Below are 72,089 nucleotides of genomic sequence, written 5' to 3'. Positions count from 1 at the left end.
TTGCTGCAGGGATTTTCACCCCAGGTCGAATGTATATTGACGTTGTCGGTCTTGTTGCAGGAGCAAACAACTAGGCTCGTATCTGCGTGTGACATTTTCCTACGATCTTCATTCCTACCGCGGTCTTCAACAGCGTTTGAGACGTGCTTGACACCAACCGAAATACAATGTACTGTTTGCCAGTTCCGTGGGAGCGGTTCTGTGCAATAGTTTCCATGCGTTCTTCTTTTTTGACACTACCTTTGGTATTCTAGATTTTTGGAACATAATCATGTGCTCAGATATTGACGAACGGTGCTTTGTTAATTGTGCTCTTGTCGGCATCTTCACTTTCACCGGAATACATGTCGATAATTGACATTTAAACTAGCTTGACCTGCGTGTCACTATCCTCTTCATGCAACTAACGTTTGGTATGAGTACAATGGGTCGAGAGGGGAGGGGGAAGGGGGGGGGGGCGGCAGACTCAGAATGGCGACGATTTGTCGCGAACAGGCGAATACCGACTCAGAGTGAAAAACAATATGTATCTTGCCCTTCGTTTGTATCTACCCCTGCAGAATCTTGCGTTTTCCAACTGAACAGGATACATCTACCTAGACTGAGCCCCTAATTATTCACTTCACAAATAGTTGGCGCTAAGTCATGGCCCTAGAGACAACTAAGTAGACTGTATGTTTTATTTACGTCGCTCATTACACGGGTTCACTAATACTTTTCTAGTATATTGTAAATGACTTTTTAATTTGCTGTTATGTAAAATGTACATTCATCTTGTTGTGCATTAACGATGGCAGTTTCAGATCCGCTTGAAAATGGCCTGATATGAAGGCTGAAACCAATCGTGAAATTAATGAAGCTCTTATCAGCAACTGTAGTGGTTTTCATTAATTGACTGTACAGTTGCGGAATGAGCACTCTCCAAACATGGCAAAATGAGCGAGATGGTGCAGTGGTTAGCACAATGGACGGCGGTTTAATCCACTCCGGCCAGCCAGAGTTAGGTTTCCGTGATTTCCCTAAATCGCTTAAGACAAATGTTGTGGCCCGCATCTCGTGGTCGTGCGGTAGCGTTCTCACTTCCCACGCCCGGGTTCGATTCCCGGCGGGGTCAGGGATTTTCACTGCCTCGTGATGGCTGGGTGTTGTATGCTGTCCTTAGGTTAGTTAGGTTTAAGTAGTTCTAAGTTCTAGGGGACTGATGACCATAGATGTTAAGTCCCGTAGTGCTCAGAGCCAGCCACAAATGTTGTGATGTTTCCTTCGAAAGGCCACAGCCGATTTCCTTCACAATCCTTTAATAATCAGAGCTTGTGCTCCATCCCTTACTTCACTGTCAACAGAACGTTAAGCTAAACTTCCTTCTTCGAACATGGAGAAACTACTCCATTGAATTTCGGGTGCGCAGCCGTATAAATTCGACTTATTCTCCACATACTTCGGGCTTGTACTGTTTGGCCATCTTCAGACTGAGCCGAAAGGAAGTCTTCTGTCTCACTTTGAAAATGGCAGAACGGTACACGACCCATATATTAGAAGAAGATGAAGTGGTATTTATGTTCCTGTATGTTCGAAATTTAATGTAGCAGTCATTATGCTGCGAAAACATAAAGGTGTACACGGAGAAACCAATTTTGTATTTTTGTCTGGGAAGTAAACGTACCGTCTAAAAGTGAATTACAAAATAGCCGAGATTTCCAGGTTCCGATCAAAGTATTCTGGAGGTTTCCCTTGACCTTAAGACAAATACGGAACTGGAAAATCCCTCTCAAAAACCAGTTCCAGCTCGCTAGGATTTGGTTAAAAAGAACAGTGTGCAGTATCTCAAACAACTTTCCCTACCAAAATAAATCTTTCACTCTGCAGCAGCGTGCGGTCTGGAAGGTACAAACTATGTGCCGGACCAGGACCCGAACGCGAAACAGAGGCAATGTTTCATGTTCGAGTCCGGATCTGGCATGCAGTTTTAATTCACCAGGAAATTCCAGCCCACTCATCTTTTAAAGCTACAGAGAAATAACAATAAACTATCCACTGATCGGCTCACTGTATCATCCTTTAAGTGTATGTGATGCACTGAATTTACTCTTGCTTTATATCTCTTTCATTGTATGACTTTGAAACTGTAATCGCATCTGGAGCGCAGGTCTAACAAAATTTTATAACTTCAAGAATATCTTATAAGTTGGAACATCCGTGCTCTCGTGACAGTTTTTGAGTTAGTGCTCTACATAGTCTCAAGAACAGCCCTAAAATCCTGTTTAATAACGTAAATGAATATGATCATTACTGTTAGCGAAATTCCTGGTTCGGTACAGGGGCACATTTTCTACATACATGTGATTCAGAAAATTTTTGGGCATGGATATGTGTGTTGTCCTTCGAGTAAGTTAGTTTAGGTTAGATTAAGTAGTGTGCAAGCCTAGCGACCGATGACCTCAGCAATTTGGTCCCATAGTCCTTACCACAAATTTCCAAATTTCCAGAAATGTTGAGAATATTGTTATGTGGCCATCATTTTCCCCTATTAGTTTCTACAGTGCACTTTTAGGTCCTAGTTAATGTTATATACATAATCGAGCTAAGAGTATAATTATAGCATAACCTGTTTTTACTTTCCCAGATTTTACATTTCCCCACAGTGTCCGCTAATTTCTGTTGGTCCCTTTGTAATCCCTACTCTCGCAATTGTTTTCAGCTCTTAAAAATTTCATTTGTACAACATTTCCCACATTTTGTGTTGTTGCGCGGCCACCACGGGCTTAAACATCAGTTTACCGAGGGAGGTGGCGCAGTGGTTACCATATTGGAGGTTCTTTCGGGAGGAAGGTGGTTCAAACCCGCGTCCGGCCATCCAGATTTAAGTTTTCCATGATTTCCCTAAATCGCTTCAGGCAAACGCCGGGATGGTTCCTCTGACAGGGCACGGCCGACTTCCTTCCCCATCCTTCCCTAACTAGATGTGACCGATGACCTCGCTGTTTGGTGGCTGGCTCCGAGCACTATGGGACTTAACTTCTGAGGTCATCAGTCCCCTAGAACTTAGAACTACTTAAACCTAACTAACCTAAGGACATCATACACATCCATGCCCGAGGCAGGATTCGAACCTGCGACCGTAGCGGTCGCGCGGTTCCAGACTGTAGCGCCTAGAACCGATCGGCCACACCGGCCGGCTCGCTGTTTGGTCCCTTCCCCCAAATCAACAACCAACCAACTTAAAAATCAGTTTCCCTTGAAACAGTCACTCGCAGTTTCTATGAAATGTAACTGTAGAACACTATGGTTGGATGTTGTCAACGAAGCTTAGACTTCAACGAAAGTAAATTTTACCAACTTCACGGAGCTGAATGCATTGGTCTATTTTCGAGTTGTTAATTCGAACCCACTTGCGTTATATCGTCCTATTTTGTATTAGGGTAAATGCACCAAAGAGTGCGCAGTCCCAAAGTGAGGGCAGCTTGTGTTCTTTACAGTTGACTAAACTGATCAGTTCGCGACTGACGTATTTGTGTCCAGAGTGGTATCAGAAACACATCCTTGAAGTTGTGTGAAGAAATTCTGTGCTTCCGAATTGAAACAGGTAAGAATCCATTTTCAGCTTTATTAATGTAGTTATGATACTCTGTTTCATAAGTTATACACAGAATACATGAGGGATAATCTTTAATTCCTGAGTGCATTTTGAAAGGCTGGCTTGCAATCTGCCATGCTGCATCCACATGTTTTGCAAATGTGAGGTATTCTGGCATCTGCTGACTTCGCTTGGAATCATTGTTTTTGTACGAAAGAGCACTCATATAACGTCCCAAAAGAGTGCGTGCGTTCTACTTAGGGTTGGTTGGTTGGTTGATTTGGGGGAGGGGACCAAATAGTGAGGCCATTGTTTCCATTGGATTAGGGAAGGAAGTCGGCTGTGCCCTTTCAAAGTAGCCATCCCGGAATTTGTCGGAAGTGATTTAGGGAAATCACGGAAAACCTAAATCAAGATGGCTGTATGCGGGTTGGAACCGTCGTCCACACGAGTGTGGGTCCAATGTGCTAACCACTGCGCCACCTCACTATCTTTCTGTTTAGGGCACAGCTGCAAATTTGTACCTCTTGAGTGTGTTTTGAAGTTCGAAGGATAGGTTTTGTTTCTGAATGAGTTCAAATTAAGTACGAATATCGGGCAGGAAATTCATATAAACTGAAGAGCTGCTCAATGAGGCCATTGAAAATGGAGAAAGCAAACTAAGGGTGCTGCTGCTCTTGGTACGTAGCAGCTTCCTTTAAGGAAAATACTGAAAGCTGTGAGTGCAGAACACAGATTTTGGCGTTTTCAGAGCACTGGATCCAGAGCATTAAATGTGGGAGATGGTGGCATGAACAGTGCTCTTCATCTGAGGGTGATATTGCGTTAATTTGTGACTTTTGCTAAATGCGTACTATTTGGGTATGGTTTGCGTACTGTTAAGCGCAGGTGTACGAAAGGGTGTGCATTTCCCGTTTGTTGTTTTTTTGAAAAGAGCTGCTGCTGTGGTTTCCTGAACATTCAGATTTTGTGTTAATAAACATAAACCTATTCCTATTGATAATAACCCAGATATTTACGGTTATTCCTTAACTGTGCGCTCTTAGATATGGTTCTCCTATACATAAATCGAGAGGGCCTACACTGCTTCTTTCCTTACGGCTGCTTCAGATAAGGCACAGAAGCTGAAAATGCTGCACCACACAGCCTTGCAGCGAGAGTTACACGCCCCGTTCTTCATTAGGGTTTCTGAGTTGCACCTCCTACACATGTAGTACTTACGTCACCCAGTCGCTCTGAAGCTTGATTTCATTTTGTTATAGGCTGTTAGTAGCACCCGGAGTTTGTCGACATGTAAGATGTCTTTACATATGAGCTAAGCATTGATAATTTTTTTCTCAGAAATGGCAATTAAATAATAATTCAAATGAAAACGCACATTTTAATAGAAACAATGGCTAAAACGTGGCAGCACTGTAGTCTTCATTATCTTCTACACGTAGACTGAACGCATCCTCTTCGTCCTTTTCAAAGATCTTGCCCCTTGGACATTTTTGGGCTTGTACCTCAGCCATGTCGATTCACGCCTTGTCCATTTCCTCCAGTATGGCTTACGTATTTCAGTCTCCGGTCCCAGCTCCTCCAAGTCTTTCATTGTATCACTATTGGCACCATTACAAATACATTTTTAGGTATATTTTGTGTTTTCCCTATCAGCCATTTCTTCAATAGGTCTGGATTTACCAAATCACTATGAACTGGCTATATAGCCAATATAAGAGCGCCAGGGAAAGAGTTCTTTGGGTAAACTTGTCTAATGCTCCGGATGATTCTTTTTTATATATTTACATTCGTCGCCTGAATGAATGTTGGGGATCGGCTTATCATCTTTTGATATTACATGGAAAAACGCGCCCACACATTCTTTTTCATACCGTTTATACTATTTTCGTACTTCTTATGGCTTGGCCAACGTATTCGGATAGTTGATTGATGGTATTGTCCAGCAGACGACTCCTAATACTCTTGCCATCAGTGAGTGACGTCTTCAAAAGCTCCTGCTTCCTCCGTCATAACACGAATACCGAACGCACAACGTAAATAAGAAACACAACTATTATGCCAGTCCTAGCAACGTATGGAGCAAGGTCTCCGCTAGAATTTATATCATACCACAGACTTCTAGACGTTATGATTTATGAGATGTTAAGTTTTGACAGACCAATGGTTTATGAAATCCTAAAAATATCCTATGCAACTAATTAAATTAAATGTACTTCCAGTGAACCAAATTTAGTAAATCGTTCACTAAATTAATCAGAAAATTCCAAATAATGTTTCTCCACAAATAGAAAAAAATAAATTATTTCAACAAAATGGCTGTTTATCCTCCTCTTAAAAGAATGAGACTTCTTAGAGAAAAACATAGTGATTTAAATTAATCATCTGTCCTTTTCGCAATTTAAATTTCAATCTCCTACGAAGTTTTTCGTTACTACAGTTTATGTTGTAACTCATTTTACACAAGTTTTTATAATTTTACGTCATTTTATCGATATCTTCAAGGCTATTTGAGAATTAAATTTCGAGGTATTCATAGGTCACAAAAATTCGGGCCCCGCGTTTGCAGGTCCTTTGTAATATTCGTAGACTAAAATAATTCTCACTAGGACAGTTGTCCCCACTGGCAACCCTTGCACGCTCGCCTGGTCGGGTAGCAAATGAAATACGGGACACAAACGTGTTGAATTATCGTCACCGACGCAACGACGCGAGGAAACAGGAAGCTGACATACAAGACATTCGGAAAGCCTGATAAGCTACGTAGACGAGGGCGAGCGGGGCATTGTGTCTGTCGTCTGGGAAGGCGGCCGCGACCCTATTCGGCGGAGCAGAGCGGCTTGCATTGGCCGATAGCCGGTACGGTGCGCCGCATTATCGACCAGCTAACGAGCTGCCGGCACACTTGCATAAGCTTCAGCAGACGCCGTGACGTGGGCCGGGGTGGGCAGGGGGACGTCGCTTCTGTTTTGACCAACATACTTGTGTCCGTCGTCTCACCCACATAACGGAGCACCGAATTCGGAGCGTCGTCGAAGGAGATTTCTCTGCGAGCAGACTCTGACCTATTTGAACCGCTCATGAACATCGTACACAGACTCATTCTGTGACATGGAAACAAGCGCGCAAAGCATTTCCGCCTACAAGCGTGGCTTCTCTAGGCTCGTACCTGCATTATTACTCGTAAGAACTACATAAGAGATTGTCAAATGTGGTGAACTTAAAAATCGTCGAAGATGTATTGGATATTAGATAACTGACAATGTCGGGAACGACAGATCGCTACTTACCACAAAGAAGACAAGTTAAGTTACAGATAGGCACAATTAAGAAACAGTTACAGAAAGCTTTCGTCTGATGTAATTATAAATCTACAGTTTTCGAATTTTTCCTTTTGTTGTACACTGTGAGACCTGTCTTCTTGCCGAATTTCAGGCCCCTGGTCAACGGGAGTACCCTACTGGTTTTGATGAGTGATTTTGCGGGTATCTGTTGACTGCATTGGCTTAGAATCTTCAATTTTTATACGTCTAAGGGGCCGTAAGTGTTAGGATGTGACATAAATTCCTGAGAAAAAGGAGTTTTAACAGTAGGACAGAGTGAGCCTAAAAAAGGATTCCATTTTTGCCGATTGAGGCGCGGAACACTACAAATATTTTCCTCTTGTACAGCCATCATACATCGATAGTACTGTCGCGACTTTCCGCAACAGTACTAACATATAAAAGTAGTGTTTTCTCCGCATCCCTCTCAATAATTTTTCTATTAATTTTTAAAATAGTAGTCGGACTTGTTGAGTGCATTTTTATGTCCCACATATTCTGATTTCTCAAGCAATAATTTAAATTTTGACGTGTACCGGTTTGCAAACTACAAACATACGGAGTGCACGAGAACGTATCGTAAGTCTAATTTCTTCTGACTGATCGAGAACTGCAGCAAGCTACACCTGCCTCACATCGCCTAGGGCCATCGGTAGCACGCAGAAGTGCAACACGACATGGCATGGACTCGACTAATGTCTGAAGTAGTGCTGGAGGGAACTGTCACCATGAATCCTGCAGGGCTGTCCATAAATCCTTAAGAGTACGAGAGCATGGAGATCTCTTCTAAACAGCACGTTCCAACGCATGCCAAATATGCTAAGTAATGTTCATGTCTGGGGTGTTTGGTGGCCAGCGGAAGTGTTTAAACTCAGAAGAGTGTTCCTGCAGCCATTCTGTAGCAATTCTGGAAGAGTCCTGCTGGAATTGCCCAAGTACGTCGGAATGCACAGTGGACATGAAGGGATGCAGCTCATCAGACAGGGTGCTTACGTACGTGTCACGTGCCACAGTCGCATCTAGACGTGACAGTGGTCCCATATCACTCCAACTGCACACGGCCCACACTATTAGAGAGCCTCCACCTGCTTGAATAGTCCCCTGGTGACATGCAGGATCTATGGAATCATGAGGCTCTCTCCATACCCATACACGTCCACTAGCTCGATACAATTTGAAACGAGACTCGTTCTACCAGTCAACATGTTTTCAGTCATCAACAGTCCGATGTCAGTATTAACGGGCCCAGGCGAGGCGTAAAGCTTTGTGACGTGCAGTCATCGAGGGTACACGAGTAGGCCTTCGGCTACGAAAGCCATATCGATGATATTTCGTTGAATCATTTGCACGATGACACTTGTTGATGGCCCAGCATTGAAACCTGCAGCAACATGTGGAGGGGTTGCACTTCTGTCACGTCGAACGATTCTCTTCAATCGTCGTTGGTCCCGTTCTTGCAGGATATTTCTCCGGCCGTAACAAGATCTGATGTCTTACCGGATTCATGATATTCACTGTACACTCGTGAAATGGTCGTACAGGAAAACCCCCTTCATCGCTTCCTCGGTGATGCTGTGTCCTATCGCTCTTGCGGCGACTATAACACCATGTCCAAACTCACTTAAATCTTGATAACCTGCCATTTTAGCAGCAGAAACCGATTTAAAAACTGCACCAAGCACTTGTTGTCTTATATAGCCATTGCCAACCAAACCGCCGTATTCTGCCTCTTTACGTATCTCTGTATTTGAATACGCATGCCTAGATCAGTTTCTTTGGGGATTCAGTGTATGACGACCTGTCTACTCGTGTTTTGGGCTGGTTTGCCTTCAATATTACCCGAGTTGCATGGGCTCAACCTGTCTGTCCATTTTAGATGACTGAATACATTTCTGGTCTCATCCATACCTATTATTCAACAACGTTGGTATTATGTACTCTTGGGGACAATATTTAAGTAAAACTACAGTGCGAGAATATGAGGGTATTTGTCTTTTCTACTCACAATACCACAATTGGAATTAATCACTCTTGTGTAAACCCACTTAAATTTCTTCGAACATAACGAGATTAGGTTTTCACTTGATTACACGATCATTTACACTATTTAAATTTAGGTCGATCATTCCTTGTTTTATAAATCCACCATTAACTTTCAATAGAATATTTTCTCCTTGGAACATGACCATATTGCACCTTGCAACAGTTTTTTCACATTTGGAAAAACCTTAATTTTCAGGAGTAATTTTTATAATATCAGAAAAAGACTGCAGCGCACATAAAGTTAATTCTATCATTCACAAATGGAATAAGAATGCATATTAAACCTATATTACTGAAGCAGCTAGAGGGAAAGTCTGAAACGTTATCTACGATAACTCTACCCTATAACCGAGAGAAGGTGCGAAGTAGTTAAGACACAAGGCCTTGCATCCGAGAGAAGCAGCGTTTAAACTTCCGTCGGATTATTAGAAGTTTTCTGTGCTTTCCATGTATCTCCTACGCTGAGTCACGGGTTGACTCCATTGTAAAGGACGCGGCAGATTTCCGTCCCGAGCCTTTTCGTGTGTACAGCCGATGGCGAAAGGTACTTCGCACTGAGTGAAATGAGTGCCATTTGCCTCTACACGCTCCATAATCTCTCTTAATGTTTTGATCTCTAGTTATAGATATGGCGATGAATGTATTACGGTCCCAATATTCCACCAAATACAGGTCTTTACCCATCAGGATCCTCAAGAACACGTCACTTTTCTTTTTCTGTAGATTCCCGTTTACGTTACCCGAATATCTGTGTTATAGTTTCTAATGCCCGTACCGACCTGTTACGAGCCTAGCAGAACATTTCTGATTTCGTTAAATGTTTGCATCGGTTTTAAATATTTAAAAGATGCTCGCCACTAATCTTCGGCATTACTGTTTTTTTTCTCATTGTTATAGGCATTTATTTACATTTAAAGAGAGTCTCCGTTCATTACAGCACCTGAAAAGTTACTGTAAATACTGTTGCATTTCCTTATGACTATCCAACAACGATACTTCATTAAACAAGGAATCTGATGATGCATCGGACCATATCTGAATAATATAATTTTTTAAATTTCTTTATTCACAAAACCTTTATAATTATACATTTTTAACCCACTTCCTTATGTGATTAGTGGGTCTTAAAACTTTAAACAAATCACTGATTCCAGCTAATTACAATCTTATTAAGTGATCTACAGCCAGAACTAATTAACAACGGGCAACTTATTTATTATTAATATTCTCTTTAGAAAGCCTAGCTATAACTAATCTCTACTGCCTGCAGCGTCACAGGTGTATCAGTAATATACAAACCCACTCTGGCGCCTTGCTCATCGAGCTAACCCCAATGATCGTGCCCCTGACAATGGGCAGGCCAAGGATGTTAATAGCTGCAGGTTCCTAACCAAATTTCCTAATTCTAAGTCCTACTAACTAATTCTTTTTATGTCATATCCGGTGCTTCTTCTATATCGGTGGTGCTGTACCCCACTCCCCCCAGTCCTGTACGTGGCGGATTCCAGACTGTAAAGAAAGTCGGCCTGTCCACGCACAGGTGGTATGGGGATAGGGCACTCGACTCAGTTGGTATTAGATATGTCTCAGATTGTTAATTTATTAATGTCCCTCAGGTATTCTATCAACTCTTTTCGTGATACCTCGTTAGCCAATTTATCCAGAGTTTGAAAAGTGTCTTATCGTCTAAGTAACTGGTAAGTGTCATCGTCGGGTAGTTGGCCTCGTAATGTAGATGCTACATCATTGAAAAAGGGGCACTCGTAAACCATATGGTCGGGAGTACCCTCTGATGTGCCACATTCACACGCGTGCTTAGCCCTCTTCCCAAACGTCGGGTAGGGCCCATGACCAGTGAGAAAGTGGAATAATCCCCGGGCTGGCTCAAAATACTTCATACCCAGTCGTTCCCTGACATTCGGTAGAAATTCGAATGTTCTACGACCTTTTTCTTCGGCTTCCCACGATTCCTGGCACAACTGCTCACCTCATCACCTTATCTCGCCCTTATCCTCAACCCTAATGACTAATATGTCCTCTGTCTTGGCAGTATTCCCTTTTTTGGCCCAGTACCAAGCAGCCTGTTCTCTGATTTTGATGTCCAGGGGGCAGAGCCCCATTATGACTAGTAAGGCTCCCCCTGGAGATGTCCTGTAGGCCCACAGATCTCAATATCATATTTCTCTGAACTCTTCTCACTGTCATGGCGGGCACTACCCTCGTGAGCCTGTGCGCCCAGACTCCCAAGCCATAACATACTATTGATGTCAGGATACTATTGTTATATAATTTTATGAGATGAGGCGGAAGATGAAATCTTTTATGTGCTATAGAGATGAGATTGTTTTGTGCTTGATGGGCTCTCTGGGTTACAGTGTCAATGTGTTTCCTGTAGTTCCACCTTTCGTCAATGACGATTCCCAGGTACCGTGTCTCACGTCGCCAAAGGTGAGCCCTCAATTCTCACAGATGGATTTCTGGTCATCTGTCCTTTTAGCAGAAGATATGTGGATTTTCTTGGTGAAATTTTCATCTTTGTGTTTTAGCCCTTTCTATTTCGGGCTCTATGACCTCTCAGCTACAGCTGCCAACCAACAGGAGGAGGTCATCCGCGTAGGCTATCACCTCTAGCACTTCTTCATTTTGTTGTAAGTTATCCAGTAACCGCTCCATGTCGATGTCCCAGAACAGGGGACCTAAATCGGAACCCTGGGGACATCCCTTTGTTATTGGTTTTCCCAATCTTCCGCTAGGGAATGATAACCAGACCTCCCGATCCTCTCAATAGCTCCTCAGACAACCATATAGGGGCCCTGGACACTCTTTCTCCCGCAAGCAGGAGAAGAGCGAAGGACACCACAGGTTGTCGAAGGCGCCACTGATATCCACCATGATGACAATTAGGTACCTTTACGGGGTAGAGCCACAGACTTCAGCCGCCAGGGCGGTTGCATCAGATGCCGATCGCCCAGGCCTATAGCCGAACTGCCTGCTCTTCATCCCGCACAGTACCCAGTGTGCAGCCAGTCTGTCAGCCAGCAGTTTCTTTAATATCTTCCCAAGCAGGTCGAACAAACATATAGGTCTGTATGATTTCGCTTCTGCCGGTTCATTGTCAGGTCCTTTATTGATGATCACAACATCTGCAGTTTTCCAGATCTTCAGAAACTCCCTCTGCCTGAGGCACTCATTAAATAGATGAGTGAGTGGTGCAGTTAGGTGGGGGGCTAAGAATTGCACCACCTCTGCTACAATGCCGTCCGACCTGGGAGCTTTACTTCTCTTCAGCGATCTTATGTGGGCAGCCACCTCCTCTTCAAAAAAGGGTTAGACTGCCGTATGATTGTTATATTCGCCAAGGTCATCATATCGTGGCTGCCGTTGTCCTTCAGTTTCCCCATCCGCACTATCGTCAGGCAACATGGACTGGAGGAGGACCTCAGCAGTCTCCTGCCAAGATTCCGCCATCCCGACCCCATGCCTGAATGTTGACGACTCCATAGGAGAGCGAATTTTCTCCCTAACTAACATTATAGGGTTTACCACATGGGTCTAAAGCCAATTGATTCAAGACTTAGCTCTCGCAGCTTCTTGTCCTTACGGCTCGTAGTTCGTTTTGGAACCTCTGCTTGGCCTCCCGATACTGCAGCAACCATCTTTGCCTTTCCAACCAGACGACACTGCGCTGGTAGTGCCTCCTCAGTCTTCTGACAGACCGGTGCATATCCTCCAGTTCCGCTGACCATGGTGACGGAGAGGCCGCCGTGGCCTTCCTCCTAGTTGGTACAACTGCTTTCACCGCTCTAGTTATCACACTCACCAGTTCCTCAGCTCTCTCGTCCACGTCTATATCCTGGTGTGTTTCACCCTCTGGCAAAGCAGGAATGTCGCACTCCCCCGCTAGGCGTTCTCAATCAGCTTTTTTATAATTCATTTGTACCTGCCACTCCATGGCCCAGCGACACTCTCTATCACCTAGGGTGAAAGTTATGAGATTATGGTCGCTAGTGGTGGCATTTTCTTCAACCTTCCAATGTTGGATGATGTTGACTGCGTTTGGTGTGACTAAGGTCACATCAGTGTTTGTCTCGCTGCGTAGGGTTTGCCATGCTTGTTGGCCAACACTAGTTGCAAGGCCATGATGAACTCTTCTACCTTTTCTCCGTTAGTGTCCCTTGTGCCGCTGTACCATATGGGGGATTTTGCACTGATGTCAGCAGTTACTATCATTTTTCGCCCCTGCAACGCCGTGATTACTGTAGTCAGGTGGTCAAGATGTCTCTCGATGTTATAACCGTATTGGAAGTACGTGTTTCAAGTGTAATTATTCCCACGGGAGATTGCAACTCCACGACGTTCAGTGACTAATTGCCAACTGTAAGAGTATCGCAATCCTCAGAACTTTGGTTGTTATTACTATCGCCTCTCTCGGGTCTTCCCCTCTGCTGCCAACTTGCCATGTCACGGCTGCAAATGCTATTTTCCCAGCTTGACAGTACGGCTCCTGCAGGCAGAGCGCATCCAGTATCTTCTCCTCCATCTCCTTACGCAGTTCCTGCATCACTAGTCTGCTTTTGTGAGCATTAAGTTGGCCAACGGTAATTTTGGTCATTATGTAAAGTACGTATGGTCGTGATCATTTGCCCAAGTCTTACTCAGTCTAAAGTAATTCGACCATTTGCCAAAGTGATTGTTCGTAAATGTCATCGAGGTCGAATTTATCGCCTCGTCTTTCAAAGACTTTCTTTAGTAAGTCCCACAGGGCTCCGAAGTCGGTGGGGAGATTCACTGCCTTTAGCTCTATTCTGTCTACAGCCTCCATTACCGAGAAGTTGACCTTTCTGCCATTCTCATGTCCCACACGAACCACAAGTCGTAAGGCAGTGGAAAGGGTAGTCGGCTACTCCAGCCTCGCCAATTTCATGGTGTACTCAATGTCAGGGTACACCCTAATCTGGTCAACATGTGGTAATCTGACTACAGGGGTGTCTTGTTTGGTTAAATGTGAACTTCTCGGATTGGTTGCTGCTCTGGTTTGCTCATTTCGTCTTTTGGGATTGCCACAGGCGGAGCCACTACCACAGGGTGCCCTTGCCGCTGTTGGTCTTTGATCGGCCTCATTCCCCGGCTATGGGAGGAGGGAGCTGTGACCATCAGGGCGAACTCAGTTTGAATACCTTTATCCATCGGGGGGAAGTATGAATACCTTTGACAACTATTTCAATTTTCGTGGGGCCCGAAAGCGACTTCAGAAATTCTTTAAATTTATTTGCCCTCATGGCATCCCTCCTCTTTTTGCTCGAGGATTTTCGCTTTGGCACGATGTTCTCTTCAACATACTCAGCCATAATCAATCCTTGAAATCAGTCTTTGCTCGAGCATTCGATAGGTAGGACAATTCCGTCCAGTGGCTCCACAAGATCTCTTTCCACGTCTTTTGCATGGGATAGAAACTCCCGCTACCCTGCAATCTTGCCGGGTGTGACCATCTTCACCACACTTGGAGCACGCCGACCCCCCGGTGCAGTGCCTCAGAATGTGATCCAAGTCACCACAGTTGTGGCAGCGAGGTACCACGAGATAATCCCTTGTGTTGACCGCATGAAAACCTACGTACAGTCTGCCAATTGTCATAACTTTTCTCCACATTGGCGAGGTAACCTTGGCAACATGATGAACAAAATAACGGTCCCAAGGCCCCGTTTTGAATCTCAACTTGAAACAACTTTTAAACTCCTCATCATTCATGTCTTCAAAGTTCTGTCCCCTTATCGTTTCAAATAGTTACTCATTTGTCATTACCGTGGGAACATCATATAGAATGATTACAGGGTTTCTTTTTATAGGTGGTTCACACTTGACCACTGAATTCAACTTTTGATTGGTAGCAATTTTTCCTTGTCTTCCTTGGTGGCAGCTTCTGCAGCCACCGAGTTTCTACTTGATTTAACCCTGTTGATTTTAATTTTATCTTTTGCAGGATCAATAGTGGTTGTCAGAAGTTCTTGAATTTTTTTATACTCGTGTCTTGGTCAGGCAGGGTCCTAAGGAAGACCACCGTGTCTGGCCGCTTGGTAACTTTTGCAATTGTATCTTTCGTGGGCTGTGGCTTGATTGGCGATTGTGCAGCCACTCCCGCCCAGGTCTTAGTTGATTGCCTCCTCAATCTATCATTCTCTTTTTCCATTTCCTCGACGCGGCCTTGAAGTTTAGCATTGCCAATAGCCCATTCAGCCAACTCATTTTTAATGATAGACAAAGCCTCTTGACGTATCTTACCGTTTTTGATATTTCGCTCCAAGAGCATCGTAATTCTTGCATGCCTCAGAGTAACAGTATCGTCATCTGCCTGTCCCAGCTCGTCCTCTGGTGAGGGATTAGGCATCATAGATGCCCGCTTAGGCGCACTCGTATCACTCGTTTCAGTTCCAGCCATCTTGATTACGAGTGATTAAAAGGTCTTGGGGGGGGGGGGGGGGGGGGATTACTGCAGCTCGCCCACCGGTCTCGCCCCAAGGCCAAGGGCACTCCTGAGCTGCCGGATTCAGCACGCCGTCGCCAACGCACTGGTCCCTCTCGGTGGGCCCCTCATCGACGATTTACTCGACGCTCCTCGGCAAGTGCACCCCGCACTCCAGAGAGGCTGATGCATCCCTCGTCCTTCGCCGCCTACTTGCCTGAGCTTCCACCTCTCTGCCGAGGACCCACTCCTACTCAGGTGGTAGGCCGGTCACCAGTCGTTCAGCGGTCTGGACCCATCTAACGTGGCCCAGACAATGTCAGCACCTCCTGGGTTAGGTAGAACACGCCCCGGTTACCCACGGGCGCGGCGAAGCATCCTCGGCGACTCTCAAACGAGGTCGCCGGAATGCAAAGCACCTGATGGTCTGTGCTTTGTGCAAAGAGAGGGAGAGGAGCAACAGCTGCCCAGCGCAAAGGGGTTGCACACAAGGTGAGAAACACCCCTCCCCCCTCCCGCAGCCTAGCAGCCCCGCTGAACCCTCCGCCCTCCCCCCCCCCCCCCCCCCCAAGGGACAGATCTTCGGTCACTGGACACAGCTCCCCCTGTGCCACGCACCCTTCGCTTTCGCATCGGGTTGGGTCGCAGTTCTCCCTTTCGACGCAAGGCAACATCCGGGCGGGCCCGAGAAATGCCGAGCTTGACGTCTGGCACTTCACCGTTTGCTCTGTTCACCCGCTTCCATGGCGGACATGGCAGTCTAGTTGATACGCTGGCGCCGCCGCTTCCATAATCAGTAAGGAAAGAAAGAACATGGGAAGTAAATTATCCATTGGTTATAGGTGGAGACTTGAATCTGGCATCCACTGACTGGGAAAAATACACGTTTATCACATGGGGCAGAAGCAAAGATTCACGTGAAGTTATTCAAGGAACGCTCTCAACATACAACCTTGAGCAATTGGTTAGAAAACCAACTCGAGATGGGAACATATTAGATATCCTGGCGACAAAAAGACCTGATCTTGTTGAGGAAGTTAATCTAGAAGAAGGTATTAGCGACCATAATGTCGTTGTGGATTCTACGTCAATGGAAGATGCAAGAAAACCAAAGAAGCAGCGTAGAGTTTTCTTGTTTGGGAAAGCAAATAAAAGTGACATTAAGGAATATGTTCATAGTCAGCTCCAAGCATTCACCGCGGGACACAAAGATATTGAGCATCTTTGGTCGGAATTTAAAAGTATTGTCCACCACGTGCTAGAGAGATATGTGCGTAGCAAAAATACAGATGAGGGAAAGGAAACACCTTGGTTCAACAAACATATTAGGAAGTTGCTGAGAAAGCAGAGAATTTTGCAGTCGTTTCAAACGCAGTCCCTGCCCCGCTGACAAACAGAAATCATGCTAAATGAAACCAGCTGTCAAAAGGTCTATGAGAGATTCTTTTATCGAATTTTAAAGCAATATTTACATGTTCCATGGTAGATGCCTTTCTTTCGTTTCGATGTACAACATGGGACACAACAGACGAAACACGGCTTAATCGTCCGCAATTTATGTAACCCGTTTTAAAAATATACAAAATTTTACTCACCGTAGAACTTTGCAACCGAAGAAGTAACAAGATCCTAAATTAGCTGTAATGTATTATACAGCAATTAAATAAGTGAAGCTTGTAATATATACAAACGCTGCACGAAATGCAACGTTATGTCTCTCAAATACAGTAGAAAATGACGGAAACTGATTCTGAAATTTCTGGAGCAAATTCCTTCCTTTGTTTCTAAAATTTGTCATTAGATAGAAACACCAACTAGGAAACATCATATGTACCTAGGCGCACTATCCTCCAGGCACAACACTCTCACCTACTCTCTATATTTCGTAATTCACATAATAGGAGATTGCTGCATCCGAGACTAGAAGGGCATTTTTGCGTAATTGATACAGTCGCGGAACTAAAACTCTGTCCGAACAGGCCTCGGAAGGCTATATGTGATATGTACCCATACAGATGGCGGAAGTTGTATGGCATTGTTAACTGGGAGACAGTGAGCGGTTGTTTCAACCGTGTAACTGGAAATGTTTTCTTTCTTTGAATTTTGGCATCTTTTTTTCGCAATATGCGGATGCTACGTCCTGATTGTGCATGTTGACGGTAGGTGACTATAATGAGTACGTATGGAAATTCGGTGTCATGTTTGTGTTGTTGGTTGTGATGAGTAACCAGAAGAAGGTGAAACTCGGTACTGGGACATGGCCTCTCCTCTCGAGTGACACGTAGGGGATCTCTGGACGCCCCACCCGAAGGAGAGCACCATCAACGGCGTCACATGCCATTTTCCAATGAGACGTTCTGCAAGGGTTTGGAATTTAACCAGAACAATGGCGCAAACTCTGGTGTTCACGAACATCATGCCATCACCTCTTTGTCGATTCTACATCTACATCTACATCCATACTCCACAAGCCCCCTGACGGTGTGCGGCGGAGGGTACCTTCAGTACCTCTACCGGTTCTTCCTTCTATTCCAATCTCGTATTGTTCGTGGAAAGAAAGATTGTCGGTATGCCTCTGTGTGGGCTCTAATCTCTCTGATTTTATCCTCATGGTCTCTTCGCAAGATATATGCAGGAGGGAGCAATATACTGTTTGACTCCTCGGTGAAGGTAAGTTCTCGGAACTTCAACAAAAGCCCGTACGGAGCAACTGAGCGTCTCTCCTGCAGAGTCTTCCACTGGAGTTTATCTATCGTCTCCGTAACGCTTTCGCGATTACTACATGATCCAGTAATGAAGCACGCTGGTCTCCGTTGGATCTTCTCTATCTCTTCTATCAGCCTTATCTGGCACGTATCCCACACCATTGAGCAGTATTCAAGCAGTGGGCGAACAAGTGTATTGTAACCTACTTCCTTTGTTTTCGGACTGCATTTCCTTAGGATTCTTCCAATGAATCTCAGTCTGGCATCTGCTTTACCGACGATTAATTTTATATGGCCATTCCATTTTAAATCACTCCTAATGACTACTCCCCGATAATATATGGAATTAACTGCTTCCAGTTGCTGACCTGCTGTATTGTAGCTAAATGATGAAGGATCTTTCATTCTATGTCCTCGCAACACATTACACTTGTCTATATTGAGATTCAACTGCCATTCCCTGCACTATGCGTCAATTCGTTGCAGATCCTCCTGCATTTCAGTACAATTTTTCATTGTTACAACCTCTAGATGTAATGCAGCATCATCCGTAAAAAGCCTCAGTGAACTTCCGATGTTATCCAGATGGTCATTCATATATATTGTGAATACCAACGGTCCTACGACACTCCCCTGCGGCACACCTGAAATCACTCCTGCTTCGGAAGACTTCTCTCCATTGAGAATGACATGCTGCGTTCTGTTATTCAGGAACTCCTCGATGCAATCACGCAATTGGTCTGATAGTCCATATGCTGTTACATTTTTCATTAAACGACTATGGGGAACTGTATCAAACGCCTTGCGGAAGTCAAGAAACACGGCATTACCTGGGAACCCGTGTCTATGGCCCTCTGAGTCTCGTGGACGAATAGCGCCAGCTGGGTTTCACACGACCGTCTTTTTCGAAACCCATGCTGATTCCTACAGAGTAGATTTCTAGTCTCCAGAAAAGTCATTATATTCGAACATAATAAGTCTTCCAAAATTCTACAAGTGATCGACGTCAGAGATATAGGTCTATAGTTCTCCACATCTGTTCTACGTTCCTTCTTGAAAACGGGGATGACTTGTACCCTTTTCCAATCTTTTGGAACGCTACGCTTTTCTAGAGACCTACGGTACACCTCTGCAAGAAGGGGGCAAGTTGCTTCGCGTACTCTCTGTGAAATCGAACTGGTATCCCATCTGGTCCAGAGGCCTTTCCTCTTTTGAGCGATTTTAATTGTTTTTCTGTCCCTCTGTGATCTATTTCGATATCTACCATTTTGTCATACCGGCCAAATGCTGGTGACGCAAATTTCTTCCGCTATCAGGATGTGAACCTGCTTTTCCCCAGTCGAGTGCCACTGTACGAGTTATATTAACGACCATGGCTGCGGTACCAGGTAACTACACACGTGTTGGAAAACATGCGGTTCTGGGGGTTTGTTTTAGCGCACGTTCCACTGTAGGAACAAACTTCCATTAGAGAGTTTTACGAGAAATTATTCAGTGTGCTCATCATCAAAACTTCTCACATGGGCGTAATATAGGATTAATTAAACGCATATGAAAGTATGTACAATAAAGGGACATTTCTTGATGCACTTCATGTGTGAATGAACTGAGAGGAGCGTTCCATTCTGAAAGCTAACGGCCTTGCCGCAGTGGTAACGCCGGTTCCCGTCAGATCACCGAAGTTAAGCACTGTTGGGCTCGGCTAGCACCTGGATCGGTACACCGCCCGGATCTGCCAAGCGCTGGTGGCAAGCGGGATGCAATGTCAGCAGTTTTGAGACCAGGTGAGGAGCTTCTTGACTAAGAAGTGGCGGCTCCGGTCACGGAAACTGACAACGGTTGGGAGAGCGGTGTTCTGACCAGATAGCCCTTCCACGTCCGCATCCAGTGAAGCCTATCGGTGAGGATGACACGGCGGTCGGTCTGTACCGTTGGGCCTTCCGAGGCCTGTTCGGACAGAGTTTTAGTTCTATTCTGCACAAGAATACTTTGGCTCCGCTTTATTACTTGATGGAAATAGTAACTTCGAAAAATTAATCTAAAAAACACCTGCTCATGTAAAGAGGGTTACCTTATCAAGCAACTCTAATTTCTTTCTCATGGTTTCCTCAAGCCATTTAAGTTGAAAAATTAGGGAGGGCTCTTCTTGTTAGACCATGGTCATCTCATCTCCTTGTTATTTATTAAGCTTTGTAAAGTGAAGAAAATCCTTTACTGATTGGCTTAAATGGCTCTGAGCACTATGGGACTTAACCTCTGAGGTCATCAGTCCCCTAGAACTTAGAACTACTCAAATCTAACTAACCTAAGGACATCACACGCATCCATACCCGAGACAGGATTTGAACCTGCGACCGTAGCGGTCGCGCGGTTCCAGATTGCAGCGCATAGAACTGCTCGGCCACTTCGGCCGGCCTTTATTGATTGTTTATTATCATGTTAACCATATTTGTTTGTCATTCGGCAGACCAGCGCTTTGGCATAATTGTTTCTCTTTGTGTTCTTTCCTCTAAATTTTAGTTTGCTTTAAAATGTGCTGGATATGTAATGAAACGTGCCTTAATCATGAAAATGAGGCAGAGGGCTTGTGAAATAAAAGTAAGTAAAAAAAAAAAAAAAAAAAAAGCTTGACGCCGAGAGCTTGTGATACAAGGCAGGTATTGAGATTCTTGACAACTCCTAACACATTTTTAAAGCAAATATGGACATAAATTTGATAAACACCATAAGTGGAAGAATTTAAGGTGAGAGAAGTAACAAATACTTATCTTTGTTTGTTCTTGTCTGGGCAGTCCAGAGTTGCAGATCCGTATGCTTAATATTACGGAATTATCGGCAGGTGTTGATGGATGGCAACTCATTAATTAAAAATAATGGTTGCAGATGTTATGTACTTACTTTACAAATAACATACGTCACTTCTCTCATACGACTAATGTGCAAAAACGGGATAAATGTTGGCAGTCTCATATCGTTAAACAACTTCTCTAATACGCAGCGAGGACTGGCACATGTGCTTTCTGTATGAGATCTAGCAGTAACCACTTGTCAGAAGCAGTTCCACTAAAAAACACATACATTGTTATGTGTCAGATATCGATGAATTTAACACAGATAGTGGTGTGTCTCTAACGACCTCCACGTCGATACGAGCTTCACATTCTTTCCTCTTTACATGTACACTTTACAGAGATATTTACAGTACAAATAGTTGAAAGCCTAGGCGACCGTCTACCAAACCACATCCCTTTGTCGCACTTCCTCCTAAGGTAGACTCTTCCGTTTCTTTCTAGTAATTGACCTCTTTCAACACACAATACCACAGACATTGTAGTCAGCAGAAAAATTTTCAAGGACCATCAGTCAATACAAATTTAAGTTACTGTAAGGGATTAAATGTGTTTGTCTGGAAAATGAGAAAACGTTTTTTAAAAAAGTGCCTATTTTATTGATGGTTTCTTACAATGCAATTGATCTGTGCTGATTTAATTATTTTGTAAGTGACGACCATAGATAGCTGTATGAAACAGATCTGGGAGCAAGGACTGAAAAGGCTGCAATTTTGTCGATTTTGGGGGTGCGACATGTATGGCTGTAGATTTGGTGAAGGGTAATATAAATTCCATTTGAGGGTTTGTTTGAGAGAGGAAAACATTTGGGAGAGGGGAAGAGAATTCTGAGCCAAACTGGAGGAAACGGAAGGTGACATGACCTGATGTGCAGTGAGAACTTAGGACTCTGCTCATTTTTAATAGATGGGTGTATCGCACGGTAGATATCGTAGTTAAGACACCCTGCAAGTTCTGAGAGCATTCCGAGAGTATGTGGGGAGTGCTTGGTTTAAGGTGGGGGAGATGTGCTGGTATTATGTGTGTGAGGGTACTGGAATTGAAAATCAAGAGGGCTCAATAGAGCATCTGGTGCCAAATTTACGCAAAATGTCGAATATGGGAAGGAGAAAGTGAAATGTTACAAGTTGGTAGTAAATTCAGACTTTTGAAGTAAGCGGATGCAGAAAGTAATGTAGAATCCATAGTTTCAAGGAATTCGAGAGATTAGCATATATGATGATGGAGTAGATGACGCCTTTATAGCTATCGAGGATGGTGGTGACATGCAAACCTCATATTCATCAGTTTTGTAGTTTTAGTGTCCTACCTCTATTCTGGGATTTGCGTTAGATTATTAGTAAATTGAGCTAATTCGAGACATTTCATTGCTTCTCATTCTTTTTATTGTGCCTTCGGCGCAGGGTCAGCAATCCCTATGGGGGTGAAACGAGGGATGACAGTTTTCATGGAAATATTTCACTGTACAAGCATTTTTTAATCTAAATCTATAAAAAATTATATCTGGCCTGTTTGTTAGAAATAAAACGTACGCATGTAACTGTTTTTGGAAACCTAAGGGGTGAAACGTTTTAGAGAAATATTTCATTGCGAAAGCTAAATATTTGAATCTGGTGTTTGGCTTCTGGGTTAGAGACGAAAAAATACGTGTTTCACTGTAACTGGAAATTCAAATCGTAAGAGGGTGAAATAAAGTAATATTGATTATATGATTCATCATTGCCCAGCCCAGACGGCTCAGGAAGAAACTTAAGTCTGGATAGGTTATTCATCTTATACCGTAAGCATCGTTTAAGAAAGGATTGTCCGAAATTCCTGTCCTAAAGGGGTGAAATAGGGGATGAAAGGCTTTTTGAAAGTATGTCACTATTAAGGAAAGTTTGAAGCTAGAACTGCGAGAACTGGGATTAGGTTTCAGTTAGAAAAGAAAAAATTCATGTTTCATCATTTTTTGGAAATTTAACCACTAAGGGGGTAAAATAGTGGTCGAAAGTTTTTTTGAAAATAAAGAATTACTGAAGAATACCTAAAGGATTTTTAAGGCTACATCTACGATTACTAGTATTTCACTTCTCGGTTAGAAATAAGAATATACGTACTTCTGGAAATTCAACCACTTAGGGGGTGCTCTATGGGATGAAAATGTTTAAGAAAATATTTCGTTGCATTAAAAAAAAATTAAAGCTTAATTTACGAAAATTTCTTTGACTTGTCGGTTAGATATAAATAAATATTTGTTAGGGGATGAATGTTGCTAAGGAAATATGTTCACAAGAACAAAAAATGCATGATTAACAAAAACTTTGGAGTCCAACTACCAGAATCGCTTGTGGTCAGAAGTCTTTCGGAAAAGACCATGTTTATACGGCCTTAATTAACGTGAAATCTCAGATGGTGCTGGAATTTGTGAACAGCATAAAAATTCGATTAAATAAAAGAAAGTCTCTGCAGGCCATACTGTCTACGTGAGCGCAGCAGCGGGTGCTAAGCTAGTTGGTGATAAAAAGGTTGGTCAAGTATTTTGGATAGTGCTTCGGCTAGGGACCATTTGTACACTAATCAGAAGGATCGTCTTAATGTCACTATCCTACAGTACAGAGTAAAAATATGAATATTACACACGTCATTCTGCTTAGGCAAACGGAGCAAATTGGTTGGTTCTTTTTCCATTTCACGTATTCTATGATGGGCTTCATTGGCGGATTCTCGAAAAGCCCCACATAAAGGGCTTTTTAAACTATGTTTTCACTATCACCAGCGAATCAAAATACAGCCGAGGATTCCAAGAGGTCTATTGACAGCGAAGGGCTGAAATTTGTCCAATATATTATAAAGATTCCGATCTCGAACAATCTTGAGAATTTTTTCGATATCTTTATCCGTTTTCAAGATACAGAGGTTCAAGGTGACCCTACTTCTACACGTAAAATCTGGTATGTGGCGAAATAAAAATAACAAAAAATCACAGAAAGTTGCTCGAATTTTACCAGTATATTATCTTCCCATTGATCTAGAAGAGCCGTCTCCCCGTTTTCAAATATTTTTATTCGTTGTCGAGAAACAGTCCAAAAACTTGTTTTTCAGTTATCAAAACCCAGCTGCGGAATCAGAGCAGGCTATGCACCGCAAATGGCTGTAATTTTTACGGTGGATTTCTAAGATTCCGATCTCGAACGAGCGTGAAAGTTTTCTTCATATCTTTATCCGTTTCAGAGAGAGAAGCTCAGAGTTACCGCAGTTGTACTCGTAAAGTACGCACGTACAATATAGTGTGAGGTTAAGTTTCTCCGCTATCGTCTGGAAACCCCATAATGTAGTACTGAAGCACATGCAAAATAAATTGCGACGTAAAATCCGGTCTGATGTGTAAAATTAGTATTGTGTTGTTTCAGTTTCATGTAAGTGAGCCATCCAAATTTTTTCTGACCAATACTTGCTCTTCTGCAGCAGGTTTATGTAGAGAACCAGCAGGCAAATGGTCCTATCGGAGCATAAAAATGCGTATATGTTCCCGTTTATTTAAAAAACTCTTACTGAAATGTGGGATGCCAGCTGTCACATTCTACCTTCCTCAGCACCTTAAAAATTTTCCCAAAAAATTTGGCTTGCAAAGACATTCGCACTTTCTTCTCTGAAAGAGAAGAAGACAGTGGCATAAATAATGGAAGATACTAGACAGTCGTTGTGTTATAGAAAAATCGAAGGGACAGTGACGTGTGGGAGAAAGAAAAGGAAGAGAAGAACACAGTGGCAGTGGAACATAATTGATAGTGACAGAGCCGGCCGGTGTGGCCGAGCGTTTCTAGGCGCTTCAGTCTGGAACCGCGCGACCGCTACGGTCGCAGGTTCGAAACCTGCCTCGGGCATGGATGTGTGTGATGTCCTTAGGTTAGTTAGGTTTAATTAGTTCTAAGTTCTAGACGACTGATGACCTCAGTAGTTAAGTCGCATAGTGCTCAGAGCCATTTGAACCATTTGAAGTGCTCAGAGCCATTTTGATAGTGACAGAACAGTGATACGGAAAAGAGCGGAGGAGACAGTGACAGGGGGTGGGGGGAAGGAAGGATAGGAGAAAGTGGAAGTGATAATTAGAGTATATGACAATGACTACGAGGAAGGTAGAGATAGTGACAGTGATGAGGAGACAGCAGCAGTAGAAAGGAAGGAATGAGATATTAGCAGTCGATGAGAGCAAGAGGGAAACACTGAAAGCGAGGGAAGACTGCAAAATTGGAGTAAGGCATTTAGGGAGAGATACAGTAAATTTTTCCTCCACAAGATATGCAAATGGAATACTGGTACGATGTAACCTCCACCATGCAGTGTACAGTGGCTGCAAGTATGCATGTAGGTGTGGAGTGTCTTACTCTACAAAGGAAAAGTACCCAGGGTCCAGCCAAAGAGGACGTGTGCCACGTGCTACAAAGTAGGAGCGCGTCGCGCGCAAAACAGTGTGCCCCGTTGCTGGCGTGCTGCCAGGTCCTTATTATCGATGCACAGCACACACTGTTGCAGCAAACAGCCACTAATCGCACAGCGTGGTCACTTGACAGAGCGGATTGGGAGGGGGGCAGGGGGTTGCGCACAGTTTCAAGCTGGAAATCAGAGATGTTGCTCGGCGGCTCCTGGGCAGGGGAAGTGGGGGAGTAGGTGTGGGCTGCAGCAGCAGATTAGCGCCTGGCCGGCACGGATTACTGGCTCGCGCGCACCGCCCCGGGCGCCAGTCTCCGTGCAGACGCCCACCTAGGCAGACGCTCCGCAGCAGCCGTCGTCGGTCACCACGACGCCTCGCGCCGCATCGCCGCTCACGTCGACTGGCTTTCGTCGCTGCTCTCTGGTGGTGTCAAGTACGTCCTCTATACCGACTTCAACCTCAGTAGACACAACATTGTAGTTGAATGCGTAGGAAATACGTACTCACAACCACATGACTGTAGCCGTCAGAACTCCAGAAGTTATTGAGTTTCTCGAATTCACATAGCCTTGGATTATCACATTACTTTTAGATTTATTGTTTGTCAATCTAGATAGCTCTATGAGTGTGATATAAGTCACTATATGGAAATTTCCCAAGAAATGGAGCTCAATAAATTATCTTAATCGGAAGGCAATGTCAAACCTCGTAATAGTGGGAATGGATCATCACTGTCAACAGATTGATAGTACACGTGACAGAAGCATCGGGATATAGTTAGACTGTGCATAGGCCTATGTACCGACCCAGACTCGAGCCTAGGTCCTTACAAGGTTCCATGGTTTAATCATTTTTTTGGGTCATCAGTCTTCCAACTGGTTAAATGCGGTCCGCCATGACTTCCTCTCTTGTGCAAACCTTTTTTTCTTATCTCAGATTAGGAGTTTTCGGTTATATGTTGGATACATCTCACCCTCCGTCTCCTCTAAACGTTGTTGCCGTCTACGGCTACCCCTAGTACCACTGTACTTTATCCCTCATGCCTTCTCACAGTTCCTATCATCTTCTCCCTTTTTAGTGCTTCCCAAATGTTCCTTTCCACGCCAGTTCTCTTAGAACCTTCTCATTCCTTACCTTCTCAGTCAACATAATTTTTATCGTCCTTCTGTGGCATCGCATCTTTAATGTTTCGATTCTCTTCTTTTACGGTTTTCCTTCTGTCCATGACTAATTTCCATACAATGTTGTGCTCCAGAAGTACATTCAAAGAAATTTATTCCTCGAATAAAGTCCCATGTTTGATACTACTAAGTTTCTTTTAGTGAAGATGGCTACTTTGCCTGTGCTAATCTGCTTCCTATATCCTCCTTACTTCATCATCTTGCTTCCAATCTCGCTTGCTTCCTTTACTTCAACATGATCGCCAGTTTGGTATTAAGTTTATCAATAATTTCACATGTGTTACGTCGCATTACATTCATTTTTTTTGTCGATTTACTATCAGTACATTTTGAGCACTTGGGCTGGTTCGGTATACGATGTTGACGCACCATGATACATCATCATCTTCTGTTACCGAGTGAAAAGTTGTTTGTAAAAGCAATGTTCTGTTTAACGTATTTTCCCTGTTACAATGTTTTCCAGGAGTGCTAGTGCAAAAGGATCTGTAGAACTGGTTTTGTGAAGGTTAGATGAGAAGGAGAGGGCTTATGGCATGATTGAGTTTGATCGTAAGACATGCTCCATTCGATCGGTTGCAGAAACGTTTGCTCGATCTGGTTTCGCATATCGATATAACATACGGTTTTAGTCTGTCTGGGCGTTTCACTACAAATAACATTACATTGCATGGAGAAACAGTCCGTATGAAATAGTAGATGATATTTGTATCACGTAGATATCCTGCCGCACATCAATAATTTACCATCCAAACCGACTTAAGTTCGAATTTCAATATACCTTTCGCTGTCGGGAAATAAACAAGAAGTATTACACTGGTAAAAGTGCTTATGAAGGTCACCTTATATGCCCTCTTACAATGATATTACCAGATCCATGCACATATACTCTCTATTATTGCGTGATTCTTCCCTAACATATTTGAAAAGGTGACAAATTTACAAATAATAGACGCACGAATAATCCCTGAATAATTTGCTCAGCATAAAAGCGGGAACATAGCCGTCGACAAAATGGAGGACATTTCGAGAAACGCAATATATATCATGGTAATGTTTTCACAAAATGCTGTCAAAAGCCGCTTCCATGGATGAAGCAAAAGTCTCGTAACTTCCCCATAATATACATGCCCCCTAATGACATCGAAGACAAAGTCGTACAAACAAATGGTTCAAATGGCTCTGAGCACTATGGGACTTAACATCTGATGTCACCAGACTTGGAACTACTTAAACCTAACTAACCTAAGGACATCACACACATCCATGCCCGAGGCAGGATTAGAAACTGCGACCGTAGCAGCAGCGTGGTTCCGGACTGAAGCGCCTAGAACCGCTCGGCCACAACGGCCGGCCAACATCGTAGACACGCAGAGTGCAAAATCAGAGGAATCGAATAGATAATCAGTTTCCTGCAGACTGTCTATGAATGAAATAAGGAGAATAACAAACAGTAATGATGTACTATCTGCCTTCCACCATACCTAAATATGCTTTGGGAAGAGCCAACGGCAACAGGCGCATCGGCTGTCGAACGTAATATCTCGACAATTTACTCTTGCCGTACATAAAATTAAACTTCACGTGCCATTTCGAAACGGTGATATGTTTAAGCAGGTGACGCACTTCAAGAATATCCATATTTAATTATTTAACTCTAAGATGTATATTTCCATAAACATTTCCGTCAATTGTTAATAGTTATAGGAACTGGCACTAAAAACACGTCCGTTGATTTCGGTATCACTTCCTAGTTTCTACTACGGGAAAGAAAAATAAATCCAGTTTGTATTCATGCTTAAAAATAAATAGCGTCACATGAATAAATAACTTTCATTTAAGAAAACTTAATTAATTTTAAATAACGCGAAACAAAATTACCCATAACCTGCAGTTCTTTTCAGAGTGCAATATTTCGTTTCATGACAAATTTACCGTTGCTCAAGTAATTTAAATGACGCGCTCTTGTATGAATTTCGAGACATGTTTTAGTAGCTTGTTTAACACATGAGATACAGAGAGAGAAAGAGAGAGAGAGAGAGAGAGAGAGAGAGAGAGAGAGAGAGAGGCAGACAGAGAGAGAGAGAGAGAGACAGACAGAAAACAGAGTCACGCAAAGAAGCATATTCATGACTGCACCAAGGAAATCATCTTTCAGTATTTATTTCCATTATTTGGCGTCATATCCATTGTATATTTTTCAGTTACGTAGCGTATTTATTTCTCTTTCGCCGCTTGAAGTTTTACAGGCTTTAATTTTCCTTCGAATATCTATTGTATGCTAGCATTTTCGTTTAGAACATTCGTTAATCAGTATTAGCCTTTGACATAGGTAAATATTTGCTTAAGAAGTTCACTGCAGGTTTCTGTAGTCCTCTAGAACCAAAAAATGCTGCATGCCTTCAGTTGGCATCTGGAGTGGGTGGTAACGATTTCTCCTAATTAAGAGGAATTATGGAAATAAAGGGCAATGACGATCGACTATGTCAGGGTAAAAAGACAAAGTTACATGAAATCCGCGAGCAAACAGTTCGTTTAGTAGTACAGGTTTAACTGTTTCACTTACACTAATCAATGGGGAAATACTGTAAACTCGTTCTTAGTGTTTCCGGTTTCAATGTACGGAAAAAACTTATACTGCTGCCACTTGTCAGCCTGGTGCTTGGGTGTGAACTGCTTGAAACACGTATGTGCTACAGAAATGAGTAAAAGTAATGAGGCGTGCAAACTGGTCCAGTTTACGTCTGAGCAATCGCGAAGTAACATTTAAAATCGTTAGGATGTGCATACACAAAGCATTAAAATGAACATCCAATCGAAATTTGCAGTAATTCATACAGGCTGTTCCCAATAAATTGCAGGGCTGAATACCTATGGCTTAAAGACTTCCAGCTCATTAGTGATTAATTTCTGTATGTCATTTCTCGACATAAAAATTTCATTTCATCAGAAGTACGAATGGTTCAAATGGCTCTGAGCACTATGGGACTTAACATCTGAGGTCATCAGTCCCCTAGAACTTAGAACTACTTAAACCTAACTAACTTAAGGAGATCACACACATCCATGCCCGAGGCAGGATTCGAATCTGTGACCGTAGCGGTCGCATTCAGCTGGCCATCAGAAGTAAGGAACTTAAAAAAAAAAAAAAAAAAGTGCGAAAGTATGCCATGTTGCTTTTCTTCTGTGAACAGTTAAGATTCACCCTCCGCCGCTGCTTACAGTGCAGATGTGGCTACTGTGATATTACTTAGAATATGAAATGTAACAAGAAAAGTTATTCATGCTCTATACGATGCGCCTGCCCTATGAGACTTCAAAGCAGAACTGTAAGGTGGGTTGCATATACGGGTGGGGTCATCCAGTATGGTATATGCTGAAGAAAACTGGCCAAGACACACTGCTGGCCATTAAAAATCCAGCACCATCAATGGGCATGCAATAAATGTCAAGTTAGCATTAAGAGTTCTACGTGCTATAATATGCAAATGAAAAGCTTTCAGCACATCCTTGTCATCTAGGTAGGATTAACACCATCTACACTGGTATACAGAACTTAAGAATGAAATCAACTTTCGCATGATGTGTCGCTGCCGCTGCAAATCTTGATGAAACTTGGACCACATATAAATGGAAGTGATAAAGTATAATAGAGAAGGAAACTGAAAGTATTATACGATAAGACGAACAAAAATGACACTTTTATATTGAAAGACAATACTTAAACGGCAGTCACTGCAATTTATGATAGTACCCTGGAAATGATAAAAGACTGGATATGGTTCTTAATAGTTATGATATTGCGTAAAGAGTTTGCCACAGTACTGAAAGATCTAAGTCGAAACAAGGCCCCGAGAGTATTCAATATTCCGTCAGAGCTACTGATAGCATTGGGAGAGCCAGCTATGACAAAACTCTTCCAGCTGGTGAACAAGATGTATGAGACAGGCGAAATACCTTCAGACTCCAAGAAGAATATAATAATTTCAATTCCAAAGAAAGCAGGTGTTGACAGGTATGAAAATTACCGAAACATCAGTTTAATAAGCCATGGATGCAAAATACTAACACGAATTCTTTACAGACGAATGGAAAAACTGGTAGAAGCCGACCTAGGGGAAGATCAGCTCGGATTCCGTAGAAATGTTGGAACACGTGAGGCAATATTGACAGAACGACTTATCTTAGAAGATAGATTAGGGAAAGGCAAACCTACGTTTCTAGCATTTGTTGACTTAGAGAAAGCTTTTGACAATGGTGACTGGAATACACTCTTTCAAATTCTGAAGGTGACAGGGGTGAAATGCAGAAAGCGAAAGGCTATTTACAATTTGTACAGAAACCAGATGGCACTTACAAGAGTCGACGGGCACGAAAGGGAGGTAGTGGTTGAGAAGGGAGTGAGACAGGGTTGTTGCCTGTCCCCGATGTTGTCCAATCTGTATATTGAGCAAGCAGTAAAGGAAAGCAAAGAAAAATTTGGAATAGGAATTAAAATCCATGGGGAAGAAATAAAAACTTTGACTTTGTCGAAGACACTGTAATTCTGTCAGAGACGACAAAGGACTTCGAAGAGCAGCTGAACGGGATGGATAGTGTCTTGAAAGGAGGATGTAAGACGAACATCAACAAAAGCAAAACGAGGATAAAGGAATGCAGTCGAATTAAATCAGGTGATGCTGAGGGAATTAGATACACTTAACGTAGCAGATGAGTTTTGCTGCCACCCAGGATTAGCCGAGCGGTCTCAGGCGTTACAGTCTTGGACTGTGCGGCTGGTCCCGGCGGAGGTTCCAGTCCTCCCTCGGGCATGGGTGTGTGTGTTTGTCCTTAGGATAATTTAGGTTAAGTAGTTTGTAAGCTTAGGGACTGATGACCTTAGCAGTTAAGTCCCATACGATTTCACACACATTTGAACGTTTTTTGAGTTTTGCTATTTGGGGAGCAAAATAACTGGCGATAGTCGAGGGAGAGAGAATATAAAATGTAGACTGATAACGGCAAGGAAAGCATTTCTGAAGAAGAGAAATTTTTTAACATCATTTATAGTCAGGAAGTCTCTTCTGAAATTATTTGTATGTAGTGTACCATGTATGGAAGAGAAACATGGACGATTAATGGTTTAGACAAGAAGAGAATAGAAGCTTTCGAAATGTGGTGCTACAAGAGAATACTGAAGATCTACATCCATATTCCGCAAGCCACCTAACGGTGTGTGGCGGAGGGTACTTTGAGTACCTCTATCGGTTTTTCCTTCTATTCCAGTCTCGTATTGTTCGTGGAACATCGTATTGGATGGGTATATCACGTAACTAATGAGGAGGTACTGAATAGAACCGGAGAGAAGAGAAATTTGTGACACAACTTGACTAGAACAAGGGATCGGTTGATAGGACATGTTCTGAGCCATCAAGGGTCACCAATTTAACATTGGAGGGCAACCTGGAGGATACAAATCGTAGAGGGAGATCAAGAGATGAATACACTAAGCAAATTCAGAAGGATGTAGGCTGCAGTAGATACTGGGAGATGATGAAGCTTGCACAGGATAGAGTAGCATGGAGAGCTGCATCAAACCAGTCTCTGGACTGAAGACCACAACAATAACAATATGCCTCTTAGTAGGGTTGTGATCACCACGGACGGCAGTGGAAGCTCTGCTAGCCACAAGGTTAGTAAGAAGTTCTTATGGTAAGCCGTTCCGTTACTCAACCAAAGCGGTTGACAGCTGCTGGATTGTCGTTGGTGTATGTGGGTGTGCTGCAGTTGCCTCTCTCCAATGCATCCCACAAGTGCTCCGTGGGATGTAAGTTGGAGTAACTGCAGGCGAGTGCACTCGCCGAATGTCCTCTCGTTCCAAGAGCTCCTGCACCTGTGTCGTTCGATATGGTCCCGCATTGCCATCCATAAAAATGAAGTCCAAGTCGAATGCACATGTAGAAGGAATCCAGTGCCACACCAGGCAACATTATGCCTCCGCATACCATAACGCCTGGAACACCAAAACGATCTTGTTCAACAGTGTTTCTGGTTGCGTTATGTGTTCCCACCTATCACCATAAGAGGGTACGTTCAGCATTGTCGAACACGATCGCTTTGGTGGTCCAGGTGCTACGATGTGGGGAGGCATGATGTTGCATGGGTGTAATGACCTCCAAATATTTGAACATGGGACGCTCACCGGTTATTGAGACAATGTACTCCTTTCCCATGTCCGTCTTTTCAGGGGCACATTCGGTTCTGACTTCATTTTTATATATGGCAACGTGCTACCCCATCGGACAGCGCTCAGAGCCATTTGAACCTCAACCAGAATTTTTAATGCAGGTTGTTTGTAAAATGCCAATGGCACTGCCGCAGTGATAACACCGGTTCCCGTTAGATCATCGAAGTTAAGCGCTGTCGGTTTGACTAGCACTTGGATGGAGGGCCATTCGGGCCACCCAGCGCTGTTGGCAAGCGGAGTACATTAAGCACTTGTAAAGATCAATTAAGGAGCTACTTGACTAAGACGTAGCGGCTCCGGTCATGAAAACTGACAACCGGACGAGACAGCAGTGTGCTGAGAACATGTCCCTTCACATCCGCATCCAGTGAAGCGTGTCGGCTGATGATGACACGGCGGTCGGTCTGCACCTTTGAGCGTATCGAGACCTGCGCTGACGGAGAGTTTTTTTAGTTGTTTGTGATATATCGTGTTATATCTCGTGTAAGGAGGAGAATCGACATACTCGCCAGCAAATGGGGTGAAGCTGCCGGGTGGCAGGAGGTGCACAACACGATCACCTCCGGTTCGCGTAACTGGACAGCATTCACTAAATTTCTGACGTTTTAAGGCCGGCGGGCGTGCCATATCTTCGAAGTCTCCATGGCGTTATCTTTCAACAAGATAACGTAAAACCACATATTTCCTTTTCAGTCTTGATCTAGCTTCATTCAGAGTGTGACGGGCTGCTATCATGCCCAGCATGTACTTCACATGTCCAACCATCAGGAAACATCCGCTCATAGGTTGCCGAGAGACTGACACGTCACAACTCGTCAACTATTACGATTGGTGAAATCTGGCACAGAGTTGAAGCAGCATGAAACGGCATACCAGTATCTGTCATACCACCTCAGTTCGATTCAGCCCCCAGCTGCGTCACAGCAACTGCTGCCAGATCTGGCTGCTCTATGTAATAAATTTCACACTCTGCACACATGCAAACAAATTATAAATTTCACCATATGCTCTTCGAAATATACTGTCTACTCACAATACTTAAAACAGCGTTACTTGTTACCTTTCCCGTTGTCCCAGTTTTAACGGCTAATAGTGTATTTACTTTTTCTCTCAATTTAGGGTGCAGGCCGATGAGTGAAGTCTGATAATCAGTACCTTTCTTCTGGTGCTCATTGTTGTGGTCTTCAGTCCTGAGACTGGTTTGATGCAGCTCTCCATGCTACTCTATCCTGTGCAAGCTTCTTCATCTCCCAGTACCTACTGCAACCTACATCCTTCTGAATCTGCTCATAAAATGCCGAAAGTTGGTGGAATAAATACATCGTGTGTACTAATTGCAGCATGAGAACAAAGAAGTTTGAAAAGCACGAATGTAATCTTTTAAGCTCTATAGTTGAGATTACAATACTACGTGCTCGGAAGAACAGGCACACGCAGACACCGGTATACACACACACACAGGCGCGCGCGCTCCTTGATGTTTCGAAACCTTCTAAATACACGAAACACATAAAAATGAAATTTAGAAGGAGACTTATGATCGAAAAGTACGTTACACGCCAATCTGCATAAAGTTTCCGAATAAGTCAATTTTTATCTTTAGCTAATATTTGCAGTACTATAATTTGTTCAAATGGTTCAAATTGCTCTGAAAACTATGGGACTTAACATCTCAGGTCATCAGTCCCCTAGAACTTAGAACTACTTAAACCTAACTAACCTAAGGACATCACACAAATCCATGCCCGAGGCAGGATCGAACCTGCGACCGTAGCGGTCGCGCAGTTCCAGACTGAAGCGCCTAGAACCACTCGACCACCCCGTACGGCATTCATTTCGTCTAGCCACTGGTGTGCTTTATGTATGACCAGAATCTCTTTGGTTTTTCTGCTAGATTTCGAACAGAATTTCATTTTGGAAAAAAAGCATCTCGCATTGAAGAACGGGCTGTATTTCGAATTTCGGCATAACTCTGCCAGTCTGGGAGATTTTGCATTCTTTTAAATTTGACATGTTTGGTTTCGCTGCTTCTGAAACAGCGATCTGACTCGTTTTGTTTACCATGGGAGATTAGTACCAACACTTATTAATTTATGTAGCATATATCTCTCAATTGCTATCGATACTGTCTCTTTGAAATCATCCCATAACTTTTCTGCTCTTACATGATCAGATCGGAAGGAGTGAAGACTGTCTCTTAAAAAGGCATTAAGAGCATTTTTATCAACTTTTTAAGTAGATATGTTTTGCGTTTCTTTTTGATGGTAGTAGGTGTTACGAAATTCAGCCTCGCAGCAACTGCCTTGGGGTCACTAATCCCTGCATTCGTCAAGATACTCACTATTCGTCCAGTATTATTTGTTGCTCAGAGGTCAAGTATGCTTTCGCAACCATTTACACATAGAGTGGGCTCAGGAACTAATTGTTCAAAATAATTTTCTGAAAAAGCGTTCAGTACAATTTTGGATGACGTTTTATGCCTGCCACTTTCTTTAAACGTATAATTTTTCCAGCATATCGAGGGTAGATTGTATGAGTAGGGTACCTATTTGAAATGAGACTCAAGTTTTCCTTGAACTGTTTAGCAATTATATCTTCATGTTCGGGGGGGGGGGGCAGTAAAAAAAGATCCAGTTAATAGTTTAGTCCGATTGTCAGGTATAACTTCTACCCATACTATTTCTCAGGAACTATTTACTTCAATTTCACTACAAGGCAAAGTTCTTCTGACAGCAATAATTACTCCACCACCAACTGTAATTATTCTATCCGTTCCGAACACTGTTGATCTTTTGAAAAAATTTCGGCTAATCATATTTCCGGCTTTAGCCAGCATTCTGTACTTATAACTATTTATGCTTCAGTGCTTTTATTAGCGCCTGGAGCTCTGGTTCTTTCCGAAGGTAGCAACGACAATTTACAACTACAATACCGATCGTTTCTACAACTACCTTACTGTGTTTTACCTGCCCCCTTTTAGACAGACGCCCTTTCTTTGGTTCCTGAGACTCTCTAACCTAAAAAAACCACCCAGTCCCTTGCACACAGCCTCCTGTGTGTAGTTGACTCCTGGCTTATTAAACGGAACGTGGAAACCCACCACCCGATGGCGCAAGTCAAGGAATCGGCAGTCTAAACGATCACAAAACCCCCTGAGCCTCTGATTCAGACCCTCCACTCGGCTCTGTACCGAAGGATCACAGTCGGTTATATCGATGATGTTGCAGATGGTGGGCTCCGCCTTAATCTTGGAATCAAGACTGGCAGTCTTTACCATTTCCGCTAGCCACCTGAAACCAGAGAGAATCTCCTCCGATCCAAAGCGACGCACGGAATTGGTACTCACATGAGTCACCACCTACAGTTGGCTGCACCCTTTACTATTGCTGACATCCGGAAGCACCCTTTCAACATCTGGAATGACTCCCCCGGTATGCCCACGGAGTGTACACTGGCTTCCTTCCCCTACCTGGCAGCCATATTCCTAAAGGACCCCATTACGCGCCTAATGTTGGAGCTCCCAACTACCAGCAAACCTACCCTCTGTGAATGTCCAGACCTTGCAGGCCGAGAAACTTCCTGTGAACAGGGTGGACGACTGCATCTGGCTTAGAGACATCATCAGACACAGATAATGCCCGAAACCTGTTCGTCAAATGAGCTGGGGAGACACTACGATCGGCTCCTCGGAAAGTTTACTGCTGCCTACCAGACTTTGGAATGATCTCCCATCCGAACAAGGGTGAGGGGTCAACCTCATTGTAGGCAGTACCTGGGGCGGCCATAGCAGCACAGCAGTGGACCGATCGGTAGACACATGGGACATGTCCAATGTCCCTCGCATCCCCGCGTCCAACAACCTCCCCCCCCCCGGGTGATGCCCCTTGGCAGCAGCCTTAAGCTGTATGATGGAAGCCAATGCAGCCTGGAGCTGTGAGCGAAGGGTCAGCAACTCAGCTCGCATCTGTACACAGCAATCACAGTTCCTATCCATTACTGCAGTTGCTCCTGTTTGTGGCTCATAAAAATATGTATCAAACGAACGACGTACTCAGCTTATTAGCGGATGGCATTCGAAGTGCTCTCTCACTCACAGTCTACCTGACACTGAGCTACACTGACCAAAACAGACAAAAGCCTATATGATACGTGGGTCTATAACAACGACGGTACTGTACGCTACACTGTTATTAAAATAAAATGTTGTGCCTAGTAAGTACTCGAACATGCATGAAGTTACAAAAATGATCTAGTAATTACACAGGTACCTGTAAATAAGTCGTTCCTATTGGAAGCTCGTAAAATATGCAACAAATGAACGTTGTACTCCCCTTATTAGTATCAGGAACACTATGTGCTCTGTCTCTGACAGTCAAATGGCGGCGTATTCCTTTAAAAAAGGATCAGGAGGTAATCTAAGCAACGAACTTCGATTATTTGCATATAATGCAACGTCTAGTGAAGACATTCGAAGATCAAAACAAATTACAAAAATAACTTAGAAAAGACATTTGTTTGGTGTGAAAAGTGTCAGTTGACTCTGGACAACAAAAACTGTGAGATCATCCACATGAGCACTAAAGAATCCGTCAAATTTCGGCTTCACGATAAATCACGCAAGTTTAAAAGCTGCTCATTCAACTAAATACCGAGGTATTAGACATATGAGGAGCTTAAATTGGAAACGTCACATAGAAAATGTTGTGGGAAAAGTGAACCAAAGGTGCACCAAATCTACTAAAGTGACTGTCTTGTTCGTCCTCTCCTGAACTGGTGCTGTGTAGTAAGGGATCCTTACCAGATAGGATTGAAGGAGGTCTTCAAAAAATACAGAGAAGGGCAGCTCGTTGTGTATTACTGCGAAGTAGAGGGGAGAGTGTCTCGGAGATGATAAGTAAGTTGAGGTGGCAATCATTACAACAAAGGCGTAAAGAACATCATCTTTGTTTTGTCTTAGTTATGCTAATTATTGCTAACTTTTGTATTTTTTTTTTGCTTCTAATAAAACCCCGTGTCATTCCAAGCATGTGTCTCAATTTATACGTCTTTATCTACAATATTCCGTGATTTATTCAGTTTTCAAATTTATACTGACTTTTTGATCACCTGGTATGTATTAGTTCAACTTGATTCTTAGATCATTACTTCTTTTTTTTACCCAGGATTTTATAACCTGCCACATATCTTAAAAATCTCATCTCTGCTGCTTCTAACTTCCTGTTGTGAGGTATGTTTATTAGTTCTTTATAACATCATTTGTTCAGATTTCCGGGATTTTCCTCCTTTATCTCCTGTTAATTGTATCACATATTCTTTGAAATTTGGTCATTTCGTTGGTAATTTCCACTATCTCGTTTAAGATACATTATACTGTGTGAGGTTGAAACTGCGTATCTGTTCTACAATTTTACCGTTTATAGCTATCTTCGTTCTCCATTGTTGTTTACCTTTGAAGCCAATCTTAAAGACATGACTAACAAAGACGACGGCAATGGGATCTGAGTTTTTGTCGTAATTTTTTTAGACGGCTAAACGCTAACGATATTCCTGCAAGACGTAGTGTTACTATAATGTCTGGTATATGACGATAATTTCATGTAACATTTAACACTTCAGACAGATGTTGGCATTGAATCATTAGTGTCCTGAATATATCAGTAAAACAATAATGTATTCAGTACTGCTGCTGTCTTGTTTCGTAGAAGGATTATTGCGATGATAGTAGTGAAACATCTATTATCTAGGACAGGAAAAACAGAAGTTTAATTTAAAACATTTTGGTCATTTTTTTGCAGTTTCTGTTCGGCACAATTAAAACTGATTAACAATTGTTCGATTCGAAGACAAGCAATTGTGAAATACAGTATTTACTTTTTAATGGATGTCATGGGACGGAGACAGAACCAAGAAGTCGAACAATCAATGGCGATAAATCGCATCTTAGGTAAGGCAAAGGGCAGGCTAGTTAATAGAATAAAGAGCATTCTAGCGTCTTACAGAGCACGTTGTGTTGCACTAATAGCTCACTGTACGGTTAACATATCACTATTGACCACGCTGTCATATACCCTTTTTCCGAAACTTGAATTGAACATTGGAGCGAAGCACACGTTTACTCATTTACCAGTTGGATATGCAATGCACCTAACTGCTACTGTATGGGACAACTTTTTAATTTAATTACTCAACTAAGTGACGTATCTTTCTTCTTTATCTATAGAAATACGAAATAACATGTAGCTGTTTAATTGAGAGATTTTAAATGGAGAGAGCCTTGCGAACCATACGCGTAACTAGACACATTTAAGCAGCAGAGGAGGTCGTGTTTCATGTGGCATCGCCTATAGTAGTGACAACAAATCAGACTGCAGGGGAAGTGCTTTCAATAATGGCACAGCCGATTCCACTACTAAGAGGTTGGTTAGAAAGTGAACTTTCGAACGTCAGTGGTTTGCCTTGGAGTTAGGCTGTCCACATAACAGATGTGCACATTATGTAAACTGATATTCTGGCGTTCTGACCCTCTCAGCGAGCTGTAAACTCAACTGTCCGACAACCTGTAACATGTTTTGGTCCAAATACAGGTGCCAAATCTCTCATGAAATTGTAGTAGTGAGAAACGGACATAATAGCTAACACAGTTTTCCACTAATAGCGCATTATTTATTTACTTCACAATACTAAGAGTTTGCGTGGTTATGGTGAGCCTGTGTTGGAAGAGTAAGCCACCCGTCACCGTACATGCATGAAAACGACAGTGACGCAACCACGCCCATGCTGCAGCTGAATCAGATTGTATGGCACATTATGGCAAGTAACCTGAATACATTAGCATAGATGCCCTACAGCCAAATTTCTTAACTCGATGAAAGCATCTATGGCCTCAAATCGTCACACAAATGAGTTCACCTCTGATTATAAGGTTAGTCCACCTATTGTCCTACGTAAGGCAGTCCAACAAAGGTTATCAAGAAAACAGCAAAAGGATACTCACAAGCTCATCATTCGTGGTTTCCTGGGATATTGCCCTAGAACCACTCCTAAACGATGTCGGCGAAGAATTTCGATTAACGGTATCGTAGCCTATGCTGACGAATTGCTAGTAATAATAACTGCAAACTCGACAGCACAGCTCGAAAGTAAGGCTAGACAACACCTTGTAAAAATTAGTAACTTGTGCACTCATAACTAGCTCACGATTGTGGCAAACAAGAGAGTATATTTACCGATCAAAGGGGCACTGAAGGGAAACTCCGCCTTTAGACTAAACAGAACTAGCACACGGAGAACAGTAACAACAAGATACCTAGGTATATACCTCAATAAACGATTAATATTCAACGAGCACGTAAGACCTACAATTGAAAACGCGACAAGACTAATTTACAACTTGTCAACTTAAACTCAATTCATTACAGACTACCACCGCAGACACTACAAATGTATCACACAGCCCTCTTTGGGTCTATTATGTGCTTCGCAGAAAGTGTCCGGGCACATCGAGTGTTATTTACGACCCACAAAACTGCTGCGAGACGTGGACAAAGATCTGTATTGCTCAGAATGTGTGGGGCATTTGCACCTCGTCCGTGAAAGCACTATGAACTGTATTTGCAACATCGACCATTGACATAACCATTAGAGACGGAGCAGCAGCGTACTGGCTCAAACGGGGTACATGAGATAACAGTGGAGCATATTACAGAAAAACGCCAATTAAATCTTTGGAAGGGCGAGACATGACAAAAGGACTGGGAAACATCTGATAAAGGTCGTCGGATCTTCTCCTTCTTCCCGAATATCCAGGAATGTCTGAGGCTCAGACACGTTGACCCAAGTCGCAGTATAGAACACTTCCTCACGAGCCATGGCCCATAACCTACACGCCTGCACCGATTTGGCCTTAGCCAGTGTGATAAATGTGAATATAGGAACATGGGTCCCCCGAGCACATAACACTAAAATGCGATACACTCACACAAGTAAGATCAATGACAGACATCGAAGACATAGGGCAAGCTTTAAGAGACCCAGATAAATGGAACATGCTCAGCCGGATCACTGATGAAATATCAAGAGTGCTGTACAAGTCTTATAAGCAGCAATGACCAGGTACAAGATCGCAACCAGACACAAACTCTACAACACAAAATGATACACAAATAATACAATTCAAACACTGACAAGGAAACAGATGATGACTTGAACACATCATATCACCAGATACAGATACATATACGGTATAGTAGCAGATCACACAGCTGCAACAATACTCCAAGTAATATATACACTGAATTTAGGAATAAGTCAATAATAAGAAATAAAACAACACATTTTCCTGTTTGTAAAAAGCAAAACACGTAGTTCGTTAGTTTTTTTGGATATTTATTTTCAAACATGGAATTGTACAATATACACACTGTATAAGATGCAAACTGTAAAACATGCGAATTTTATAATATTGAACACAAACATACATAAGCAGTATCATAAGATTTCACTACAGAAACACGAACGCACAATACAGATAACAAGTGACTTTCGGGGAGATGAGACACGAGGTCACCCTTCCGAGACTTCTCTCCCGCTTATAGCGCGGGCAAATGGAGGAAGTAATTGTAGTAACAAATAGTACGTCAAACCCCGCACATAAAACACGTAGAGATAACCTCACTACGTACATACATACAGTAGCAAATCATAGTAAAACAGAATATGCTAATTCGGGTGGGATAGACTCGAAGTGTTTGCCAGTGCCCTCCCACTTGAAATAGCCAAGTAAAGGGACCTGTTTTATTATCCATATCTTTCCTTTCTTCTTAAGAATATAGTACAAATTTTCCCTTTCACAAAATTTACTTTATGTATCACATGTTTTTAATTAGCATTGTTATTATGTAAACGACAAAAAATAGTAGCACAAAGAGAAGCTGCAGAAAAGACTTAGAGTCTGTCACTGCAGCTTGTTACTAATTTTTAGTAGCAAATGAGCACCATAGTTACCAAGACGGTGGGTCACTCTGTAACATTAAAATTAAACTCCGCCCGAACAGGCCATGAAGGGCCAACGGTACCGACCGGCCGCCGTGTCATCCTCTGCCCACAAGCGTCACCGGACGCGGATATGGGGGCATGTGGACAGCACAACGATCTCCGAACGTTTTGTCAGTTTACGAGACCGGAGCCGCTACTTCCCAAACAAGGAGCTCCTCAGTTTATCCCACAATTGATGAGTGCACCCCGCATGCCAACAGCCCTCGACAGAATGGATGGTCACCCACTCAAGTGCTAGCCCAGCCCGACATCGCTTAACTTCGGTGATCTGACGGGAACGGGTGTTACCACTGCGGCAAGGCCGTTGGCATTCTATAGCATTAATAAATAAATAAATAAGTGAAACCCAACATTTAAGACGTCGCCGGCCGGTGTGGCCGTGCGGTTCTAAGCGCGTCAGTTTGGAACCGCGTGATCGCTACGGTCGCAGGTTCGAATCCTGCCTCGGGCATGGATGTGTGTGATGTCCTTAGGTTAGTTAGGTTTGAGTAGTTCTAAGTTCTAGGGGACTGATGACCTCAGTAGTTAAGTCCCATAGTGCTCAGAGCCATTTGAACCATTTTAAGACGTCATGTGTTATATCGTGCATGTATCGCAAGTCATTGCGTATGTCCAGTCCACATAATGAAGCAACAGTGCCAAGAAGTCACGAGGGAGGCGCCAATAGAATGGTCCAGTTGGTCGTATGCGAAATGAGTCCCCCCTGTTAATGCACTGGTAATACACTTTATGTATTTAACACCTCCAACGGTTGTCCTGCATCACTGAAATTATTTAACATGACATTATAGATTATTTCGCAGCAATGTATCAGCATTGTGCTAATGGTACACGTCTAACTATTTTTGTGTCGTAATAAAATCTTGTATTTATATTATTGAGTTTAACGTACCGGTGACATCTTGATCGTTAGAGAGGGAGTATTAATTCAATTGAATGGGAAGATATCGGTGATGGCTTTCTTGAGGAAATCGTTTCGACGTTCTTCTGAAGTGATCTAGAGAGGAACTCGGAAAAAATTCAAATTATAGTTGAGTTCTCAGGCAAATATATTATTCTACAAAAACTAACGCTTCTAAAAGTTACGGATTGGACGTATTACAGGTTCTTTTATTATTCTACATTCCTTAAAGACCTGGGATCTTAGATTTCCGTACAGGGCATATTGTAACAGTCCTGGGTACAGAATGTTTCCGTTCCACGCATTTCCCTCCAACCTTAGAATATTACCTTTTATCATTTAATGCCACGTAAGACACTCGTATATCACTTGATGTATGGACTAATGATCAAGCGATAAGAGTTTCCTTGTCAACCAGAAAACCACGTTGAGACGTGCGTCCACATAGTTGAGTTAACAAGTCATATCACCACTGAGAAAAATATTCAGACCAGTTTTTAATGGAGGAATTTGGTCAAAGTGGCTGTCAAGAGAGTCTACAAACAGACGAAAGTAATAACGCACGCATTTAGAAAAATTTTGAAACTTGATGTATACATCCGCAAATAAGCAAGAACAGGCTCACACAACAAATCTCCGAAATAAAAAACAAGACAAAATGGATCACTGCAACAGAAGAAGGCATTAAAGAAGTGAGAACGACACAAGATAATAAACATCATAAAAACTATGCAGTTAATCAAAAACATACGGCAAAGAGAACAGGAAATAAATGGTCGTACGAACGGAAGAGAAAACACAACGGGTATATGAATTTTATATACAGGGTGGTCCATTGATAGTGACCGGGCCAAATATCTCACGAAATAAGCATTAAACAAAAAACTACAAAGAATGAAACTCGTTTAGCTTGAAGGGGGGGAACCAGATGGCGTTATGGTTGGCCCGTTAGATGGCGCTGCCATAGGTCAAACGGATATCAACTGCGTTTTTTAAATAGGAACCTCCATTTTATTACATATTCGTGTAGTACGTAAAGAAATATAAATGTTTAAGTTGGACCACTTTTTTCGCTTTGTGATAGATGGCGCTGTAATAGTCACAAACCTATAAGTACGTTGTATCACGTAACATTCCGCCAGTGCGGACTGTATTTGCTTTGTGATACATTACTCGTGTTAAAATGGACCGTTTACCGATTGCGGAAAAGGTTGATATCGTGTTGATGTATGGCTATTGTGATCAAAATGCCCAACGGGCGTGTGCTATGTATGCTGCTCGGTATCCTGGACGACGTCATCCAAGTGTCCAGACGGTTCGCCGGATAGTTACGTTATTTAAGGAGACAGGAAGTGTTCAGCCACATGTGAAACGTCAACCACGACCTGGAACAAGTGATGATGCCCACGTAGGTGTTTTAGGTGCTGTCGCGGCTAATCCGCACATCAGAAGCAGACAAATTGCGCGAGAATCGGGAATCTCAAAAACGTCGGTGTTGAGAATGCTACATCAACATCGATTGCGCCCGTACCATATTTCTATGCACCAGAAATTGCATGGCGACGACTTTGAACGTCGTGTACAGTTCTGTCACTGGGCACAAGAAAAAGTTACGGGACGATGATAGATTTTTTGCACGCGTTCTATTTAGCGACGAAGCGTCATTCACCAAAAGCGGTAACGTGAACCGGCATAATATGCACTATTGGGCAACTGAAAATCCACGATGGCTACGACAAGTGGAACATCAGCGACCTTGGCGGGTTAATGTTATGGTGCGGAATTATGGAGGAAGGATAATTGGCCCCCATTTTATCGATGGCAATCTAAATGGTGCGCGGAATTATGGAGGAAGGATAATTGGCCCCCATTTTATCGATGGCAATCTAAATGGTGCAATGTATGCTGATTTCCTACGTAAAGTTCTACCGATGTTACTACAAGATGTTTCGCTGCATGACATAATGACGATGTACTTCCAACATGATGGATGTCTGGCACATAGCTCGCGTGCGGTTGAAGCGGTATTGAATAGCATATTTCATGACAGGTGGATTGGTCGTCGAAGCACCATATCATGGCCCGCACGTTCACCGGATCTGACGCCCCCGGATTTCTTTCTGTGGGGAAAGTTGAAGGATATTTGCTATCGTGATCCACCGACAACGCATGACGTGCGTAAGCGCATTGTCAATGCATGTGCGAACATTACGGAAGTCGAACAACTCGCTGTTGAGAGGTATGTCGTTACACGTATTGCCAAATGCATTGAGGTTGACGTACATAATTTTGATCATTTATTGCATTAATGTGGTATTTAGAGGTAATCATGCTGTGCCGGCCGCGGTGGTCTCGCGGTTCTAGGAGCTCAGTCCGGAACCGCGCGACTGCTACGGTCGCAGGTTCGAATCCCGCCTCGGGCATGGATGTGTGTGATGTCCTTAGGTTAGTTAGGTTTAAGTAGTTCTAAGTTCTAGGGGACTGATGACCATAGCTGTTAAGTCCCATAGTTCTCAGAGCCATTTGAACATTTTTAATCACGCTGTAACAGCATGTGTTCTCAGAAATGATAAGTTCACAAAGATACGTGTATCACATTGGAATAACCGAAATAAAATGTTCAGACGTACCTACGTTCTGTATTTTAATTTAAAAAACCTCCCTGTTACCAACTGTTCATCTAAAATTGTGAGCCACATGTTTGTGAATATGACAGCGCCATCCATCACAAAGCGGAAAAAGTGGTCCAACTAAAACATTCATATTTCTTTATGTACTACACGAATATGTAATAAAAAATGGGAGTTCCTATTAAAAAAAAACGCAGTTAATATCAGTTTGACCTATGGCAGCGACATCTATCGGACCAACCATAGCGCCGTCTGGTTTCCCCCTTCAAGATAGACACGTTTCGTTTTTTTTTTTTTTGTAGTTTTTTCGTTTTTCGTGAGATATTTGGCCCGGTCACGATCAATGGACCATTCGAAATAAGAAAGCCACCTCATAAATTCCTTGCCTTTTTCGCCCAATAAAAGAAACAGTACATACACAAGCTTCCTGAAAAATAAATGTTTGTGCTAATTACTTTATTTATTAGTTAATGTGTCACTTGTAGTGATTCATTTGAGATCACTACTTGGATCACCTCACAGGCGATAAGTCCTGCTCTCTGCACGCCACGAGTTTATGAGTAAGGCAACGTGGAGATCACTTCGCCAGCTTCAGTTCACATTGTCCTCACAATCACAACAAAATTTTCAAATAATGTACAACTCACTGTGATGTCTGTGACAGGTAACAACTGTTAGCAGTTTTCTTTGTCTCTGAATGCTATAAGACATGTGCAACTGTAATTAACGTTGGTTGTACAATAACGTAGCACAAATTCATTTAAATTAGGGAGAAAGAAACAAAAATGAACTGGAAGGTTATTTTAAACACAGCAAAGGACCAAACTTGCGTGGCCCTGTTAAGGTGGTACTACCTTGCGTTCTTGTAATTTGAAAAGCAGTTCATCCATCTAATCACATAGAAACCTACAGTTTAGTGCGGAAATAGAATCACGACGCTTGTTTACTTTTTCACATACCTAAGGAGCTGTAAATACAAGCAAAGAATTCTTACAACAAACGGAATTTAAGCCCGTATTTTGTGATCTGTAATTTGACACTTATCCGCGGAGCCATGAATGCTGATCTCGATACTCTGCAGGGACGTATTTCGTTTAACTGAAACTGCGAATCTGCATCAGTGACTTCTGAGGAGTATAGTTAGATTCCTGGGATTCGTGAGCTAATAGCACCCGACGAATTTTGTACGTTCACGTTTGAGAAACCGATGCAGGTTCCTGTAGAGAAATTGCTTTGTGTCAAAAAAGTCATCAGGCGTGACTGAAAACTGCATTCTATTGAATATAATCAGCTGAAAGTCAATACAGTAACGACGCGGATGGATTAGGAATAATGCAAGAATCACGGGCCTTAGGAAGGGTATTTACGCAGAATGGTTTTCCAAAGCGAACTCGCGACTAGTTATGAAGGAAGTAGCGAATGCCTCTAACTCATGAACAGCTGTGACCTTCCATGATCATTCGGCCGCGCATCCGGGACAGTGTTATTTCTTCTTCAGATATTTCTGTTGGAAACCTTACACTTTGCAATACGGACTGAGGACGACTATGCGGTAACAAGAGACGACATACATCCTTCCAAAAGGAATATACATCTACATCTACATATATACTCCGCTAGCCACCAGTCGGTGTATGGCGGAGTGGCGGAGGGCACTATTCGAGCCAGTCATATTCCCCCACCCCCACCCCCCTCTGTACCACTCGCGGATCACGCGAGGGAAAAACAACTGTCTGAACGTCTCAGTACGAGCTCTAATTTCCCTTATCTTTGAATTGTGATCATTGCGCGATTTGAAAGTTGGTGGTAATATATGCTCTACATCCTCGGCGAAGATCGGATTTTGGAATTTAGTGAGCAGCTCCTTCCGTTTAGCACGTCGGCTATCGGCAAGTGTGTCCCACTTGAAACTTTCTATGAGATTTGTATCACTCTCGCGATGGATAAATGTACCAGTCGCGAATCTTGCCGCTCTTCTTTGTACCTTCTCAGTCCCTTGAATCAGACCCAACTGGTAAGGGTCCCATACAGACGAACAACACTCTAAGACTGTACGAACTAATTTCCTTTTTTCGAAGGACAGCATCGCCTCAGGATTCTACCAGTAAACCGCAATCTAGAGTTCGCCTTACCCGTTACTCTGATCGTTCCATTTGAGATAATTTCGAATAGTCACACCCAGATACTTGACGGATGTTACCGCTTCCAGAGACTGGGCATTTATTTTGTACTCGTATATTAATGGGGATTTTCGCTTTATAATACGCAGTAGGTTACACTCACTAATATTGATTAATATCACGGGAAGGCCGTAGGATCTGCCGAATAGACGGATGACAACAGGTGTAATGAGGGCAGGGGTGGCAAGCACAGTGGTTAAATGATTTCTGGAAGCAGTAATGAGATCTCGGGTTGCCAAGCCTCCTTCACCGCTGGCACCATACTACAGACGATGGGAACTTGAATGAGGTAGAGACAGAGACAACAGGATGGTGACTGCATTCTATAGTGTTCAATTGAGCTTCCCTTGTATTTGTGGTGAACAAGTGAACGACAACGTGACAGTGAAGTCTTGGAATCGTGGTGTGAGAAGCTAGTGTTTACGACAACTGAACTGATATGGTAATTGTCGAGGCTAGGCTGAATTCTGACAAGTATCTGGCAGTACACCGACCCGCCCGGGTAGTCGTGCTCACTTCGTAGATTCTGGCAGATGCGCCCGGCCTTGACCGAGTCCGACCAGTGGATTAACCTTGAAAACGTTCTTTCATATGGATAACACAGATGAGGTAAACAAATTCCGTTCCAGTGGGGACGGCAGGGGGAGGGAGGAGAGATGGCAACAGGAAACAGGAAGGATATTTGGACACCTTCTACCACTAGACTAAGCTTAACTCTGTCCGACCAGTCCTCGGAAGGACCAATGATACTTATCGACCTCCATCCTCAGCAGTAGGCGTCACTGGTTGCCGATATGAAGGGTACGTGGTGAGCACATCGCTCTCCCAGTCGTTGTCAGTTTTCGTGACCAGAGCCGTTACTTCTCTGTCAAGCAGCTCCTTAATTAGCGTCACAAGGGCTGAATGCTCCCTGCTTGCCAGCAGCGCTCGACAGCCCAGACGGTCACCCATCCAACCGTTAACCAAGTCCGACATCGCTAAACTTCGATGATCTCACGGTAACCGATGTTACCACTGCGGCAAGACCGTTGGCGCCCTCTACCACTAACATGCCGCCCCACGTCACGGAATCAGGCCATGATGAAGGAAATGTGGCGAGATGCCCTTCGTGACCACAGTACCAAATGGCGTATTCTAGCAGTAAAACGAAAGACCCCACAATACAGTTCCATAAACTCCTTGAGGAATGTACAGATCCTTGACTGGTCTTTACGGTCCCCTGATTTTGACCCATTGAGGTCTGTGAAGCGGTGGAAAGACGTTTCCTTTGAAATCAACCTCCATGTGCCAGTTTTCATGAATTGACACAGTCTGTATTTCAGGTATCGGATGAAATTCTCAAAATGACATACTGATGTTGACGCTGGATATCAAATCCGAATGGAATAAAAGTTTAATGATTTAAGACGTGTTATGTGATGAACATATCCTCAAAGTTTGATAAATAACGGTCCAGTGCCTGATGGTGTAACACTTTCTGTCACAATATTTCGCACCCTACATAAAGACAAGTATTGACACAAGTTTTGTGGATCGGCTGAGAGATCTTTCAACGTCTCGGCCGATTTCGGCAAGTCCAGAACGTGGCCCATATTGCTGAGTGGGCCAGAAGTGTGCCGAGACTAACGCTAGGCGCCCACGTGTGTGTCCCGGAAGGTGGCGTCCGGTGCGGTGGAGCGCCGGCGTGGCCTGGGGCCACTGGAGCAGAGCAGCGTGTCGTGTCGCCTCACGCTTAGCGGCGCCTTATTAGCGACGCTGCCGGACGGCCCGTTACGCACAGCAGGCCTGCTTAGCACCCACGCCGCCGCCTGGCTGCCGCTGGCTGGCTGACTAGCTGCACCCGCTGCACCGGCCTTCCCACACCTACTCCGTTCGCGAATTCTTCCTATCATTACGTCCGAGGAGTAGAATCAACTTTGTGACTACCATCCACGGAACAAGGAAAGCCATCGTACACTACTGGCCATTAAAATTGCTAAACCACGAAGATGACGTGCTACAGACACGAAATTTAACCGACAAGAATAAGATGCTGTGATACGCAAATGATTAGCTTTGCAGAGCATTCACTTATGGTTGGCACCGATGGCGACACCTACAACGTGGTGACATGAGGAAAGTTTCCAACCGATTTCTCATACACAAACAGCAGTTGACCGGCGTTGCCTGGTGAAACGTTGTTGTGATGCCTCGTGTAAGGAGGAGAAATGCGTACCATCACGTTTTCGACTTTGATAGTCGGATTGTAGCCTATCGCGATTGCGGTGTATCGTATCGCGACATTGCTGCTCGCGTTGGTCGAGTTCCAATGACTGTTAACAGAATATGGAATCGGTGGGTTCAGGAGGGTAATACGGAACGCCGTGCTGGATCCCAACGGCCTCGTATCACTAGCAGTCGAGATGACAGGCTTCTTATCCGCATGGCTGTATCGAATCGTGCAGCCACGTCTCGATCCCTGAGTCAACAGATGGGGATGTTTCCAAGACAACAACCATCTGCACGAACAGTTCGACGACGTTTGCAGCAGCATGGACTATAAGCTCGGAGACTTAGGCTGCGGTTACCCTTGTCGCTGTGTCACGGACAGGAGCGCCTGCTATGGTGAACTCAACGACGAACCTGGGTGCACGAAAGGCAAAACATCATTTTTTCAGATGAATCCAGGTTCTGTTTACAGCATCATCATGGTCGCATCCGTGTTTGGTGACATCGCGGTGAACGCACATTGGAAGCGTGTATTCGTCATCGGCACACTGGCGTATCACCTGGCGTGATGGTATGCGGTGCCATTGGTTACACGTCTCGGTCACCTCTTGTTCACATTGACGGCACTTTGAACAGTGGACGTTACATTTCAGACGTGTTACGACCCGTGGCTCTACCCTTCATTCGGTCCCTGCGAAACTCTACATTTCATCAGGACAATACACGAGCGCATGTTGCACGTTCTGTACGGGCCTTTCTGGATACAGAAAATGTTCGACTGCTTCCCCGGCCAGCATATCTCACCAACTGGAAACGTCTGGTCAATGGTTGCCGAGCAATTGGCTCGTCACAATACGCCAGTCACTACTCTTGATGAACTGTGGTATCGTGTTGAAGCTGCACGGGTAGCTGTACCTGTACACGTCATCCAAGTTTGACTCAATGCCCAGGCGTATCAAGGCCGTTATTACGGCCAGAGGTGGTTGTTCTGGGTATTGGATTCTCAGGATCTATGCACCCAAATTGCATGAAAATGTAATGACATATTAGTTCTAGTATAATATATTTGTCCAATAAATACCCGTTTATTATCTGCATTTCTTCTTGGTGTAGCAATTTTAATGGCCAGTAGTGTAGTATTAGCTCATCGGACAGAATTATACTCACCTCCTTAAAAGATCACACGGGCTGTCTCTGAGACCTGTATATGGTGTAGAAGGGTACCAGGTGGTCATATGAGCATCCATCACTGTTGTAAATAATGACAGTGAAATGGTGTGTTTGTGATAGTCAATTGTATTGAAGAGCGCCCGCAGCAGGAGTCGGACGCAGAAGGCGCCGGTGTTAGATCAGCGAGCTGTGGTGCGAAGTCCCGCAGACAAACAGTGCAGGAGGCGGCTGGCCTGACCCGGTCTGCAGCTGGAGATGCCCAGTAGTCTCGTCGTTTGGCGTGGTCCTGGTGTCGAGGTGATACTGCTAGACTCCGAATGCCTCTGCTTCAAATCCCGCTACTGTTTATATGACTCCGCTGCTCAGCTGTTAAAGAAAACCCCGCACCCAGTCACGTAGCTCATAACAGGAGTGCTGGTGTGTTTGGCACCATTCTGTTCCGATGAGTAAGGCTTGGCCGTCTAATAATCCTTTTCCGTACATGTTGTTATGACCTATATGATGCTACGCTGTCCTTACTGCCAAAATGCAGCTTGACGCAACGCTACACTACAAATTATTCCGAGATCTACTAAAATTAGGTAGTGACACTACAGTGTGGAATGAGGGCAGTAACACTGGCAGACGTGGGGACGCGGCAGACTGTCACAAAGGAGCTACAGTGGCTGGCTGTGCTCATGACCCTACCATCATTGTAGAAGACCGTTTTGATTATGTATCAACGCGGACTTTCCGACGTGTCTTCAAGGAATAGCGCACCACTCTCCACCTCGCAACACAGCTTGTGAACAGTGATTATAAAATAATTCTGTCCGACAGACACCAAAGACGAATGTCGTGCTTTGCCGGCTGGGTTGGTCAAGCGGTTCTAGGCGCTACAGTCTGGAACCGCGGACCGCTACGGTCGCAGGTTCGAATCCTGCCTCGGGCATGGATGTGTGTGAGGTCCTTAGGTTAGTTAGGTTTAAGTTCTAGGGGACTGATGACCGTAGAAGTTAAGTCCCATAGTGCTCAGAGCCATTTGAACCATTTTGTCGTGCTTTCTCAGTAATAGTCGCTTTCAAACTCCAGTAGGAATTGCTGCTGTCAGTTTCTGAACAAATACTGGGAAGGAAACCAATTAAGTGCCGGGTATCTCGGGTTAGGCCACTTCCCGTAGCGGCACATGAAGCTGCACGCCTGCAGTGGGCCAAACAGCCCAAAAAACTACTCAATAGCTGGCTGGTATGACGAGTCGCGATTTTGCCTATTTTTAAATGAAGTGCACAGACTGCATAATGAGGCGCTTAATCCACAATGTGTGGAGAGTGTAGTTCAGGCCGGAGGTATGTATGTGATGTTTTCGGGATGGTATTCGGCCCGTTATTTGGGTCTACTAATTTGGATTCTACAGTCTTCTGACTCGTTTGATGCGGAACGCCACAAATTACTCTCATATGCCAGCCTTTTCGTCTCAGAACATCACTCGCAACCTACGTCCTCAATTATTTTCCAAATGTATTCCATTCTCTGCCTTCTTCTAGAGTTTTTACCCTCTACACCTTCCTTCAGTACCATGGAAGCTATTCCCTGATGTCTTAACAGTTGTCCTATCTGTGGTGTCACCGCCAGACACCACACTTGCTAGGTGGTAGCTTTTAAATCGGCCGCGGTCCGCTAGTATACGACAGACCCGCGTGTCGCCACTGTCAGTAATTGCAGACCGAGCGCCGCCACACGGCAGGTCTAAACAGACTACTAGCACTCGCCCCAGTTGTACAGCCGACGTTGCTAGGAAAGGTTCACTGAGAATTACGCTCTCATTTGCCGAGACGATAGTTTGCATAGCCTTCAGCTAAGTCAATTGCTACGACCTAGCAAGGCGCCAATTATCCTTTGCTATGCATCTAATGAAGCATGTACAGTAACAAGACCAATGTTCACCAATTGTGGATTAAAGTTAAGTATTCCAGCAGCAACGTACTTTTCTTTATAGCATTCATTACGTATCCTGTTTCAGACCTCACGCCAGCCTGCGTGAGTTTAAGCGCGTGCCTTTCGGTTACCCGTCACTGTGGACTGGCTGTCTTGTCAGTCCACAACACTATCATCCTGTCCCTTCTTCTTGTCAGTGTTTTCCATACATTCCTTTCCTCTCCGATTCTGCGGAGAACCTCCTCATTTCTTTTCTTATCAGTCTACCTGATTTTCAATATTCTTCTGTAGCACCATATGTTACATGCTTCGAGTTGGTTTTCTTACACACGTTCCAAACACACATTCTCAGAAATTTCTTCCTCAAATTAAGGCCAACGTTTGATACTAGTAGACTTCTCTTGGCCAGGAATGCCCTTTTTGTCACTATTAGCGTGACTTTTATGTCCTCCTTGGTCCGACCATAAATGGATATGTGCTGCCCAAGTAGCAGAATTCCTTAACATCATCTATTTCACAGTCACCAATTCTGGTGTTAAGTTTCTCGCTGTTCTCATTTATGCTATTTCTCATTATTGTCGTCCTTCTTCGATTTACTCCCAGTCCGCATTCTCTACTCATTAGGCTGTTCATTACATTCAACAGATTATGCAATTCTTATTCTCTTTCAATTTCACTGACAATAGCTATGTCATCAGTGAATCTTATCATTCATACCCTTCCGTCTTGAATTTTATCCTACTCTTGAAACTTTCTTTTATTTCTGTCATTGCTTCTTCAGTGTATGGATTGATCAGCAGGGGGGAGCGGGGAGGGTGATGTGTGTGAAAGAATACATCCCCGTCTTACAATATTTTTAATCCGAGCACTTCGTTCTTGACCTTCCAGCGTTATTGTTCCCCCATGGTTCTTGTAAATATTGTATATTATCTGTCTTGCCCGATAGCTCACCCCTATTTGTCACAGAATTTTACATTTCGAAATCGTTTTCCACGTTGAGACATCCTGTGACCGTGTGTCGATTTTTCTTCAGTCTTGCTTCCATTATCGACGCCAAAGTCAGATCTACCTCTCTGCTGATCGTCATCTAAGAAAGCCTCAATTTTCTTTTCCATTCTTCTGTATATTATTCTTGTCAGCAACTTGGATGCATGAGCTGTCAATCTGATTGTGCGGTCATTCTTGCACTTGTCGCCTCCTGCTATCTTCGGAATGGTGTGAATGATATCTGTTGAGAAAGTCTGATCGTATATTCTACACACCAATGTGCATAGTCGTTTTGTTGCCACTTACGCCAATGATTTGAGTAATTTCAATAGAATTTTATCCACTCCATCCGCCTTATTTGATCTTAAGTCTTCCAAAGCTCTTTTAAATTCCGATTCTAATACTGGATCGCTTATCTCTTTCCTATCGATTCCTGTTTCCTCAGCCGCGTTGGGTAGCCGTGCGGTCTTAGGCACCTTGCCACGGTTCGCACGACTGCCCCCGTCGAAGGTTCGAGTCCTCCCTTGGGCATGGGTGTGTGTGTTGACCTTAGCGTAAGTTAGTTTAAGTTAGATTAAGTTGTGTGTAAGCCTAGAGACCGATGACATCAGCAGTTTGGTCCCACAGAATTTACACAGATTTCCAAATTTTTCCTGTTTCCTCTTCTTCTATCACGACATCAGACTAGTCCTCCTCCTAAAGAGGTCATCAGTGTACTCCTTCTACCTGTCTTCTCTCTCTCTTCTACTCATGACAGTGGAATTCCCATTGCACTCTTAATGTTACTGTCCTTGCTTTTTTTTTAATTTCACTTAAGGATGTTTTGACTTCTATGGGCTTTGTTAGTCTTGTCAACAATCAGTTCCCTGCACTTTCTAATTATTTAGTTCCTAATTTATCTGTACATCTGTATTCCAGATTTTCCCTGAAAACCTTTGTACTTACTTCTTTCGTTGATCAATTGAATTATTTCTTCTGATACCCATGGTTTCCATACACATATCTTCTTTGTACCCATGTTTTTTTCCAACTTCTGTTATTTTCCGATTTAGACATGGACATTCCTCTTCAGCTGGACTATCTAATAAACTATTCGTTATCGCAGTGTATATAGCCTCAGAGAACTGCAACCGTATCTCTGAAGTATTGTTTTCGGTGTTGATTTTCTATCGATTCTGTTGAGAACAACCCTATCACTGAAACGTAACACAGTCTCTGGCCCCCATTCCTATTGATAACGAATCCTACTTCCCTTATACTATTTTCTGCTCCTGTTGATACTGCTCTATACTCGTCTGACCAGAAATCTTGTCTTCTTTCCCCCACTATATCTATACTGAGCCCCAGCATTTCCCTTGATTTTCTAGCTTCTCTACCACTTTCAAACTCCTGACTTTCCACTCGTAATAGGTCTGTATATTCTGTGAGAAAGAGCAACAGATGATTAGTAAAAGATACTGTGGTATCATTGAAAGAAATACGACAGTCTGCTCAGAAAACCGTATTGAATAAATTTATGAGGTTTTTGGTAAGGACAAGCTTCTGCATGACGCATATAGGCTAAAGAATCGTGTGCAATACATTTTCGAGGGCTAATCGCCTGGCTATTTCTGATCGGGTCCAGCAGACTGAATAAATTGGAAGCATTCCAAGACTTGCAGACGAAATATCTAATCCGTACGACATCCTTATCGATGTGCACCCAGTGGGATAGTGAACAGGAAATGCGTCTTGTAGAATGTAAAGTTCAGTATTTCGACAGCCCGTTGACAGATTTTAAGAACATACTTCTTTCACTTTTATCAACATACAGTACAGCAATCGTAACAAGAGAAATCAGGACAATTGTTCTTCCAGCGCAAACACCCTGAATGGAATGGAAGAGGTCAAGTAATACCCATACTCTGCCATATTCCATGAGTTGACTTGCGATGGGTGAATGTGGACGTAGAAGAATATGCAATGTACACTCTATGTGTGTTTAATGGGTAATAATAATTTCGTATGGATCAAGGGCTTGGTGCAAGTTTTTCACTTGGACGCCACTTCGGCGAACTTTTTTTTTGTCGACCTGTTATCGTCGTCCCTTGATCGAACACGCTGGGCTCTCATGCCGGCTAGGAGTCTTTCTATTGGAGGTCACTTCGGGAACTTGCGTGTTCTTAACCTACCCCAGTTATCCAGCTGGGAAAAAGCGACCTACCGTTTATCACGCAATCCGAAACACGTGTCGTTTTTGACGAATCTTCACATCACTGAGGGGTGATGGCTAGGTTAATGGCAGACTGAAAAAAATTTGTGGTCCTATCGAGATTCAATCCCAGATCATTCCGTTTCCAGGGAAGCGCTCGACTAGATTGCCAGGTACTAAGGGATGTAGAGATATCAATTCAACATTTGTATGTTTTGATATTCACCCATTTTTCTATCTTTAAATTTTATTTAACACTTCAAGGACAATGAGACCACTGGAGTACTTTTTATTTCAGATATTCATTACAATTCTTAAGAGGACCTAGACGTGAACGAGCTGCATTTTTATACCTCGTTCTCAGTGCACATTACTCTTGATCTACAATGAGGAGGAATTTGTGGCTTTTTACCAACAATGAATGACATTAACTCAAGCTGCAAAAGGAAATTTATTGAAATATTTGTTACAGTTCAAGAATTACAGTATTTTACCTAATAGATGTTTTTATAGTATAGGTTCTTATCCTGGTACCATTTTCTGGTGCATCATCAGTCTAATAGCATTCAAACTGTGGAAGGCTGCTGTCAACATTCATAGGAATACATTATGCTTCTCGTTTTGTAGTTTGGAGTATATCTGAGGAAATAGAAAAACCCTTATCATACCACATTACTATTCTGTCTAAAAAATACCGCTAAAATTATATACAGAATGACAAACATAGATCATTTCTGCAATGTATTAGGCATAATACAAAGATACTGTCCCATTCTTCACTTGAGAGAAATTTGGTGAACGTGGATAAAACCATTGTGAAGTTATATGAACCTAATGTTCTGAAAATGTAGTTTCGAGAAAATGAGAAAAGAATGTTCACAGTGTTTTGACTCACGGTATGCCTCTTTCAGAACATTTCAGCAGCATAATCTTGCTGGCCAGCTGCTTCTTTATCCTCTGTAGACTTCTTCCGGAGCCTTTTCCTTACTCTCGACTCCTTAGTGGTGGCTTCCATAGCCCTTTCAGCTTCAACTAGTCGCTGACGATCTGTGGCAGTCAGAGCAGCTATCATATTATTTCCTGGGTGGTTGCCTAATTTTTCCATTACTTTTGTCCTGCTGATAACACCATCATTGAAATAGATGACAGCATCCATCACACCCATTTTAAGTACTGTCCATGCAACAAACACTGTTTTTGGTACTCGTTGCTGCACGCAGCTGTTGAAAATCTCATTAGGGTTTTGTGTACGGCCATACTGACATTTGTTAAGTAATTTTGTATCTGCAAGATCCCTGTATATTGACTTTATTGTTTCTATAATATTGGTAGGCAAGAAATGTTTATGGAGATGCTCCTTGCCTGTCGCACGAGTGTGGCTAGTTTGCAGACATTTGTTCAAAGAGCGTTTAAGAGCAAATCAACAACTGAAAAGTATATAGAAAATACATTTTTTGAAACGGAATAAAATTGTCTTTCAGATGGTGATAAAAAAATGTTTTCGAAAATTTCTGTCATTTCACGTCCAGGTCCCCGGCTTGAAAATGACTAGCAGCACAACAGAACATTTCGGGCACTGATCAGTGACTCTTGTATAATCCTACCCTTTGGTCGCCTACTCTTGCTAAATTGAGAACTTCCCGTATTACCCACTGTGATTACGATCAGACTACTAACAGAAACTAACGGCAAGTACGCAGATTACAAATTATGTAATATATTATATGTCATAGGAAGACTCAAACATAAAGAAATTTTGAATAAAGCCCTCGATTACAGTCATAAGAATCTCACAAATCAATTAAAAGATAGTTCTAAAACGAATGGCAAACCTGCTTAAACTCTTCAACCTATACATGTCATTGGACGGGCGGATACTGTTGGGTTAACAGGAGAACATCATACTCCATAACAGTAATATACGACAAAACGAAGGCGAGTATCACCTAAGCGGCAGCATGGATGACTCTTTTGTCGAGCTGCAGCATTACATTCGAGATGTCGTGATAGGATTTTATAGTTAAGTTTTCGCTACGTGCTGCCGAGCTGTGACGAGTTGCTTAAACGATTTGTTCATTGACAACAGGCAGCCTTGTAAACGCGAATGAGGCTTCAGCACAACGGAAAACTGGTGCAAAACAGCGCTAAACTGTTGGGCCACGCGGCTTGGAGGCTGATTGTACCTGTTGCAAAAACGCGTGCTAAATTTTTCACGGTGGTCTAAAGAGTGAGACCCATTGCTTGATTTCGATGCTGTTTAAAACGGCAGGTCCGAAAGCATACACCGTCAGTCCAAAAGTTTGGAGGGTGGATAAATAAAAAATATAGGAAAGTTAAGATAGTAATTTTAATGCTTCAGTTGTTCTTATTAGTCTCGCCCCACTTGGGTACAGCGCACAGAACGTTCATTCGATCATGTGAAAGTGTCGTAAAAGTCGTTCATTGAATTGTTCAACTCGTGAGTTCCAATCGCACGTCCTTCGGTCTTGGCGAACTATCAGAGACTCATTCTGCTGTATGTCGTTTTGTGGTAGGTTCGTAATGATAACACTAGTTCCCATTACCCGTGATGAATTTTTCCAGAAAGGAACAGTCCACGTATTGCATTTCAGTCAAGTCGTGGCAGGCGTCCACGCGTAGTTGTTATTGTTCGGGAATAAAGGTGTGCTGAACAGACTGTGAAGACACTTTTCTCTTCTTCAGATCCTTGATTTAAAGATGTTGCTCCATTGCAATTTGTGACACATCAACGTTGGTACAGTACAATTGCACGTCCACTACTTAGCACCGCCTGCTCACAACTGATTGGTCTAATGCTCATGTGATCTTTACATTGGTTAGTTTAAGCTGTCAACATAGTTAACTAACTGACGTCGCTTATACGTGAGGAACAGAATCATTGTCGGAACTTCTTGGACGGACGGTGTACAGTCGACAGACTAATGTGGGACTATTTGTTATGGCCAACGTAACTGTGCCATTTGCAGCAGTTCTGGAAGGATCAGTCTGGGACGTTAAGTTATCCAGCACTGGGGTGTTTTAATGGTCAACTCCACTTTGAAAGTGTATCCCTTCGCTTGAGAGCGGCCAGGATCCTGGAGTACTTGTTTTTAAAGGGTAGGCATCATGGTGATAATAAGTAACTTTTCACTGCAACTAGGAATAAAAACGCAACGATTAAGAAAAAAAATACATATATCCCTATGAATCGGCGTTATCTGCTTATCACCCTATTACACTATCGACCGCTAACACTCCTATTACGCGAGAAGACAAGTTTAATTTTTCCCTGTAACACTACCCATGCAAGTTGCCGGTAATGTGACTCCTATGAAAGGAATTAAAATGACCGTGATCGTGTGTTAATGACAAAGGTATCGGACTACGATTCTTAAGCGAAAAATTACTTTTTTAGGGAGCAGTAGTTGAACCAGCGTATTTCAAATCAAAGTTTTGGTAGTTTTAAAGTAAACTCTAAATAAGGTAAGTGAAAAAACTGTCGTCAGCCTAATTAGGCAAAGTAGAATCAAGTGCTTACACGGTTCATCAAGAAAATTAACAACTATATGTTATGAGGGACGTTCAATAAGTAATGGGACACTTTTTTCTGAAACTAGGTTGGTTTTATTCAGGATTACAATACACCATATTATTCCCCAATCTTTTTCTCTATAAAAGCCTATTTTTCGACATAATCTCCGTTCAATGCGACGGGCTTACGCCACCATAGTGGGAGGGCCTGTATGCCCAGATGGTAACGCCTACTGGTCAATGTCGGTTCGAACGTCTTGCTGCATCAGTAATCACTCCATTGTCCATGTACTGCTATCCGCGGAGTGCATCCTTCATTTGGCCAAACAGATGGGAGTCGGGCTGTAGGGTGCATGAAGAAGAACAATTAAATGAAGTTTTGTGAGCTCCTGTCGAGTGCGCAGACTTGTGCGAGGCCTTGCGTTGTCATGGAGAAACAGAAGTTCGTTTGCATTTCTGGGACGACGAACACTCTGAAGTAGTTTCTTCAATTCCCTGTGGGTACGTGCGTCTCGTCGGCACACAGGAGGTTGGACAGGTTAGCGCGAACTTGTTGCGAAGATGACAGACGCCTCGCAAAACGACTCACCGTGTTTTTGTTCACTTTCAGCTCTTAGTAGACATTCTGAAAGAGCCTATGAATATCTACGATGCTCTGGTTTTCTGCCAAAAAAAGTTCAATGACAATTCTCTGCTTGAACTGTACCTCCGATACAGACACCACTTTGAAGGCTACGTATTGCGCCAAATTCCATCTTTTTTCAACCAGAGCTTGTAACGCCGGAAATGCATCCCCACATCGTCTGACGATGTTCGTGCAACCTAAACATACTCAGAAGCTGTCCGAGGAAAAACTGCTGATCGTCCCCCGTACTTGATACTAAAACCTGTTTTGAAAATGGGACACCAAACAGTAGCATAATCAGCAAGTATTTGAACAGTATTTTGGAATCTTAAAACGTTTCGCCAACAAACTGGCTCTTACTAACATATTTTTTTTTTTGTATTCAACACAAGATAGCTGAGGTTCATTAGTTGGGATCAATGACTGAGGGAGCAGCACAACTTTTTTTGGACTTGAGGAGCTTTTACCATTTAAACTATTGAAAAACGTTGACTTAGAATCGTTCTTTAAATGGTTGCATTAACTGATATGATAACCATAGGTTTTCTTTGGGAACGGATGCTTCCTTGTGTCAAATAGAGCATATATGAAACATGGGGTCCCTGAATCTGTTACGTTCTGTACAGTTGCAGCCAATTAATCTTCAAAGAACAAAAAAGCTATTTAAATGAATGCTGAAGTTCATAAGTACTTTCATTATTGTAATAATTGTATTACGGGCTCAATATTTAGCATGGGGTCCAGAAGTTATTCTACCAGTCGACTGAGATCAGAACGAAACACTTCTAACAAGGCAACATATCAAAACGCTTTTACACACAAAAACATGAATAATACCACTTTAACTTACCCGTGAAGCGGGTATTCATTAAGCTGATCCTTAAACTGCAGTGGCCAATAACCAATATCAAGATCACTGATTTATTCAGTTCGTTTTAATACTGAACAGACATTTTAGTGAAAATGACTTTTAAGCCATGTAATTAGTTCTTTACTCTGGACCTGCTCTTTTGCAACACTTTAACTATTCGCTTACGAATATTTATGTGGAGTATTTGAGAAACACAAATAACCGAACACTTAAGGAACTTACTACCCCACAAATGTTAGTGAGCACTATTAAAGCGTTATTCTGCAGTTCAATAAAATAGAACACTCGGATACACTGCACCATTAGGAAAAGGACTGTGTCTATGTAAAATGACTAAGGATTAATTTAAAACTCCTGGCACCAAATTGAACTAAAAATTATTATTATTTGCATATAAAGCAAATAACTGGTCAATTCAAACAAATGCAATACCAATCTTTTGCCTGAAATGCAGGTGGAGGCGGTGGCGATGTCCTGTGGCTACGGTAAAGGTGGCAAACGTTCTTATGGCTCTCTGAAAATTATGTTTTTGGCACAGGATATTTGTATTTCAGAGTCAACCAATAAACGTCAGGAAAACTAAGCAGTAATCTTCCTCATCCGAAGCATTGCTAATAATTCTTGCTGCGCTCCTTGCCTTCTTCAAAACACGACATGTGAACAATTTGCAAGCTAGCCACTGACTGACTGTACCAGAAAGACTCCTTTCAGCCCTACCGCCAAATCGATCTTCTCCGTTCCGGTCATGTGGGTTTCTTAGCAGAAGAACTTCTGTCCGGGTTTCACATAAGTACAAGCCTACGTTTCTTATACATCAACCAGTTCTAAAAATACTTCTTCAACATTTCAGCATTTTTACAGAACATAGTTTATAAAATTATACAGGGTGAAAACTATTTAAACCGACAAACTCTGGGAGGTTGTAGGGGACATCAAAACAAATATTTTTTTCCGTGATGTCATTTTTTCCTATCAGGATTATTTAAACCGGTGGAGGCCGTATTGCGCTCTTCAGTTGTTAAGGCCGTATTACGATCTTGAGTTGTTAGAGGGGGTATTACGCTCTTCAGTTGTAGGCAACTGCTGTCCACCAGTGTAATGGTGCATTGTCTCTGTTTACTAATGGAGCGTTACACCTGGAGTGAGTACACTGATACGGTTGGTGCGTACTACGTTGCGCACCACAACGGACGAGCTGCACAGCGGGTTAATCAACAACAGTATCCTAATCGTCGTATCCCGCATCACACGACCTTTGCTGCTGTGTACCAACGTCTGCGTGACACCGGGTCATTTAGCAGATTGCCTAGACAGGTACGCCGTCGAACGGCAAGAGCGCTGCAATTTGAGGAAGCTGTCTTGCAGCATGTAGAGCGGAATCCTTCAATAAACACTCGTGCCGTAGCACGTAACATGGGGACGAATCAGACGAATTTAAGAACAGTCCTTCGAGAGCAATTGTTACGTCCATTTCACTTACAGCGTGTCCACAACCTGGAACCAGTTGATTATCCACCCAGAGCACAGTTTTTGCAGTGGTACATGGAACAGTATGAAATGCATCCGACATTTCCATCCTCTGTGTTGTTTACCGATGAAGCAACGTTCGGGCGTGATAGAGTCTGGTTCAAATGGCTCTGAGCACTATGGGACTTAACATCTTAGGTCATCTGTCCCCTAGAACTTAGAACTACTTAAACATCACACACATCCATGCTTGAGGCAGGATTCGAACCTGCGACGGTAGCAGTCCCGCGGTTCCGAACTGCAGCGCCTAGAAACGCACGGCCACCGCGGCCGGCAATAGAGTCTTCAACATGCACATTTCGCATGTTTGGAGTGAGGATAACCCATATGCCACAGTTACTAGCGCTCATCAAGTGCGGTTCTTCGTTAATGTGTGGGTCGGTGTTGTTGGGGACTGTTTAATTGGGCCGTATCTGCTACCTAGGCCATTAAATGGCAGGCACTATTACAATTTTCTCGCCAGAGCATTGCTATAATTGCTGAAAGGCTTCCCGCTCCCTACAAGACAACGCATGTGGTTCCAACATGATGCTGCGCTGGCACATTTCAGTCGCCGTGTGCGTCGATTCCTGGACCGACGGTTCCCAGAAACGTGGATTGGCAGAGGTGGTCCGGTACCGTGGCCTGCTCGATCCCCAGATATGTCCCCTCTGGACTTTTTTGTGTGGGGAGAGATGCGCAACCTTGTTTACGCAACTCCTGTTGCATTAGAAGAGGATCTGGTTGCCCGGATAATAGCAGAAGCAGGAACAATTCAGGATACTCCTGGCGTTTTTGCCCGTGTTAGACAGAACATGATCCGACAGTGTAACCTTTGTTTACGTGTCAATGGAGGCATTTTTGAAAATCTACTGTAATTGAAATTAGGTTGTGTTAATGTGTTGTCTCTTGGTCATAAAAAAATGGAAAAGTGTTTGTTGGTTTAATTAATTTGGCGCCAGAAAAATCTTCCTCTACCGGTTTAAATACTCCTCATACGAAAAAATGGCATTAGAGAGAAATGTTTGTTTTGATGTCCCCTACAACCTCCCAGAGTTTGTCGGTTCAAATATTTTTCACCCTGTATGCATACGTTAATTACAGTGATATAAATTGACAGGAAATATGATCAAACATTTACGTAGAGACTGAATCAAAAAACATGGTGACACAGGTGTCACATTAAGCGTAGGCGGACAAAGAAGCGGGTATAGTCGATATTAAATATAAATGTTATAATCTCTCAGCCGTCCTTGAATCATGCATTTAACTGGTATGCAAATTTGCACACTTATTAACTGGTTAAGTTTTGAATTAATTTTCAGTTTCAACTGCTTTATTTTATTTAGTCTTATTAATTCTGTAGTTTTACCGTCATCAATCATACTCTGAGAAGGTTGTGCTGCAAGCGTGTACATTTAAGCATTACCTGTTAGCGGCTGACAGATACTAATGGCTCTTTGTTGCACAGACGAGTTTCAGAGAAGCAGACTCCGAGATGAGGACTCGCGCGGCAGCAGCGTGGCTGGCGGCAGCAGCCGCCCTCGCCCTCCAGCAAGTCGCCTGGGGTCACGCGCTCAGCAGACAGGACACCAGCCTCAGTTCGCAAAGGTAAGAGTCTCCCAGGGTGCGACGTGAAGTCACGCAGGAGGCCTGAGGCCAGGACGGAAACTTGAGGAGACTTACCTCACTGCCGAACAGGTCTCTAGAATAACTGGTCAACTGCTGTTCAATAACTCCTATTTATTGTCACGTTTCGGTCACAGCCCATCATCAGAACATCAAAAATGAAAGTGTTCATACACAGTATGGAGTCACATGTGCCTTTTGCCAAGACCAGTTGAGTTCTGATGCTGACGGCGGATGCACTGATCAGCTAGAACATTATGACCACCTTCACAATAGCCGGTATGTCCACGATGACGCTGATAACAGCGGCGGTACGTCGTGGCATGGAAGCAGTGAAGCCTTAGTAGGTCTGGTAGGTCGCTGGATGGAGTTGGAACAACATCTGCATACACAAGTTATCTAATTCGCGTAAATTTCGCGGAGGGCAGATGAGCTCTGACGCCACGTTCAGTCGCATCCTAGACGTGTTCAATTAGGTTCAGATCTGGCGAGCTGGGGGATCAGCACATTAAATCGATCTCGCCACTGTGTATCTCGAACGATACCATCACACTTCTGGCCTTGTGACATGGTACATAATTTACTTAGGGATTACAATTACAAATAACCTGAATTGGAACGATCACATAGATAATATTGTGGGTAGAGCAAACCAAAGAGCACTTAGAAGGTCTACAGGTCTACTAAAGATGCTGATTACACCACGCTTATCCGCCCTGTTCTGGAGTACTGCTGTGCGGTCTGGGATCCGCATCAGGTGGGACTGACGGATGACATCGAAAAAGTACAAAGAAGGGCAAGTCGCTTTGTATTATCGCGGAATAGGGGAGATAGTGACACAGACATGATACGTGAATTGGAGTGGCAATCATTAAAACAAAGGCGTATTTCGTTGCGACGGGACCTTCTCATGAAATTTCAGTCACCAGTTTCCTCCTCCGATTGCGAAAACATTCTGTTGCCACCTACCTACATAGGGAGAAATGATCATCACGATAAAATAAGAGACATCAGGGATCGCACAGAAAAATTTAAGTTCTCGTTTTTCCGGGTGCCGTTCGAGAGTGGAACGGTAGAGATACAGCTTGAATGTGGTTCATTGAACCCTCTGCCAGGCACTTTATTGTGAATAGCAGAGTAATCACGTAGATGTAGACGTAGATGAAGCTTGTTGAAAAATGCCACTGCCGCGGGGAAAGACGATCGTCATGAAGGGTGTACATGTCTGCGACCAGAGTACGATACTCTTTGGTCGACATGATGCTTTGCACGAGCTCCACTAGACCCATGAACTCTCGCGTGGATGTTCCCAAGATCATAATGGAACCGCTGCCAGCTTGTCTGTGCTCCGCAGTACAGGTGTCAAGGAGGTGGTCCGATGGAAGACAACGGATTCGCGCCCTCCCACTGGGATGATGAAGAAGGCATCGGGGTTCGTCAGAGTATGAAACCCTTTGACACTGCGCCAACATCCAGTGCCGATGGTGACTTGCCCATTTCAGATGTAGTTGCCGACGTCGTGGTGTTAACATTGGCTTAAGCATGGGTCGTCGGCTATGGAGGCTGGAGGTCCAACGTTAGGAGTGTTTGGTGCGTTGTGTGTTCAGACACACTTGCACTCTCCCCAGCATTAAAGCCTGATGTTAGTTCCGCGTCAGTTCGCCGCCTGTCCTGTTTTACCAATCTACCCAGCCTTCGAAGTCCGACATCTGTAATAATGGGTGGCTGCCCAGTCCCTCGACGTCTGGACGTGGACTTTGGTTTTATCACGTGTTTGAACAGTCACCGCAGCACTCCTCGAACACCCGACAAGCGTGCAGTTTACGAAATGTTCCTGCCATGCCTCTGCGCCATCACAGTATGCCCTCGCTCAAACTCAGATAGATGGCGCGCCTTCCCCATTCTACACAGCAGCCATTCCTCGCCAGACGACGCTGCTGTCACCTGGACGGCTTTATATCGAATGCAGGTGGGCGGTTAGAATATTCTGTCTGATCAGTGTACAAGTGACTTCATACTCTGTAGGAAGACTATGGCATTCTGATGATGGCCTTTGCCTGAAATGCGTCAGTAAAGAAGAATCTTTGAACCAGTTATTCTAGCTACCTATCCAGCAGTGACGTAAGTTTCCTCAGAGTAAGAGTATGACTGTGGTACACACTGCCAAGGCCGAGACGTTGCTGCCTATAGTACAGATTTCGTACTACAACAAAAGCTCTGTAAGCTTTTAGTACCGAAAACGAAACGTTGTAAAGCCTAGAATACTTTCCATATATCTGTCTTGAAATTACTGAATAACGCAGATCAGAGATAGGGGTTGAATTTTGACATGGGTCCCAACAGAAGCACGTAATAATGGTCACATACCAAAATCAGCTGACACTATATGACAAGTGTTGTTGAATAAATAAGCATTGACTAAAAAATTCAAAACAGGCGAAGGTCGTACAATTGTTTTAACCCTCAGAATATTTAAATACATCGACTGAACTATCCAGTAACAAAGAATACTAGCAAACATAACGTAAGATGTCAGACTCGCTTGGCAAACTCTCACTCTAGCGTTTGGAACGCGCATAAACAAAGAGCAGCGCTCATGTTTTAAATTGCCTTATTTCGAGTACTACGACGAGTTCAGAGGTAATCGTTCTTTATCACATGACATGAGTTTCATTGCAATCTAATCTTGTGTAAAACAATACATAAAAGTGTGCTATATGACCATGAGCGATTACGTAGAAATTTCTTCCAGTACTCGATCTCCCATCTAGATGCACTGTTCTCATAACTTCATCATCCCTGTTTCATGTCACATGCCAGCTAGAAAAAGTCTATTCAGATGTCGATGATTGTGTTCTTTGACTAGACGAAATAAGTCATGCATCCTCCATAGTGAAGATGATGGCTTGAAGGAGATACTGCCGGGATACTCTCGACACCGTAAACCTAGAGAGGATGGAAGTCCAAACAACTTTCGAAGTTCCCTAACGCCTGTATTTTTCCCAAAGAAATATTAAGCGTTCAAGCTTCGATGAATTCATTTCATTGGTATAATCACGTTAGCAGACGCTGAGCAACACAGAAAAACATATGGATGAAACAACCGCTATGACAGGTATATTTGTACAGCCATCATGCGACGCCAGCGTCACTTTTCTGTCTGCATACTTTTCTCTTCTCAGCAGCAGTTTATTGTTTTCAGAGCCGAAACGTTAAAGATTAGCTGAAGAGTGTAGGTGCCACGATGCCGCTTGTAATGGAGCTGAGTAATTCTTTAGGCACACCGCGCAGTCACTGGTCTACATACCTCGTGCAATGTTGCCCGACATGCATTATCTGTGAAATAGTTGACCGATCTACGGATCTATGCGCGAACACTGTAACATCTAAAAAGATTCCTTATTACTTGTCTTTGTAAACTCTAAACAGAAAAATGAAGAAAATATTTGCTTTCCTATATACAATTTGCAACATTACGTACATATTGGTTCGACTTATTTGTATCTCGTGCTGTGTCACCAGATGCCTACATATACCCGCGGCTTGATGGATGAAAAACTAAATTTAAGAATTTTTAAGAACTAAGCAGCCGTTACTTGTGTGTTAGCCCATACAGTTTAGTATTTTCATTAATTTGTTTCTCTGCCACTACCGCAAACTACGACCAAACATCGCTTCCAGCAGTCGCACGCTGTTGAAATGTGCTGCTTTGATAATTCTGCTCTGTGTATTTCCCCAGTTATGATAGTGGATTAACTAAATATTTATAAAATAAAAGAATAAAAATTTAAATATTTTACAATATAATTTATTTAACCAATTTTCGTCTTACAAGGTCGTCATCAGACAGGTTACAGTTTATAATCCGAATGTTGGTGGCCGACCGGTGTGTCCGAGCGGTTAGTGCTCAGAGCCATTTGAACCATTTGAACCGAACCGAATGTTGGTCATATAAACAAATTCGTAACGTAGAACTCGTGCTTTTCATATATATATATATATATATATATATATATATATATATATATATATATATATATATATATACAGGGTGTTACAAAAAGCCGGCCGCGGTGGTCTCGCGGTTAAGGCGCTCAGTCCGGAACCGCGCGACTGCTACGGTGGCAGGTTCGAATCCTGCCTCGGGCATGGATGTATGTGATGTCCTTAGGTTAGTTAGGTTTAAGGAGTTCTAAGTTCTAGGTGACTGATGACCACAGAACTTAAGTCCCATAGTGCTCAGAGCCATTTGAACCATTTTTAGTTACAAACAGGTACGGCCAAACTTTCAGGAAACATTCCTCACGCACAAAGAAAGAAAATATGTTATGTGGACATGTCTCCGGAAACGCTTACTTTCCATGTTAGAGCTCATTTTATTACTTCTCTTCAAATCACATTAATCATGAAATGGAAACACGCAGCAACAGAACGTACCAGCGTGACTTCAAACACTTTGTTACAGGAAATGTTCAAAATGTCCTCCGTTAACGAGGATACATGCATCCACCCTCCGTCGCATGCAATCCCTGATGCGCTGATGCAGCCCTGGAGAATGGCGTATTGTATCACAGCCGTCCACAATACGAGCACGAAGAGTCTCGACATTTGGTACCGGGGTTGCGTAGACAAGAGCTTTCAAATGCCCCCATAAACGAAAGTCAAGAGGGTTGAGGTCAGGAGAGCGTGGAGGCCATGCAATTGGTCCGCCTATACCAATCCATCGGTCACCGAATCTGTTGTTGAGAAGCGTACGAACACTTCGACAGAAATGTGCAGGAGCTCCATCGTGCATGAACCATATGTTGTGTCGTTCTTGTAAAGGCACATGTCCTAGCAGCACAGGTAGAGAGTATCCCGTATGAAATCATGATAACGTGCTCCATTGAACGTAGGTGGAAGAACAAACTAAAATGAGCTCTAACATGGAAATTAAACGCTTGTCGACACATGTCCACATAACATCTTTTCTTTATTTGTGTGTGACGAATGTTTCCTGAAATTTTGGCCGTACCTTTTTGTAACACCCTGTATATATATATCTCGCACGATGCCGCTTGTAATGGAGTTCATATAAACAATGTGTATGTGTGTCCGGAAAGTAAGTACCGTTCTGAAAAAACACTGGTAAGTCTCTCAAACCGAAATTTATTTTGACAAGAGAGGGAATTTCTTAAACAATTTTTTTTATTAAGTTGCCACAATTGTTCAGACAATTGTCATAGCAGGAAACCAACTTTTCTATCGCCATGTTCTGCTTCGTCATCGCTGTCAAAGAGCCTTTCTCTAAAATCACGGTTCAAGTTTAAGAACAAGTGGTAGTCATAAGGTGTTAAATCGGGCCTGTACGACGGGTGATCGAACTGCTCCCAACCGAGTTGTTGAATAACTTTTTGAGTGACTCCAGCAAAATGGGGACGTGCATTATCATGAAGCAGTGCAATGTCTTGACTGAGCATTCCACGTCTTCCTGGGGACTGGGAATTTGTGTTGTCCTCATCATTTCATCATCATCATCATCATTCGTGATGGAGGCAAGATTGGACTATGAAAAAAAATTGGATTATGTAAAATTTGGGACTTTGTACAGGCGCTGATGACCGCGCAGTTGCCCCCCCCCCACCCAAACTAAACATCATCATCATTCCACGTCTTTTGCTTTGAAATGCTCACCGAAGTTTTCGTAGTGTTTCACATATTGGGGGCATCTTTCTACGTAGAGGGCGTAGAAAAGTTGGTTTCACACAATAATAGATGTTGAACAACGGTTGCAACTATGTAGTGAAACAGTTTAAAATTTGTTTAAGAAATGCTCTTTCTTGTAAAAATATTTTTGGTTCAAAATGGTTCAAAATGGTTCAAATGGCTCTGAGCACTATGGGACTTAACATCTGAGGTCATCATTCCCCTCGAACTTAGAACTACTTAAACCTAACTAACCAAAGGACATCACACACATCCACGCCCAAGGCAGGATTCGAACCTACGACCGTAGTGGTCGTGCGGTTCCAGACTGAAGCGCCTAGAACCGCTCGGCCACACCAGCCGGCAAATATTTTTGGTTTCAAATAAATGTTTTGTGAGTTTTGTTTCCAAAACGGTACTTACTTTCTGGACATGCCTCGTGCTAATTATGTAGTACTACCAAGCAGCAACCGAAGAATCAGTTAACAAAGAAGAATACAATTCTCCAAATTTTCAAAATCCGTGATTATTTGTTGATATTAATGCTATGACGCACTAATAGCTGAGACCGCGGTGTTATTTGTGTGCAGCAGAGAAACACGAGCCGCGCGGGGCGACCACATGGAGGAGGACCACATGGACGAGCACCCGGGCCACGCCAAGTCGGACTCGGCGCTCAGCTACTACGAGTTCCTCATCAATGAGGGATCGTACAAGTTCTGGGCGTGGTTCCAGCTGGCGACGGCGGCGCTGCTCATCTACTCGGTGTTCGCGGCCATCTACTACTCCAAGTACACGTACTACACCATCGCCTCCGACTACGACTACGACTACTTCTTCAAGCGGTCCGGCGAGCCGGCGTCGGCGGCGCGGTCGGCCCCCACGACACAGAGCTCCACCTTCCTGGGACTCTCCGCCCAGACCTACCAGAGGATCCTCGACGCCATCACCAGCAAGAATTACTCATGACCACCTCCCCGCCAAGACCGTGCTCACTACATGTCATGAGTAAACCCTTGCGGCCACTCCTCAGGAGTGATAAACAGTGACCTGATCGACTAGACTCGGACACTTGTACCGTTCACAGGATGCCCTGCCGTACTCTCAGAGTAAAGGGCGTTCACGAGTGCAAGAGATGGACTGTTAATCTAACTGTGCTCCAGACGTACTCCTTATGTCTGATTGGGCGCATGTCCGTATTAAGACAGTAAACCGAAAATGTTGTTCTATCAAAGAGACGAAACTGTTCCACGACTGTTGTTGAGAAAACAATAACAAGACGTAGAAGGTTTTTCGTCTCTCTATAGAAGCATTGCATGAAAGTCGTGCGATTAACAACACGAAATCAATCACACCACTCACACATCAATTTCTGCAACGTGCATTTCTTTTCCTAAGTCAAATGATACTTTTTTATTTATTTATTTATTTATCGTTGGTGGAGTGGGCCATTTCTCGGAATATATTTTTCTTTCTGACTGAATTGGATTCCATTGCAAAAAATACTGCGGAATCATGTAGCGTACAATTTGGAAGAACGTTTCTATGCGGCTGAGAGTAACTCTGCCTGAATCAAAATTAACTAGTCCATTAGAACTTCGTTTTAGTTTATATGAGTCAATCGCGATTGGTAATCTGTTCAGTTTGTTACGGACATGAATCCGGAATCTAAAAAAGTATCCCATATGTGAGGCAATAACCAATTCATACCATTCAATAAAATACAACCTAACATTACACTAAAAATTGTACTTAAACTTTTCAGATGGTTGGGTATTAGAGGAGAAATGTATTTTCAGTCGTATGCCAGCAATTCTCTAATGTTCATGATGTGACGAGTGGTGAGTGCTTAATGGTCAATGCGGTCCACTACTGATTCGATGTATGCATCTTAGAGACGACACTCGCGCTGTTTCCTTCTTTCTCGTGCTATCAGTTGTCTGCTGATGCATACTGGATATGGTTTCATAATCCCGTACCTGCATGCCTCCAACTCAGAACTGTTGATCTGCCCACATCTCAACAAATGCGCTTGTTGTGTCGATCGTAGCGATGGTGATTCCACAATGCTGAAGCAACCACGGCATGGTAGCACTTGTTGCAAAGAGAACGCCGTCGACCACGGAAAGAAAAGCAGTTCTAAGTTTGATGTAAAGGTACTAAAGAAAGTTTCAAGGTATTTATTGTAAAAGGTAACTTGGGTTTCTTGATTTTATTTGTTTTTGAGAGTTATTT

At 43.2% G+C, this 72,089-nt stretch overlaps 1 protein-coding gene across 1 annotated transcript; it reads left to right on the top strand.

Moving 5' to 3' along the window:
• Positions 1 to 25,696: 25,696 nt before the first annotated feature.
• Positions 25,697 to 70,929, top strand: LOC126458496 (uncharacterized). Its single transcript, XM_050095593.1, has 3 exons — positions 25,697 to 25,801; positions 64,012 to 64,151; positions 70,445 to 70,929. The coding sequence occupies exons 2-3, from the start codon at positions 64,039 to 64,041 to the stop codon at positions 70,821 to 70,823; spliced, it is 492 nt and encodes a 163-aa protein (XP_049951550.1). The 5' UTR covers positions 25,697 to 25,801; positions 64,012 to 64,038; the 3' UTR covers positions 70,824 to 70,929.
• The last annotated feature ends 1,160 nt before the right edge of the window (positions 70,930 to 72,089 follow it).

The sequence above is a fragment of the Schistocerca serialis genome, chromosome 1 (assembly GCF_023864345.2).
Source record: "Schistocerca serialis cubense isolate TAMUIC-IGC-003099 chromosome 1, iqSchSeri2.2, whole genome shotgun sequence".
In the NCBI taxonomy this organism is placed as follows: domain Eukaryota; kingdom Metazoa; phylum Arthropoda; class Insecta; order Orthoptera; family Acrididae; genus Schistocerca; species Schistocerca serialis.
This window is presented reverse-complemented; position numbering and strand designations above follow the sequence as displayed.

Bases quoted from the DNA above. Each gene is read 5' to 3' on its own strand.
- LOC126458496 (XM_050095593.1), top strand. From the start codon at position 64,039: ATGAGGACTCGCGCGGCAGCAGCGTGGCTGGCGGCAGCAGCCGCCCTC. The intron at 64,152-70,444 runs GTAAGAGTCTCC...ATTTGTGTGCAG, and splicing joins ACCAGCCTCAGTTCGCAAAG to CAGAGAAACACGAGCCGCGC.